We start from the raw sequence: 72,089 nt of genomic DNA on the forward strand, positions 1-72,089 counted from the left end.
TTGCAAAATCTTACATGAAACTCGAGTTTCATGTTATTTTTTTTTTAAAGTTTTTTGCCTAAACTTGATTTTCTAAAAATCGAGTTTAAAATAGGGGCATATGGCTAAATAGTTTCAAAATAAGGGCATTTTGCTAATTTTTTTGGGCGAAAAAGGAAAATGCCCATTTTAGCCCAACATATTATATAATTTATATACTACAATAAAGAAAAAAAGAAAAAAAGAAAAAAAGGAGAATTGTTGACAAATGAGGGAAAGAGAGGAAGGGCAATTTTGTCACTTTCAAATTTTCACAATAATAAGGAGAGCACACCTAATTTTATATCCAATCAACATGTCAATTTGTAATTGGTGCATAATTAAAAATATAATTGGTGATAAACCGATATGAAAATGCTAAGTGTAAAATTGAGTGTGTCAATAAAATTATTGATAACTTTTAGTTTAAGTGCTAGGGTTCAAATATATCTAAAGTTATACTCCATCAAGGTAACTATAATTTCCTCTTCCCAACTCTTCTTATGGGGCCAAAATGGGGTTTTACCCCTTTCTGTAAAACTTTCCAACAAAATGTCATGTGTCTGAAACTAACTCGATTTTTAGAAAATCGAGTTTCAATGAAAAACTCGATTTGCCGAAAATCGAGTTTCTTGAAAAATCTTGCATGAAACTCGAGTTCCATGTAATTTTTTTTAAAAAGTTTTTTACTTATAACTCGATTTTCTAAAAATCGAGTTTAAAACAGGGGCATATCTCTAAATAGTTTTAGATATAAGGCATTTTGCTGGAAAGTTTCAGCAAAAGGAGTATATCCCCGTTTAGGCCCTTCTTATGGGCCACCACATGCAAAAGAGTATATAGAATTAAATTGTTTAATACTTAAAAAATTACTGGGGTCCAAAATGGTCACGATGATGAAATGATAATTAGAGGGTGTATCATCACAAAATAGAGTTGGTAATTTGAGAACAACTTTTTTAGCTAAAGTATTGACACACTTGTTGGTTTCTTGATAGTAATTATGCTTAAGTTCCCAACTTTGAAAAGTTTCTCATAGTTAAGTATAATGTTTTGGATCGATAAGTAAGGAATATGCTCATTATTGAGGATTAGAACAGTCCCTTGGGCATCTATTTCCATAATATGATTCTTAACCCCTAATTCCATTGATAAGCTAGTAAACAGATTAATTCCTTTGGAACCTAAAACTTCTTTGACTGAGATACTGTTTGTAAATACAATTAGGATAATAGTTGAACCTTTGGTATTGTTGGAGCTTTCACGATCCAAGAATGATGCCAAGGATCTAGGTTTAATGGTTTTAATCCACTTACATACATGGACGAAACTAAAATTTTTAGAATAGGGGAGGGGGATAATAGCAAATATAAAAATTGAACCTATTTCAAAGTAAATATGGAGAGTTTTTTCTTTTCTTTTTTGGGACCATATATTTTTTTTGAAAATTTTAAATAAATTTAGGGATAAAAATATACTTAATAATTGGAGAAGAAGAACCCCTGCTTCTGCCCTTGACCCCTTAGCAACTAGATAGGAGAAACTTTAATATGGTATTAGAGCACGCTTAAGCTTTTCATCAATGACGATTAGTGTGGAAACTATTCTTATTGTTCACACGTTCATCTTCTTCTTCTTCTTCTTCAGAGAAGACTGAATCTCAAATAGCATAGGAATTGAACAATAATCCATATTATGTTGCTAGTAATGAAAATTCAGGTGCTGTTGGTATCGCAGTATCTTGTTAATGCTGAGAACTATCCCTCATGGTCTCGATCAATCATCATTGCTCTTACTGTTAAGAGCAAGATTGGTTTCATTGATGGAACTATTCCTATTCCAGATCCAAGTTCTCCTCTCTTCAATGCTAGGATTCATCGCAGCACAATTGTACTTTCATGCGTATTCAGTTCATTGGGCAAGAATATACATTCTAGTGTTACGTATAGCAAAACGTTTAGGCAAGTTTGGCTTAACCTCAAGCATCGTTTTGATCAATGAAATGCAAATCATTTTGATTAAGGAAATATAGCAAGAGCGTATGAATTGCAAAAAGAAATTTCATATATTTCTTAGAATCAGTATGACTGATTATTTTACCAATTTCAACATACTGTGATATGAATTAGCCAAATTATCTTTTAACTCCTATATCTATCTTCCTTAACTAAGTTCTTCCTCAAATAATGGAGTGAAGTAAATCTTTAAATCAGTCCCTTGCCTCTTGAATATATAATAGTGATATTTCCGGACTTTCAAAATACTCCGCTTTTCTTTCCTACGATTTTTGTCACAAGGCCGAGCCGTAAGTCACGTGACCAGCATCAAGTTGGTTGCTGGCTGGGGCTTCTCCTAAGCTGTAATACAAAAGGATTATTATAGTTAGGCTGACTCAAGGCCGGTTCAACCCATTTTGTGGCATAAAGCGATAATTTAAAGTGAGTCCTTTTAGAAAGAGGTATTAATTTCTTCCAATATCCCAATAGTGGTATTCATTGATATATACATTTCTTTTTTTGCAAAATGCCATCAAGTTGATAATATATATTTTAAGAACTTTACCCTCGATTGAATTGGTTTTCTTGTACTATACCACTATGATCGTGCCAAAATAATGTGATATTAACCAAGTTATTGGCATGTTAAATGTATTTCATACAAAATATGGCCACATTTCTATAAAAAAAATTCATTTGCGTAGAGTATTTTAAATATACAATAAATTTTTTTCAAAATTTGTTAATTATAAACGGTGTCGTTTCTATTAAATACCTCAATTTAGTTTCAAATAGATTCTTTTCATACCTCACTCAAATTCACGGTCCACAAAAATAGGGCTTAGTCTAGGGCCTACTTAATACATTTTGGGGTTAGATGCAAATGTAAAATTTTTATTGTTACTTAATAATTTTTAAGTGATACATGAATTAGAAAAAATAATCCTACAATTTTACAAAACTAATATATTAATTAGACTTGTAGGTTGTCCGAGGACTGAAGATGATCACATGAGAAGTATCACACACGATACCACCCGTAAAAGTGTATCCGGCCCGAGGACATTATCAACCCGAGAATGGAAGGAGATAGAGATAACATTTTAGGAGAGTCCGATTGGAAGAGAACGTACTAGGGGAAGGGAGCAACCTGTAAAGGCATACCTTTCACCTCCGCATTGAATGCACTACAACAACCTTATCAATTGCATTAATGAGGAAATGACGTATGAACAATAGTTTCACAGCTAACAGTCCCTTTACCACCTTCAGCAAAACTCTGATGAGACAAGTATCTTGAGGAGAGCCCTGTGGCATACAAGTGGAGGGCCAGGATGCAAAGACGAAGGATATATAAGAAAGGAAACCTCCCAGTTAAGGGGGGATGGTTTCTGAAAGAATAAAAGAAAAAAACAAATGACCAGTGCATTGCGTGATATTAAATTTGTATCAATCATATATAAGAATGGATCCTCGAACCTAACTGAGAAGAGCTTTATTCTCTATTACTACATGAATTGTTCTTCTTTGTTACTTTAGGCTCTTTGGTTTTATCAGCTGTATTAATGAGGAAATGACACATGAACAGTAGTTTCATAGCTAACAGCCCATTCTACCACCTTCAGCAAAACTCTGATGGGACAAGTATCCTGAGGAGAGCCCTGGGGCATACAAGTGGAGGGTCAGGATGCAAAGAAGAAGGATATATAAGAAAGGAAACCTCCCAGTTAAGGGGGGATGGTTTCTGAAAGAATAAAAGAAAAAAAAAAGTGACCAGTGCATTGCCTGATATTAAATTTGTATCAATCATATATAAGAACGGATCCTCGAACCTAACCGAGAAGAGCTTTATTTTCAATTACTACATGAATTGTTCTTCTTTGTTACTTTACGCTCTTCGGTTTTATCAGTTGCATTAATGAGGAAATGACACATGAACAGTAGTTTCATAGCTAACAGCCCATTCTACCACCTTCAGCAAAACTTTAATGGGACAAGTATCATGAGGAGAGCACTGGGGTATACAAGTGGAGAGTCAGGATGCAAAGAAGAAGGATATATAAGAAAGGAAACCTCCCAGTTAAGGGGGGATCGTTTCTGAAAGAATAAAAGGAACAAAAAAAGTGACCAGTGCATTGCCTGATATTAAATTTGTATCAAACATATATAAGAACGGATCCTTAAACCTAATTGAGAAGAGCTTTATTCTCAAATTACTACACGAATTGTTCTTCTTTGTTACTTTAGGCTTTTTGGTCTTATCAGTTGCATTAATGAGAAAATGACGCATGAACAGTAGTTTCACAGTTAACAGCCCCTTTACCACCTTCAATAGAACTCTAATGGGACAAGTATCCTGAGAAAAGCCCTAGGGCATACAAGTGGAGAGCCATGATGCAAAGAAGAAGGATATATAAGAAAGGAAACCTCCCAGTTAAGGGAGGGGGGGGTGGTTTCTGAAAGAATAAAAGAAATAAAAAAAGTGACTAGTGCATTGCCTGATATTAAATTTGTATCAATCATATATAAGAACAGAACCTCGAACCTAACCGAGAAGAGCTTTATTCTCAATTACTACATGAATTGTTCTTCTTTGTTACTTTAGGCTTTTTAGTCTTATCAGCTGCATTAATGAGGAAATGATGCATGAACAGTAGTTTCACAGCTAACAACCCCTTCTACCACCTTCAGCAGAACTCTGATGGGACAAGTATCTTGAGGAGAGCCCTGGGGTATACAAGTGGAGGGCCAAGATGCAAAGAAGAAGGATATATAAGGAAGGAAACCTCCTAGTTAAGGGGGGATGGTTTCTGAAAGAATAAAAGAAATAAAAAAAAGTGACTAGTGCATTGCCTGATATGAAATTTGTATCAATCATATATAAGAATGGAACCTCGAACCTAACCGAGAAGAGCTTTATTCTCAATTACTACATGAACTGCTCTTCTTTGTTATTTTAGGCTCTTCGGTCTTAGACCTGAAATTTGCTTGGAATTACACTAGGACTGTCTTCCCACCCTCTACGTAGTAACCTTCTATTGTTTGAGCTTGGTTTGAAGGACAAGACATTGCTATTCTAAGTGGGCTTAGGCCATCAAACTTTGAGTTCTTACAAGACTATTTTCATATATTTATAAAACATGTTTTATAAATTTTAATTTTAAACGTATCGAAACAATCAATATCATAATGAATGCCATAGTTTAAATGGTCATTGTCTCTTTTGACAATGTTGGACTTTGTTATTAAAAAATGGGTTTTCAATAATGAATTTGTCTTGAAAACTATTAATTATAATCTTAATTTTGGCAAAGAGAGAAATGAAGATTAAAATTTTTGAAAGATTAAAATTTTTTTACACTCTTAAACTACCTCAAACATAGTAAAATGTGTTAATAAAATATTTAACATTCGAAAAAGAGTATAATTTTTTTTTTAAAAATAATTTATAAAAATTTTGGGTCTTAATTAAAATTGTTACATCATAAGAAAGATAGACAAGACATTATACCGACCAATAGAAGTTTTTTTTTTATACCTCTAAAAGTGAAGAGACCTTACTTTTTTTTTTTTTTTTTTTTGTGCAATACTATAAGACATATATATAATATATATTCTAGAGGGGCCTTCTCCAATTTGGAGCCTTAGGCCATTACCTAAATGGCCTAAGAGCATCCATAGCAGATGTTGCAAAAAAAACATGCCATTTTACAACACCAAAACCCTATTTTATTATTTTACCACATCATTTTACAACACCCCATTTATCAGATGTTTTATTCTTCCATTCTATACATTAAAATAATATTTACACCACAATAAAATAATATATTAAATTCCTCTCCCATCATCCTCATCAACAACACCAACAAGGCAACAACAGCAACTACAACAACAACCAAAAATTGTTGCGGCCACAATCACCAGAAAAAAAAAACACACACACACACAACCAACTAAATCACAACCGATTCGCGATAACCCACAGCCACAATCACAACCGATTCGCCATCACATAGCCACCAAAAAATACACAGCCACAATCACAACTGATTCGCCATAACCCACAACCCATGAAACTCAACCCACCCACCGCCATAACCCAAAACCCATGAAACTCAATCCACCCACCGCCATAACCCACAATCCGAACCCACCCACCATCGATCTGCCCATCCGAACCTACCCATTCCCCAACCCACCCATCAAACCACAGCCAAAAAATGTGAACGGAAAAAAAAAAAGAACCCGAAGTGGAATAGATGGTCGGCGGCGTCGAGTGGTGGGCTTTGGTGATCGGATTGCTGTGGAAGACGAAGAGAGAAGACAGAGATGAGAGAGAAGACAGAGATATCTATGATGAGCGAGAGAAAATGGAATAAAATAAGACCAAATATTTTTGCCATGGCTTGTCCGTACCGTGGTAAATTGCCACGGTATTGTTCAATGTTGCAAAAATTTGCAACATATACCACATCTGATAAAAGAGATTTTTTTTATGTTTGATGTGCTAAATGTGCCAAATATTTGGCATTTGGCACATTTAGCACATTTGCTACGGATGCTCTAATGGTTGAGTCGCTTTCGGAGTGACTTTGAGTCCCCAACCATCCTTATCTCTTCTTGCTCTACCAAGGTCCTCGAAATTGAAAACTTGACCTTCTTGTCCAACCAAGAGCTGAGTGCAATTGATTTTTTAATTTTCAGTAAGGGGTAACACACACCAACACTATAAACCTTAATTAGCCGGTTGTCCTTCATTGTTGCATGAGTAAGTCTAGAAACGCAACCAAATGTGCAATATGTTCAAGTGTCAAATTATGATTGGTGCTTAATTTTTTTTTCTTGAGCAAGTAATTATGATGGTGGTGTTATTTGTAAATGCTGAAACCTAATAATAAGTTGACACCCAAAAATGCTGTGAAATTGGTTGTACATTTGCAATGCACCCCATCCTCCAAACCATTCCATTTGTGTGAGAGTGGAGAATGTATCTGACATACCCGACTCATACAATAATTTCTCGTGTGTTAACCTCATAAGTCAAACCTCTGGGATTGTTTGTACCCAAGAAAAGCCCAAGGACTCGTTAGTTTTGTTGGGTTGCCTTCCACTGGTGTTGGATTTATTCCAAATATCAACTTTTTGTTTGGTAAACACTTAGGGCCTCGTTGTGGGTCAATTGTAATATGAATCTATTTGACAGTTGGGCCTCGTGTGGTGTAGAAGTGGGCCTTGATGGTGAGCCTTGGTCGTGACTCGTGTGGAGTCGTGTGCAAAACCGAAACACCTTGGCCTTTTGGGCTTTCAAAAGTTTAGCTAAAAAAAAAAAGTCCTCAACATCCTTAAATTCAAGCTCACTAACAAATAATACAATGAAACTTGAATACATTAATACTCAAATCCCTTTCCTCTCCCTCCTTTCAAAGTCAAAACATACTAAAAGGTAGAAAATTTTCCCTTTCTTTCAGTTTTCTTATGAAACATAGTGTTACTATGTGATTGAGTTTCTAAAAAAAAGAAGAAGAAGAAGAAAAGAAGTGATTGAGTTCTTAAAATTTGTCAATTCTTATAGGGAAAATGTTTCTTTTCAAATTAGTTTGGAGATAAACTTTTCAAACTCTTACTATATGATATGGTTTATATTTAGTTTGGGAAGAATTGGAAAGATTCTCTTGACAATTTGGATTTCGAGTCAAGTGGCCCTTTAATTTTTCGATTGTAGCTTTTGCATTGTACTCAAATTCTTGCTAATTAGTGCACTCCTCACTTCTCAATTCTAATCTCACAGGGCCGCAATAAATAATATTTATTTAACTTTAAATGTTATAAATATTTATTTAAAATATGTTGTTTTTGCCTTTTAAAATAAAAAGTTACTAATTAAGTTTTTGTATTTAATTTTAAGAACTCATTTTTAATTGATTATATGACTAATCAACCTTAAGTAAAATTTTATCAATTATATATAGACACACACACAACAACAACTACAGCAAGTATTGTCAAAAAAATTATTGAAGCAATACATGCATTTGGAAAAGAATCTATTATTTGTATATAATCAATAATTGTTATGTTGCATTTTGAACATAATTATGATCATTTTTGTTGTAATTTTTCTATTGTATTATTTCATTATATTATAATTTTTTAAATTAATTTAGTGTTACCTTATGAAATTTAAACTATTTTTTGTTCTATTATTATTATTATTATTATTATTATTATTATTATTTTTATATTTCTAGTAACAAATTTATCAATAGATCCTAATAGAGATTTGTAGGGACGTGGCACTAAAAACTCAAGTAAACATTGGGCCTTAGAGCAGGACAAGAAACCATATTACAACTATCCAATGATTTAACAAAAAAGCAGGACAGGCCTTCCACTAGGCCAATTAGGCAATTGCCTAAGCTCCCATGCGGAAGGGGGGCCTCAAAATTTTGGAAAAGAAGGGGTAGTAGGGGGAAAAAAAAATTTAGTTTCAAATGAATCTAAAAATATCTGGCATATCCTCTTGACCAAAAAACAAAAATTATGGTATATTCAGTGAAATGTTGGTACCACAAAAAATTCTTCGGTCTAAATAAAATCAATTGTCCCAAAAATAACATCATTACCTTCTAGACAAACCAAAATTCAACAAGATAAACTACAAATCTGGTCTAAGAAATTAACCACAATGCAATCACAAATAAAAAATCTCAAATTCCTAAAATTATTACTGTTTCTCTTTCTCATTCTTGCTTTGCCTCTTTCTCTCCGCTTTTGCTCTTTGCCTCTCTCATTCTTTCTCTCCACTGGTCCTAAATCCCTCCGTAATTTTGAAAACAAGCGCAGGTTTCCTCTGATCCGAATCATCCGATCACATTTGATTTGAAAACTCTGAACTGAAGAGTGAGGACTAAGGTATAGTTTTATTCTCTCTTATTTGATTCTGGCATTCTGTAGATGCATTTTTTGCTGGCTTAGCCTTTCAGCTTTCTCTACTTCTTATTTGTATAAGACATGCCACTGGGCTTATGTCTACTTGAGCCTTGAGGTATGGCTGGCTGTTAGGCCTTGATTTTCTAAAGCCTGCATTTATTTTTTTGTTATAGGTGTAATAGGATCTGTTTTGATTTTTTGTGGGTGGGGTCGTATTAATAAGACTTGGGTGGCCTTCTTGGCTGGGCTTGTACTTCTGTTCTAGCTGGGCTTGGATTTAAAAAAAAAAAAATTTAATCTTGCATTTATATATATATATATATATATATATTTTAGTTATGGGTAATATAATGAATAAGTCTTTATTTATGCAGGTTAAGATTGCTAAAAATTTGTTATTGTTCGTTGAAACTACAACAATACTTTTTATATTATTCAGGTTCTATTGCTCATTTGCTCTACACTAGAAAGTTATTTTTTTATTCCAGTATTTATAAATATATTGTTTGATTAGAAATGTCTACTAAAAAATATGTATTTGGATATGAAAAACTTAAAAAAAGAAAAAAAGAAAAAACATTAATTGAGTCTAAAAAAGGATCAATAGATAAATTTTTTATTAGCAATAAACAAAATATAACACAAAATTTAGATGAAAATGTCACAAATGAGCAAGAAATGCACCAAAAAGTGTTAGAAGAGAATGAAATGATACAATTGCAAGATAACAGTGATGTTCAATTTTGCAATACAACAAATCTTGATAATGAACTTCAAAAGAATTTAGAAGAAAATGAAAATAATGATAAAAATGTCACAAATGAATAAGTTCACCATGATGATGTTCAACTAGAAGAAATGAAAATAATAATGACATGTTGAATTATATTCCTTCAAATATCTATGATCCAGGTAATTGGAAAAATATTGATGCAAAATTAAGAGATTTATTAGTAGAAAGATGTCCAATTAGAGACACTGATATATTTTTTCCTAGAGGTGATGACACTAGATATTTTTCTACTATTCATTACACTTGAATACTATCAAATGGGGAGAAGCATGATAGAAAATGACTAGTGTATTCAAAAGATACAGACCAAGTATTTTGTTTTTGTTGCAAGTTGTTTGAGTCTAAACGTACTGGCCAACTATGTAATGAAGGAACTTGAGAAAGGAAAAATATAAGTTCTAAAATTATAAACCATGAAACAACTAGAGAGCATATTACTAACGTGAACACTTGGCTAGATTTGAAAATGAGATTGTCAAAAAAAAAAAAAAAGATAAAAATATCCAAGAACAAATTAACAAAGAGAAAGATCATTGGAAAAAGGTTTTATTAAGAATTATTGCTATAGTAAAGAATCTTGGTAAAAATAATTTGGCATTCTGAGGAAAAAATTGAAAAGATTTATGAAGAAAGTAATAGAAAATTTTTAAGTCTAATTGAAATGATTGCAGAATTTGATCCAATTATGCAAGAACATATAGACGTATTCAAAATGGTGGAATCCATAATCATTATCTTGGACATAAAATACAAAATGAATTGATACAACTGTTAGCAAATGAGATCAAATGTAAAATTATCAGAAAGATGAAAGAAGCAAAATATTTTTCAATTATACTTGATTGTACACCAAATGCAAGTCATCAAGAACAAATGTCTCTCATATTACGATGCATTGATATTTCAATGAATCCAATGAAAATAATAGAACATTTTGTTGAATTTGTAAAAGTTGATGACACTACCTGAAAGGAAAACATGAGGGGGTACAAAAATGACTTATTGATATAAATCCTAAAGCACTTTAGACACCACATGGTTGTCATAGTCTTAACCTTGTATTGTGTGATATGGCCAATTCTTGTCCAAAAGCTATTTCATATTTTGGAATTATACAATGCATATATACATTGTTTTCTTCCCCTACAAAAAGTCGAAATTTTTTACAAGATAATGTGTCGGGTTTACTCTTAAGTTAGTATCACAAATACACTGGGAAAGTCGCATTGAAAGTGTAAAATACAAAATGAATTGATACAACTGTTAGCAAATGAGATCAAATGTAAAATTATCAGAAAGATGAAAGAAGCAAAATATTTTTCAATTATACTTAATTGTACACAAGATGCAAGTCATCAAGAACAAATGTCTCTCATATTACGATGCGTTGATATTTCAATGAGTCCAATAAAAATAATAGAACATTTCGTTGAATTTGTAAAAGTTGATGACACTACCTGAAAGGAAAACATGAAGGGGTACAAAAATGACTTATTGATATAAATCCTAAAGCACTTTAGACACCACATGGTTGTCATAGTCTTAACCTTGTATTATGTGATATGGCCAATTCTTGTCCAAAAGCTATATCATATTTTGGAGTTATACAATGCATATATACATTGTTTTCTTCCTCTACAAAAATGTGAAATTTTTTACAAGATAATGTGTCGGGTTTACTCTTAAGTCATTATCACAAACACACTGGGAAAGTCACATTGAAAGTGTAAAAGCAATAAAATTCCAAGCCGCACAAATAAGAGATGCTTTGTTACAATTAGCATAAACAAGTGAAGATCCTAATATAAAAAGTGAAGCTGATTGTTTAGGAACATATGAAATTGAAAGCTTTGAGTTCTTATTGAGTATGACTATTTGGTATGACATATTATTTGCTTTCAAATTTGTTAGTAAAAATTTACAATCAAAAGACATGCACATTGATGTTGCTATAGATCAATTAAAAGGTCCCATTTCTTATTTTAAAGGATATATAGAAAATAGATTTATATCTGCAATGAATTCATCTAAAAAAATTGTTTTGGAAATGAAAATAAAACCTATATTTTGTGAGAAACGTATAATTCATAGAAAGAAATAATTTGATAAAAATGTTCATAATGAGACAATACGTTTTGCTGAAGAATTTTTTAGAATTGATTATTTCTTATATATAGTAGATAAAACAATTAGTTCAATTGAAAATATGTTTGAACAATTTCAAGTATATGAAGATATTTTTAGTTTTCTATTTAACTTCACAAAATTGATATCACTAGATGATGATAGTTTGCAAAAATACTATCTTAAACTAGAATCTTTTCTCAAACATGATGTATATTATGATATTGATATTTAGATTTATTTTCAGAGTTAAACGTTTTAAAAGAAATTTTACAAATAAAAAATTATACTCCAATTGACATACTAAATTATATAAAAATGTTAGATTCATTTTCAAATATATGCATTGTTTATAGGATTTTACTAATAATATCTGTTACAGTTGCTTCTGTAGAAAGAAATTTTTTAAAATAAAAATTAATAAAATCATATTTATGATTGACAATATCTCAAAAAAGATTAAGTGGTTTTGCTAATGGGCACTAGAAAAAGTACTCACTTAATTCAAATTAATTTGTTTGATGATTGCACTGTCCAGTGAATTGAAGAGACTACCACAATTAAGACAGAACTCCTAACATCAAATGTGGGCGGTGACATTTGAAGATGAGGCAACTTTGGTTTTGTCTACCTTATCGACAAAAGTAGGTCACATCAACAAATAACAAGATAGATTGATGCATACCCTCAATCTTCAATGGATCCCACATTGATACCATTGTTCAAAATCAACACAATCCTGCTACTCTGACCCTCATGCATTATTGTCCAATCATCAAAGTTACCATCAAACACAAGCATCTAGTACAAAATCGTGTCCAAGACCTTTTTTTGAAAAAAACCTTGAAACCCAACTTTACTTATTTTTTGGCTTTTAGTTGAAACACAAAAAAAATTAGAGCAAGTTCTTTTAAAGTAAGTTGGCTCATTAAGAGCATTCACATTAAAGCTCTCAAATGTTAAAAATGCTATTTTTTAGCATTTTTAGCACCTTAAATGATAAAAACACCTCTATATTAAAGCTGCTAAATTTTAAAAATTTTAAGAATCAGCTACAGTACAATCTCATATTTGAGACCGTACTGTAGCTGGATTGTTAAAGAAAAATTCTTTTTTATTCACCTTAACGGCTCTCTCTCTTCTATCTTTCTCTGTCCTCTCTCATTTCTTTCTTCTCTCTTCTCTCTTTGTGCTTCGCCAATGTGGTTCGTCGATGAGTGTGCTTCGGCGATTGTGGGCTGCTGATGGCTGTGGTCCGGTGATTGTGGTCATGGATCGTAGGTTTGATGGCTGTGGTCCAGTGGCAGTGATCAGTGGCGGAGCCAAGATCTAATTTGAGGAGGGGCAAAAATTACATTTGACAAGAACATCTATACACATGCAAGCGAATATGTACATATAGTATTTGAGATCAATTTACAAAATAACACAATTCACTCATGTGTATACTAAGCCGTATTTAAATGCAAGAAAATTTCCAATAAAATAACAAATTCATTATATTATATTTATCTATTTAGGAATTCATTTACATGAATAATCCTTTTAAAATTTTAATTATAAAAAAAGCTGTAACTATACTTACGAATTGAAAGATTTTTAGTTGTTAGATAGACATAAAGCTCAACTTAGGTAAATTTCTATTATTTTTGTAAAGCTATATGTTATAGCTCTATTGATTTTAGCTTAACGTGTATACTTATTTTTGAAAAACCATCATATTTATTAACCATTTATTTATTTTGCAATACAAGAAATGCATTTAAAAAGTTACCAAAGAAAGAGAGTAGAAAAATCAAACAATATGAGGTTATAAGTTAAACATGCATCAAGGTAACTGTTTGTTTGTTTTTTTTAAATTTTAATAATAGAATTGGGTTATGTTAATATAGAATGGGATTATATTTTAAGATGGTATAAGTGGGCTATGCTCCCAATCATCTCATGCAAGCAGCTGGTTCTATTGTCTACAGTTTTATAACTTTTCATTTGTAATAGTACTATCTTTTTACCTCAAATTCATTTAGGCAAATTAAGTAAATATTAAAACTTTTTTTGGGTGGGGCCAGGGGGGGCAAGTGCCCCCTCTCGACCCCCCTGGCTCCGCCCCTGGCAGCGATGGAGGTTTTTTTTTTTTTTTTTGCTCTGCGTGGTTCTTCTTGGGTCTGATGGCTGTGGTTCTTCTTTTTCTTTGGGTCTTGATTTCGTTTTGGGATTTTGGGTCTTGATTTGATTTACAGTGCGAAGGAGGACGTCAAGCCGCGCCATGGTAGAAGATGACAACGGGGAGGGAAATGGTGTCTGTGTCCTATGGGTTTTGGTTCGGCATGATGGGTCTGCTGGTGGGTTTGTTGGTGGCGGTAATGGTGGAGGTTTTTTTTTTTTGCTGTGGTGAGTGGATGTGGAGGTTTTTTTCTGCTGTAATTTTTTTTTTTGTTAGCGGTTGTTGTGGTATGGGTGGTGGGTTTTGTGGTGGCTGTGTTTTAGTGTAGTGCCGGCAGTGTTGAGAATAGTTGGGTTGAGAAAGAGAGACAGAGGAGAGAGAGGAAAAATATAAAAATATTGAAAAATAATAAAGAAACAATATTTAAATGAAGTAGTAAAAAAAATAGAAGTTTTGATATATGTTGTATTGTAAAACGATGTGTTAAATGTTATAAAATTGGTTTTTAAAATGCTAAATGCTAAAATTTTTAGAACTTTTGATGGGAATGCCCTAAGAAGGAACTCACATACCCAATACATACTTATAGAAAAAAATTAATTCAAACAGTACTTGTTTAGTTTTTTGTTACATACTCTGTACAATAACCGTAGTCCTTGTCCTCAACATCATGACCAGGGACGGAGCTACAGTTTGGCATTGGGGGGCCATTGCCCCCCCTGAGATTTTGAAAAACCAACAGCCATATATATGCAATAGGCTTGAGTTACAATTTAGGCCCAAGAAGAATTAAACCTGCCCCCCATCTCCAAACTCTTGGCCCCTTAAAAAAAAAAAAGTCTAAGCAACACAACAAACCAACCCAAATAATAAGACAGATCAGCCCAAACAATTTAGTGTACGTGAATAGCAAACATTTCTTTTCACTTCCTCCATGCCCATTTATGTATTTTGTTTATCTCTTGGAATCTCCCTCCATACCCATTTATGTTATTTGTGTCTTTGTTTGTGATTGCATTGTTGTTGTTTTTTTTTAATTTTATTTTAAATTTTTCTTTGTGAAATATGTTGCAAAACTATGAAGTGTTGAGTGTGTGTGAGCGTGACCTATTATAACTTATAAAGAGAATAGATTGAGTGAGTAATTACTAAAAAGTTACTTAGTAAAGTTAAAGAAACTTATTAAAAAAAGAAGTATAGTTAAAGAAAAAAATAATTGTACAGTTAATAAAAACATTTGGTTGGCTATTGGGTTGTTGAGGGAAATGTGTTAACTATAACAAGCTAATAAATTTATAAATTGAAAACTAAATTATGAATTGATAAGAAATAAATTTATAATTAATTTCTTATGCATACTATCCGCATTCTTATATTTTTTTTTATTTAGTAATAATAATTAGTCCTTTTGTTCTTATAAAAAAATAAAAATGAGTCCTTTTGTGAGATTCAATCTTAGAAGAATTTTGCCCCCCCTAACTCGAAGTTCTGGCTCCGTCCCTGATCATGACCATCGTAATCGTCCTCGAATACAGGATCCAATACAGAGACTGGACTGCACTGTTCCTTATCTTCCTCCTCTTCAACTTCTTGGAATTTTTTAGGCCGATATTCCAAATCATGCAATTATATTTTTAGATTGAAGCCACAAAAACATTTTTGAACTGATTACTAGAAAATCATTTTATTGATTATTGACTGAAGCACGTGATTAAACACCAATACTAAATTGAGCTCATTGATCTCTTATGTTAAAGCAAATTAGTGTATAACCTATGTATATGTATGGTACAATTACACACATATGAGTTTAAATTATATCTGATATAAGAGTTACATATTTTTTAAGTCGTAGATAAATTTTACTCTCTCTCTCTCTTTTTATTTTTATTTTTCAATATATAAATGAGTTTATATATTTTTAATCCAATTTTTAATGATTTATTTATATTAGACTATTCATCTTTTGCATAATACTAACTCATCTAGAACAAAAGTTAAAAAAAAACTTAAATAGGACACGTTACACAAAATTAGACAATAATTGAAATTCAATTTAGAACCTAATTGGATTTTCTCTTGTGGGTTCCAGTTAGCTCAACTAGTAAAATTTTTTATGGTTGAATAAAAGATCTGGGGTTCAATCCTCGCCTACACCAAAAACTGATTGATGTCTTGGTCTGATGATAAAGAGTTATCAGGAGCGGACGCCATAGGTTGAAACTCTCCCAATTTTTTTTTCTTCTCTTAACTTTGGCTTTAATTATATATATAGATTTAACCGATAATGAATAACCTAGCCGGACGTTAGCCAGTCGTGACCCACAGCACCAAATCCGTTATATTTCCGTTGTATTTTGAGAGTGCTGTCTAAGATACCATGTAATGTTTAAACCGCTCTCATGTCCTTTCCTTTTGTTATTATCATGTAAATTGCTCTCCATGTTGCACTTAAAATAGCCATATTAAACCAAGACTTCCTTCTTTTTTTGGGTTCATTTTTCAAGTCACCTGATTTTGCATCTTTTTCATGATGATATAGTGAGATTAGAATTCAGTAGATTGCCTTTTCAACCTGCTTCTATGTAATTCTTCCACTAGGCGCTATGAGCAATTTCAGACATTAGAAAGTGAACACTTGACCACGTTGCTCAAATTGTACTTTAAAGCATAAAGAGTACAAAGTGCGAAAGACATATTGAAAACAACTCACTTGTAAATTCAAAGGCAAGTGTATAGAGGGAAAACATGGGGAATCAAACAGGCCTTATCTACCATTTTATGCTCCTTTTAGTAACTCTCTAAGGAAATTAAGAGAGCCAAAGAAACATTCATACACAAGCATAAGCACTCATCCATTATTCTTCTAAAGATATCAAATCCTTCTTCCAATGTCATTCACCTGGAGAACCATGAAGAAGGAATCAGATAATTAAGCCTCTTTTTTAATCAAACATGAAGGTTGCTCTTGAATGGCCCAAGAGCTTACGCAGCACCTGCACTCATCACGAATCGGTGGTAGAGAGCTGCAATGGTTGCACCAATGAATGGCCCAACCCAAAAGATCCACTGGAAAAGAAAATAACAAGTATATAAGATACACCATTTTTTTTGGGGGGGGGGGGGGGGGGGGGGTATTAATATTTAATATGAAACGATGCATATATACATATAACTTCTCATAATCATCATTGTTGTATATATACTATGCATATAATTAAATGATACAACAACGAAACAACTTTAGTAATAATGTAAATAATCAGTAGTCTAAGGAAAGTGTACTAACATGGTCATCCCAGGCCTCGGCCTTATTGTAGATAACAGCGGCACCAAAACTCCTAGCGGGGTTGATGCCAGTGCCAGTGATTGGGATGGTGGCCAAGTGAACCATGAACACCGCAAATCCAATGGAAAGTGGTGCCAAAACCTTCAATTCGTTACATTACACAATCTGTCAATAAAATAAAATTGATAGTATAACTACAATCCATAATCATTTGTGGCTAAGAAATAGTCCAAGGCTGAGGGCACAAACAATAATCTACAACTGACGTGAAACAAAATAGGGCAATTCTTAGGTTGTTCATAGGAGGTGCCCCCACAGATTCCAAAAACCTTAAATTCAGTATATGTACACACATGCACTCTTAGGTTTTAAGAGCATCTCCAATAGAGTAGGTAAAACCAAAATATAGAGAATGAAATTGGAAAAAAGAGGAAAAGAGAGCTCCAATGGTCTCTCTAAAACTCAAATTTTTTTTTGCTCATGAACAGTAACTCATCAAGTTTGATGGGTTACTGTAGATTAGCAACTGATTTTTTTTTCATTAAAAATTTCAGGACTTAATATTTTATCACTTCTTTCTCTTTCTTCTTTGATTTTTTTTTGGGTCTTACACTCTCTCTCTTTGTTTCTTCTCACAAAACAATTCTTGCTCTCATAAAACTGATATAATTTTAAACAACAAATCTAAAATCAAAATAACAACAACAATAGATCAAGAACAGAAAAAAAAAAAAATTAAAACAACAATAAAAGATCAAGAAAAAAAAAAAGTTGATCTGACAAATCTAAAATCAGAAACAACAACTAATCAAGAACAAGGAAAAAAATAGAAGCCGATGTGACCCCTGGTTGCATGCACTCCGCAGTGAGGAGGAGGAGTAGCGGTGGCGGTGTGGTGGAGCAAAGACGATTTATCCTTTCTCTCCATGTGTATCTGTGTGTGTTTGAAAATAATGACATCAAAAGGCAAGCAAGATTATGTGAGACGTATCACAGAGAGAGTTAGAGAATTTATGGAATCAAGTAAAAAAAGATTTAAAAAAAAAAGTAGAAAATGAGAGAGCTGGAGAAAGAAAGAGAGAGGGAGATTCTGGAATCAAGTGGAAAGTAAAGAAAAAAAAAGGAGAGGATGAAATCTTATGGGTATACGTGTGTGGTGGACAAAATGCAAGAGAGAAAAAAGAAAAGAAAAGGAAATGTATGGATGAAAGAAAGGCAAAGAATAAGAAATCACAATTTAAAAATACTATCACAATATTTTTACAATAAATTTTAAGTAATTAGCTAATATTGGTGAGTAAAAATATAATTTCAGTGGTGGGTTCAAATTAGAACTAGTAACAACTTTCCATATAAAATTTTGTTATGATTCTTGTGAAAGTATCGCAAAAAATATCGTGGGTATAACACTTTTTGTTGAAAAATATAATTATTGAGAGTGAATAGAGGAAGAAAAAATAAATATTAAAAAAGAATAAAGAATGAATGAAGAAATAATATTTAAATAAGATGGAGAAAAGATAGTGAATCTATTGGAAGATGTATTTGAAAAAGTAAGTAAGTAAAATGTAAATATCATTGTTCATCGTCCAAACAGTACAAAAATTTAACTAATCTACTGGAGATGCTCTAACCCCCCCCCCCCCAAGAGTCTCAAGTACAAAGCAACAAATCAAACTAATTTTTTTCCTTTGAAAAGGATAAAACAGATATTTTAATTTGATAGATTAAGGGTGTGTTTGGATACCGTTTATTTTGCTGAAACTGAAAAATTATTACTGAAAATATTGTAGATAAAAGTAAAAATTAGTTGAAATAGTACAGTGGAGTTATGAATAATGTTAAAAAGTACACTGAGGCCCATAAATATTAGCAAAAATAAATTAAATAGTGAAATAATTTTCATTTTTATTTTTTTTATTATCTAATTGCTCTTTATCATTGACATAAAATAAGATATCAAACTTTTTTTTTTTTTTTTGATAATTTTTATGTTGTGTAATATAGGCCGTGTGTAATATATATTTCCAATTTTTTTGCTACGCAAAAAACTCCATAGTTTATACTTTATAGCGAGCTGAATCTCAAACTGGAGGAATGTTAAGGTACATGCCGGAGCATTGGAGTTTTTAGCTTTCCTCTTGGGATCAGTGGCAGAGAAGACGGTGTATACAAGCACAAAGGTCCCTATAATCTCGGCGCCCAATCCAGCGCCTTTGCTGTACCCATGAGAGACCATGTTGGCACCACCACCATTCCTTTCGTAAAAACCTATCTGAAAGGCCTGGACGATCCCAGCACCAATGATGGCTCCCAAGCACTGAACCACCATGTACATCACGGCTCGGATCAGCGACACCTGACGAGCCAATAGGCACCCGAATGTCACTGCTGGGTTAATGTGACCATCTACGCACAAAACCAACTTTTAAAGTTAGCTAATAGCTAAGCCTAAAATCCACGTAAGAAAACAAAGAAAGAAAAACCCACCTGAAATATTTAACCAAAAACAACCTTAGTTATCTCTTATCTGAAGCTTAATGCAAACTAAATTTTAATGTTTAACTTTAAAAGCAAAGGAAGTAAACCTTAACAAAAGTGGGAAAATAAATAAGAAAGAAAGAGAGAAATGAAAACCCACGTACATGAAATATCAGCAATGCAGTAAACAAGAATGAAAATCATGCCACCAAAGGCCCAAGCAATCCCAAGATGGTCAAGACCACCACAGGCGTCACTAACATGGCTCTTGTAGCCAATCACAGTCAGCACCGTGACATATAGAAACAGCAAAGTAGCTATAAACTCAGCTATCAAAGCCTTATAAAAGGACCACTGGGATAGCTCCACAACATCGAAAATCGGTACTGGAGCTGGGTCGTGGTAGTCTTTGGCTGAAACTTCGCTGGCCATATGAAAGATTAGGAGAAAAATGCAGAAGGCTGAAGCTTTGGTGAGTGAGTGAGAGAGAGTTTTTGGCTTTGGTGTAGAAATGTGAGGCAGTGCAGAGGTTATATATAATGGAAGAGGAATAGAAGAAAGCGTAAAAAGGACTAGGATTTTTTGGTTTAAAAGTCTAAACAGAAAGGATTAGCATTTGATTACAGCAAATTGAGAACTGAAATCAGCTACTAATTCTTTGTTTCTTTCGCTTCCACTGACCCCACATTTCCTCGTTTCTCAGAGACTTTCTCTGCATTTTCTGGATAGTCTTGTGCAGCACTTACTATACGCCGTTGATCATTTCTGTTTTATTGTTTATATGAAGAAAACAGATTCTTCCACTGCTTTTGGAATTATGCTAGTTAAGAATAAAAATTATACTTTCTTTTATATAAAAGGTTTTAATTCTGATCACTTAAAAATAGAAATAAGGGTTTTAAATGAACCAAAAGTTTAGCCAAAAAAAAAAACCTTATTTTTGTTAGTTTACGTGAGTTGTTCAAGTTGTAGACCGAACCCTTCTCATTGGAGAAGTTAATGAAATGCTAGCAGCAACGGTGGCAGCCAAAGAAGATAATAATGGGAATGAAATTGAAGCAGATGAAGAAATTTAGGGTATTGTGAATATTTTGGAACTACATTTGATAAAAAAAAAAAAAGTTTTTCTGTGTTCTAGGATCTGAACAGGTTAGAGGTTGACTTAGTGGAATCCAAGTTGAGGTACTCAACATTTCAAATTTGAATTTACTAAAGTAAAATTGCACATGAATTATCTCATAAAATTGTTGAAGATATCCCAAGTGAAATATGTTAGAAATCAATGCTAAGGATGTATTAGTTTGGAGGTGAAATATGGTAAATAGAAAACTTTAGAGATAAAATAAAAAGGAAAACTTTTTCGGTGGGTGTTTGGTAGGAAGGAGGGGAGGGAAAAAAAATTGGTGGGGCCCGGGTGTTTTCTCCCCGGGTCCACCAAAATATTTTCTCTCCAAAATAAAGAAAAAACTAAGTGGGAGGAATTTAATAGATAAATCACGAAAATGCCCATATGCACTTGCACATGGACTTGTCCCATCCATTGCTTTTTTATTTTTTGTTTTTTTTGTTTGTTCTAGTATGTAAGTTGCCTCTTGCCCCTTTTTTTTTTGTTTCTTCTTCTGGTTTGGACATTGCCTCTTACTTTTTTTGTTTTTGTTTTTTCTTATGGTTTCCAAGGCAGCTTCATTGAGTTAATCTTTTTTTTTTTCTCTCTCTTTTGCTTTCTTTTGTGATTTTTTTGTTTTTTTTAGACGTGATTTTTTTTCTATATATAATTTATATTTCCAAATAAATTTGGATGATTGATTTTTTTTGTCACTTTTTATTTATTTATTTTAATTAGGCATAATTTTATAACAACGGTATATGAGTAAATTTACATAAACACATTTTTTCCATTCCTCCACTTTTCTACTCCCAACCAAACAAAAATGAGGAAAATTAAAATCTTTTTTATCCTCTTACTTTTCTACTCTCGGACCATTTTCATCCTCCTCCTTTTCCACTCCTCCAACCAAACGGATCCTAACACTTTTGCCTCGAGAAATTTCTAATATTTCTCTCTTAACCTCTCCATTCGGACTTCTCTAGAGTTTCCTTGTGTAATTTAATTTCAACCACATGTTTATAGAATAATCTAGAAGTTTGTAGGAAAATACTTGCGGTTAGAGCACTAGTATTGGTGGTGTTAAAAAGCTATATTGCTATTTTTAGCATCACCAAATACCAAAATGTGGCTACATTGGTGGAGCCAAAACCATATTTTTTGACTCCACAGATATAGTGCACAGCCACTTTTGGCTGTGCACTGTAGCTAGTATGTAAAAAAAAAAAAAAGTTGTGTTTTCACTATGCTTTTTAATAAAAAAAAAAATATATATATATATTTTGGTTCTATTCACACTGCTTTTTAATGAATTTTTTATATTATTTTAATCAAATAGCTAAAAATATAGATTATTGATGTTGGGTGTATTGTAAAGTGAGAAGGTAAAATAGACAAAGTAGCTTTCTGTGGAGCTATATTGCTAAATTTATGGCTCCACCAACGTGGATGCTCTAACGGTCTAGAGATTTCAAAGTGAAAGCTCAGATTTGTGTTAACACACAAGAGCTTGTTTAGACCCCTAATTAAAAATTATGGCTAGATTGCTTTTATTCTAACTTAAACTAAGTGCGAAACAAGAATAAATAAGCGCAATGAACCGATAACTCTACTCTAAGCCACATCCATCCACAATAAACAATTAAATGAAAGTTTAAAGAGGTGGGAAGAGAGATGCAAATACAAGATAGCACCAAGAAGTGTTATCGAAGAGGAAACCAAAGAACTTGGTGAAAAACCTCTCCGTAACCCTCTAAGTCAAAATCAATCCACTAGAGAATAAAGTTGGAGTACACGAATAACAAAAGAACCTCCAAGCCTAGTCTACCCTTGAGCCCTCCAAGCTCCTGCTACCAACGGACTTCTCAGAGTCTTGTCTTCTCTAGCTTTCCAGATTTCGCGATTCATTCCGATTGCATCCGCCACTAAATGGCTCTTCCAATGCTTCCCAACAGCACCAAAATCTCACTTAATACTCAGGATGGGTGTGGTAAGTATTTGGGCTAACAACCTCTCAAGGATCTAGAGATGGAGAGGTAGGAGTTGAGGAAAACCACAAGGAAATGTATAGATGATTGTGAGTATAACAATCTCTAACTCTCGAGTGTATTTGCTAGGGTTTTCTCTCTAAAAAACACTCCTTGCAATTCGTGGGTAATGAGGGTATTCATAGTGTGGGTAAAGAATTTGGTAAAACAACTAAACTTTTTGCCAAATAGAAAGTTTTGCGGGTACTTCGCGGGATGGCCCTTCTCGCGAAACATTAGCGAACTTAAATAGCCTGGCGTGGCTCTTCAACTTCCAGTCATGTGTTTCACATGTGGCATTTTCCCGGGTTGCTTCTCACGAGCTACTCGCAACGTGAATTCGACTGATTCATTTTTTGAAGCTTGATTCTTCACCGATCTCTCACACTCATCCCTTACAAATAAATCCACATACATATAGGGAAAATGATTGAAGAAATTACAATCAAATTTGGCACGAAATCAAAGCCAACATAAGCTAGTTGGAAATCACAACTTTACACAAAGTCGGTTGGCTAACCGACTTAAACTAGTATAAATAGGATGTCATATGCCTAGGTGCGATAAGTGGTGTGATAAGTGTGTGAAGTGAAGTAGGATATGAGATGTGTGAAGTGAAGTAGATATGAGATGTGTGAAGTGAAGAAAAGAAAATCAAGAGTGGTTGTGTCATAGTGTTAGTAGCTAGAGGTGTCTAGGAGTAAGGTGTCAAGTGTGTGCAATTGTAGTTGGTGAGTAAATGCCACATGTGCAGTGAAAGAAAGGTGTTGTGTGTGCACTATTGTTAGTGAGTCAAAGCATCAGTACTTGTAAAGTGTTGTAATTCAAAGAATTGAATTTTAAATAAAAGCTCTTTTTTTAGTTCTTTGTTTAGTGTTTTGTTCAACAATCTGATATCAGAGCGAGGTAGTCAGGGACCATGTTTGTGGTGTCGAAGATTGTATTTCTGGAAGTGTTCATTTTGCTCGTGTACAGTCTGGGACTATGAAGCTTGTGGTATGGGACCAAGCTTATTTGGAAGTGCAAGAGATTTCACCAAGTTGTGATGGCGAACCTCCAAGCTGTCGGTAGCATTAGAAGGCTCAATAACTAGAATTACAACACATGGTCGATTTGCATGGAATCCTACTTGTAGGGGCAAGATTTTTAGGAGATCACGGTTGGTGGCGAAACCACACCTCCTAAGAATGCTGAAGCTTTGTAGAAGTGGAAGATTAAAGTTAGGAAGGCTTTGTTTGCAATCAAGACAAGCATCGAGGAAGAGATGTTGGACCATATCAGGTGTGTAGACACACCAAATGCAGCGTGTGACATTTTTGTGACACTATTTCAAAGAAGAATGATGTGAGCCTACAATTTCTTGAGAACAAGCTAATGTTAGTGGTACAGTGAGATATGACGATTGTACATAACACCACTAAGGCATGAGAGAATGCATGAGTGGTTAAATCTAGACTCTACACGTGGAACAACTGTGAGAAAAGGAAGAGAAGATGTTGGCTAAGAGATCTTGTCATGGTCTGTGCTAAAGGTATGACTGCATTAAGAAGGAAGTGAGATTCACACATGACACGATACTCAAGCACTCACCAAGAAGGAACATAGTGACTTTCCAAGGACATAGGCTATAAGGACACCCCTTATTGGTTGAATGCACAATGAGTCACCTTAGAGACACATGTACCAATCACAGTATTCCTGATGTCCCTCTTGATGACCAAGACTTGTCTCCCAAGCAGTGGCAAAGCTACCTATCTACGGGTCCTAGTGCCACGTTGGCGCAGTTCTTATCCCTTAATCAGCTAATAATATCACAGCTGTGAAAAGATCCAAAAAAGAACATGATGACTTGACATATGTCCTTGTACTCAACCATATTTCTCAAAGTATAAGAGGACATGCAGCTGTGTTATTAAGGCAAGAACTTGAGTAGATATTTTGAGATGAAAGTGGAGAGTTGGTAGGAAAGAAAGAAAACTTGATTGTAAAACTGATCTCTTTTCTCAAATAATACAAGCTGAGCAAAGCAAGAATGTTAAGTTTTTGCTCAAACCGTGGTTTTTTTATCCATTCTCTAGGGTTTTCCACATACATCCTGTGTTGCTTTAGTAACCATTTTCTTCTTTTTGTTTAAATGCACGTCTTTTTCATGTCCTATCATTACTTTCTTTATTTCTTGTTTGAGTTTCATGTCAAAACTTACATCTTTCCAAGCTTTCTCATGTAGATGTACTGTTAGATAACTTATTTCACTTCCATATATAAGCTTAAATTTAACTTGCACGTACAATGATCATGCAATACTTCTCCAAGGTAAAGTCTTTCTATTGCGAAATCTCTGAATTAGATCTTGTATCAAATATTTTTGATTCAAGAATGAGAAGGATAATAATTCATGGGTTGAGACCTGAATATAGAAGTTTTGTAGTTGCCATTCAAGGTTGGTCTGTCCAACCATCATTAGTAAAATTGGAAAATTTGCTATCTAACCAAGAAGCATTGATCAAGCAAATGGCTGTGGTCTCACTAAAGAGTGAAGAGGAGGCAATCTTTAGCAGTCAATATAAAGACCGGCCCAAGAGAAGATTTAATGCAGGTTTTAAGAATAGAAATAATGAAGATAGAAAAGATGAAGAGAGCTCTCAAGATGGAGGAGCTCAAGGAAGTCGCGACAATAATGAACGGCGATCCACAAGTCCCAAAAATCGTAATGTCAACTGTGGAAAAATGGGCAACCGTGATACAAATTTAGTGGAAAAGCTAAAATAAGAAGAAGAAAAGCTAACCTGTTTAGATGATACAATTCATATTCCATTTACATACAATAAACTTAATCTGTCATTAATTTGACATGAACCTTCATGGGGATTTTTGTTGTTGTTGTTGTATATGCATTGAGAACTTTTAATTATTTTTTATTATTATTAAATATTCATTTATGAAACAACTTATAAATGGAGTTGAGTTTAGATTGATTCATATAGTTGTATATTTCTATCTCTAAATGACATAAATATAACCCGCCAATAGGAATTGTTGCCCATTGTGTCACGACCCAAATCTATAGAACATGAATTTAGATGCATGACTAATTTGTTGATCTTACATAACTCAATAAACATAATTAATTTAAATATAATTCAGTAAACTCCAAATAAACAATGCTCTTAATAAATCTCTTACAATACTAAAATCCACAATTTAGAAATAGTATCCAAACTGTAAAATCTTAAGTGAAATGAAAATAACTAAACATCCTTAAAAGTTTAAAGCATTATTGGCGTCGCTTAAAACTCCCACACTCTACCTTGCACCTTATAAAGAGATCCAAAGTTTTCGTTTTCCAACTAAACTTTAATTTGAAAATTGTAATAACGGGATGAGCCACACATCTAGTAAGCAATTATACATAATACACAACAAAACAGAGTCAAGCAAAGCATGAGTATTTTGATATCACAAATTCACTCAATAATATCAAATATAGTTTCCAAGCATATAATGAACCACTTATTACATATGTAATCAAATTTTAAAATCATTCAAAAACACATACACATAATTAGTCAGAGCACAATGTCACATATACACATATCACATATTCTTACATACAATCCTATGAGCAGATACCAACATCTAACCTCTGCTGATGAGGGATCAACACTTATTCTCACATAAAACCTTGTGAGTGGGTAGGCTTACACATATACCTAATCAATTCTAAAAACACTTATTTGAGTCACATATCACAAAAGTAAATTTTATACAAAATAGAATATTTTTCTTAATGTTAACAATTATTCCAAATATAAAGGCATATCAAATATCACAATATCGAATTGAATATAAATCAAAGGATCCTTGACTCTCTTAAGGAACGAATAGGAACTGAGTAGTTTATATAAATATTTTTACAATTCTTGAGTAAGTCTGAAAAATTAATTTGCTAAAAGAAACGTTTTAAATACCATTTGGAAAAAGTAGGAATATGACTTTGAAATCACTTGTTTTTAAACAATTTAAAGAACAAGAATCTTTTTAGACAACTTACATTGAAACTCAATTATTTTTTGAAAATATTTTAGTTTAGAAATAATCTTTTAAATGAAATTAGGACATTCAAAATGTTATTTAAAATTCAAAGTTTCTTTTAAAATATTATTTAAAAATTGAAGTTATTTTTTCAATAATGTAAAAATACTTTCGATAAACTTTAGAAAACTTAAGCTTAAAAACATAACTTTTGAAAACCTTTAACTTTTAAGAACCTAAAGAACAAAACTTGTGCATATTATGCATAATTACTTACAGCACTTGAATCGTTCTGAAAGTGCAGTTGAAATAACCTCCAAATAGTTTTAAAATACTCTTAAATAGGACCTATATTCAATCATGGAAATTACTTAATATTCTCCACAAAATATAATGCTTATTTGAACTACACAAATTGTGTTAGGAACCTAGAGGTTCCTAATGGGGATGGATATGAACTGTAGAGGGATTGATGAGAATTATAGGAAAATTGACTTAATTCAAGGTAGTCATCCTCCATATATATATATATATATATAGAGAGAGAGAGAGAGAGAGAGAGAGAGAGAGATGCACAAATGCACTAAGAAATTGGTTTATTCTTCAATTTATATCTAATGTTGAATTATAATCATGTATTTATAGGGGACTAGCTCTAATGCTATTGGCCCACATAACTCAAGATAATTGGCTAGTTAATTCAACATGTATTCTATGAATTAAGCCATGTATTAAATGAGATACATGTGCTCAAATCCTAACTAACTCATCCTAATCCTAATCTCAACCAACTAGCTAACTACCTAACTAAAAGGATTACAACAATTATTTCATATTCCTAACATTTCCCTCCCCTTGAAAACACCTTGCCCGCAAGGTGTTGTTGTGAAATGACACCTTCATTAAAGGAGATCTTCCAATGGACCAATACATTAGTGACATTTTGATCACCATATTCATGCATTTATCTTTGACAAGTGGTCTCATGCACATGAAGGTTTCTTCTTCGTAGATCTTCAAACTTTGCTCGAATTTTTGAGCCTTCAATGGTTCTTCAATCTTCAATGTCTTATTGGTTCTTTGAACCTTGGAATGTTCTTGTATCCTCAAGACCTCATTTGATTCTAGAGCCATTAAAATTGTTGGCGCTTGCAGCTTGGATTCTTGGATCACCGACACTTGGATTGCCAATTCTTGAATCATAGACTCTTGAATGGAAGCCTCCATTGGTGCATCAAGAATTGGTTCTTGGAAGATCATCATCACCTTCTTTGTTGGTTCTTTGGACTGAACTTCAAGGGTAGTGTCTTCATGTATATCACCATCCACTTTGACACAAAAATCAACATCCCGACTTGCAACAATAGCAGTAATTTCCTGGAACTTGATTTGTTCTTCAAGTTCTATTGAATCAAGAGATTGTAACTCCTCTTCCGTCTTGTTCTTAAGATCCTTTTGCAATCTTGAGAGCTCTTCTTTCATGGTCTTTTTAGATTCAGTCAAGGCCTTGACCATCTTTGAAATATCCTTGACATCCTCTGAAACTTTGTTCAACATTTGCAGTACTTCCTTTCAAAGTTTTCTTCGATCACAATCACTTGTCTTAAGATCGACGGCTCTGATACCAAATGTTAGGAACCAAAAGGTTCCTACTGTGGATGGATATGAATTGTAGGGGGATTGATGAGAATTGTAGGAAAATTGACTTAATTTGAGGTAGTCATCCTTCATAGAGAGAGAGAGAGAGAGAAAGAGATGCACAAATGGACTAAGAAATTGGTTTATTCTTCAATTCATATCTAATGTTGAATTACAATCATGTATTTATAGGGGACTAGTTAATTCAATATGTGCTCTATGAATTAAGCCATGTGTTAAATGAGATACATGTGCTCAAATCCTAACTAACTCATCTTAATCCTAATCTCAACCAATTAGCTAACTACCTAACTAAAGGGATTACAACAATTATTTCATATTCCTTACAAATTGTTTCAAGAGACTTGTACTTTGATGAACCAATTAATAACACTGATGCAAGGAATCTCTACCTAAAAATGTTTCCTTGAATTTATCAAACCTTAGAGGCAGTAACCAATATATTGTAAACTTAGGATTTGATATATGCCCCAACGAAAAGTAAACTCTTATACATGATTTAGGCTTTATAATCTTGACTTTTGTTCTAGAATACAAGCTGTAGGGACCCTAGGATTTTATATATATATATATAACCCAAAGAAAACGTAAAAGCCATGTACATAATCAAACTTTGTAATTAGTGGCTTTATTCTAGCAAGTTTTTATGATCCGTGGCTTAATCTAGATAGCACACAGTGGCTTTGTTCTTAAATGTAATCTGTGGCTTTATGGTCCCAAAGTGAAAAAAAAAAAAAAAAAAAAAACTTTAAGCCGATCTAATCTATATAACCACCAGGAAACATAAAAGCCATGTTTTCCTTGAATTAGGATTTGCAATCTAGGAATTAATATGTATATAACCCAATGAAGAATATAAAAGCATCTACACAAATTAAGATTTAAAACCATGACTTTTGTTCTTGAATACCAATTATAGGCAACTTCACGCTATAGTGTAAACAATCCTCTTTTAAACAATCTAGCCATCACTACCGATTCCATGATAAGGTTCTAACCTTTTAATTCTTTGATTCTAACAAGTGAGAAATCAAACCTGAAATTCTTTGGTTGACTCTTTAATTAACTTCAAGGAAAAATACATCTCCTAGCCTCCTTAGTGATGAAACCCTTCTTATAAAAACTCTAATTTATCTCTTCCTTTACCTTATATTTAACACATCAGAGATGTGGGCTTAGTGGGGTAGTAGGCTGTAATTACTAACAAAAAGTACTTATGGCCCATCAACTATGTATATATAAAATATATATATATATATATATATATATATATATATATATATATATATATATAATAACCTCAAATAAAGATATGCGGGGTATTACACATTGTATGTGTACACAATATTGTTCCACCTTATTGAGATCATCCGAAGAATTTAAGGTAATGTCACCGTATAATTCTTAGAGTCCTAATAATTCATAGCTAAATGAATTGTTCAAATTTTGTTACACCATCACAATTAAATAAACATTGATTTCCATTACTTTGATATCCATTTTAAGATATTGGTGACATGACACAGTTTGAGGCACATGTTTAAATATAAACGATTAAAATTAGGTTGAATTACGAATTGCATCATTTAACTTCATTCAAAATTCAATTCAATCTTATAATTTTTGATTTATTCATTTCAAAACTATAACTTAATTTATTTTTATTCAATGTAGTCATTCTACCCAACTTTGTCACATAGTGTTGTTAGGTATATTGAAATAACGTTGTTTTGTAAATTTAGAGGGTGTTTGGTTTGGTAGTGGTATTTAGAAAAAACAGTTTTCATTGTTTAAATAATAGAACACTATTTTTACAATACTTTTTCACCCACGCGTATTTCCAAAAAACTTAAATAACATTACTAGAACAACATTACCAAACAAGCCAAAATTACATTATTTTGGAACACTTAGTGGCAACCTCTCAAACGAAAGTGAACATAAGAATTACATTGAAATGAATAGAAATTAAAAGAATGAAATAAATAAATTATAAGTTGCATGCCTAGATTGAATTATAGGCAAAATTTCATTAGTAGGTACAATTTGTAGCTTAGCCTTATAATTAACTATGTATCGGTGGAGTTACTCTCTATAAAAAGATCCATATCCATTCAAATCCTCCCCCCCCCCCCCCCCACTTTTTTTTTTTTTTTTTAAAGGTTGAAGTTAAAACTATTTTATTATTGTGGGAACAGAGACATTCTTCATTTGGCTATATAAAAAAAAAAACATTGGAAAAAGAAAACACATATTATTTATTTATTAGGTGACAAAATTAAAATGAGAAACCAAAGCTTAAAAAAATGACAATTCATGAAATGTTTTGATTCTTCTTTTACAGCCAAAATTGAGAGATTCTTCAAATTTAGGTAAGCATTCAAAAAATAATTAAATCGTTTGGTACTTAAAAATTTGACAGGTGAACCATGCAAGTACCAGGATATGATACTTTCCATTTTTTTTAACCGACGTCACAGTTCACAGCTGCAATCTCTATCTTGGTCAAGGTTGGGGACTGGGGAGTAAGAAATTCACGTTTAAAATCTCAAATACGTGTCCGGATACATCGCATCAGCCGTTCGATTTTGATTTTTTTTTTTTATAAGATTATTTTAAGTTTTTAACACACGGATTGTACTTGTTTGTACTTTTTTTTTTTTGGGTGAGAAAATGGGCTGTTTGTACCTTGTAGTCCAGTCTTTGCTGAAAATCTAATTGATAGTCACTTGCTTTTTTAAAACGTAAAAGCCTTTCAAAATTTTGATTTTGATTTTATATTATTTGGGCGCACAAGAGTGAATAGAACGATCACACCTTGTATGGAAATTCACAATAAAAAGTAAGATGTGATCCATTGTTAAGTTTGTTTTATTTAGATGGAAAAGATGTGTGTTATTCAAATACCAATTAATTAGGAATCAACTACAAATCAAACAAATCAAAAAATAGAAAGATTCGTTGGAAAATATATAAGACTACCAAAAAAAAAAAAAAATCATGTACGCAACTTATTATTCTTAGCAAAAAGACATGAATGCCTTCATGAAGAATATCTTAATCTTATTAAATAAATAGAAAGATGAAATAAAAATGCGAGAAGCTTAATAGACTGTTGTAACTTGTGAAGTGACAGCTAATATTTTTGTAATTATTTAGACACCCATATTGTAATTCTTCTTTCACTCTCTTTCACACACGCGCACACACATAATTAATGTAACCATCTCATTACCTCGACCTATTTTAAATGGGTTTTCTTTGTCTCAAATATGAAATAGGACAGAAATATGGATAAAAATATGCATAATTTGAACAAATCTCATTTTGTTATGAACTTGTTTTGTGTCTAGTACACTAAAGCATTTGGATACAAGCCTTTTCCTCTAGGCTCTAGTTACCGTCGAAAAAGCAAATGCTTCCAGTTTCCAAAAATAAAGGTAATGAACTTAACTTAAAAATTTCACTTACTAAAAGACAAATATCATTTTTTTTTTTGAAGAGACAATTTCTATTTCTATTTCTATTTCTATTAATTATATAAAAAGAGCCAATAGCTCATGAATAGTGTCTTTGGTTTATTCAACGGTTGAGCTTTTTATTTTATTTTATTTTTATTTTTTCAAATAAGAGCCAATAACTCATGAGTAGTGTCTTTGGTTTATTCAATCGTTTTTATTTTTTTTTAATCTTTATATGTTTACTTTGTAAGCTTATGGGGTAGACATATAAAAAGTGACAAATATTATATATATTTGCAAAAAAAGAAGAAGTAAATCTATATATAAAAAGCGTGAATGGGAAAAGTTATAATAGCTTTATTATAGTAGTTCTGGTTTGTTCAATTTTCACTGTTTTGTTGGCAGTTTTTTTTTTTTTTGAATGTGTAAAGCTGCAATAGATTTGTTACAGTATTTTGGTTTGTTCAATTCGCACTATTTCACATTGTAATAAAATATTAACATAACAAATTGGTACAATATTTTCATAGTTCTTATGGTGTTAATTCCTTATAGGTTAAAATAAAATTAAAAAATATCATACTGGAACCAACCACAACTAAAAATAAAGGTATTATGAAAAAAGAAGTGTATTGTGAAAAAAGAAGTGCTACATCCACAATATTTTTCATAATACTTTCATAACAAATCATAAACGGTAAATTGTTACTGGTTCTAATTTAGACTTACCAATGAAACTACTTTTTTTCCTACCAATAACAACCTGTAGCAACCCACTACTTCTAATTTGTTATGAAAATATCATGGATAATAAATTTTCAAAACTGTTAGCTGTCAATTTTTTACAAGTCAAAATAAAATATAACAAAATTATAAAGGTATTATGAAAATGTTGTGTTATTCTTTTGTGTTTTTAGAAATTTTTTGTTGGTTTAGTCAGCTTTGTTGAGCCAAAATTCACTATTTCATATATAATTTTTTTCAGTTGATTTTGTGTATTTTTTTCTTTGTGCACCATTTTAAGTAAAAACACTTAGTTTTATACACAAAAACTTAGGATAAAAACACTTTTCATCATTTATGTTTGGAATAGTTTGCAATTTCTCCTTAAACTTTAAAATCAAACAATCTTTCCCTTAATATTTTGGAAAAGAATAAATATGTCATATTGTTGTTCTCTCAGTTAAATCCTAATGAAAACTTATGATTCTTAAAATATTTTATTATATAATATCTAAAATACTTTCACTAAATTTTAACATTCCAAATTTTTTTTCCACGTATTTTGAGTTTTAGACAGTAGTAATTCTTGGAATATTGAAATGATGATATAAAGCGTTTTATTTGTTATCTAAAAAACATTGATTTTCAAGATTTAAATTTTTTAAACTTATAATTTATCTAATGGAAAATTTGATCACACACGCAATTTTTTATCTTTTTTTATTTTCTTAGCAAAACTCAGTTATTTATTATTGAAATATGATGATATTTGTTATCATTTTTAGAAGTTTTTAATGAGTGAATATATTGCTTTTAGCAAATAGGAACTAAAAAACTATTATAGTAAAATAGATATTTATATTATAAATAGCTAGTAGCTACTCTAACTTTGTGGTTGATCAAAATTCTTATACGAATGAGATTAACATTTTATAACCTAATTATCAAATTTTTAAAATTAATGTTTCTTTTGATTAATGTAAATCTTTACATATTTTAAACATCAAATAATTTATATCTTTATTTTGTGATACAAATAAAATTTAGAATTTACCTTAATCTAGTATTTACCTTAATCAAGCACGTGCTATGGACGTGCTGCCCAACTAGTTTATTTATAGAATGTGAAACAGGTAGATGCTATAATTAAGAAACTTACTTGTAAAGGCAGGACATAGTGGCCACGCACATGGGAAAGATTGTGAAGTGGATTAAAAGTTGACATTGACAACCAATAAGGGCTGACAAAAATAGTACAAGAATATAATTGATTAGACTATTCCGATTGTAGGCCTATCTACAAGTAGCATGATTGGCCGACGCGACCATTAAAGTGAACACTAATTCTTGCCGTTCATCAAACGGGTGAAAGAGAGCAAGTCAGTTGTCACACTCAAATTTTCACAATAATAAGGTGACGAATAAAGCTAGTAATAACCTTATTTTCACGTCGGTTTTTTTTTTTTTTTTTTTAATGAGTATTTTTATGTCTAATTAAAATGTCAAGTTATAGTTGATGTATCATAAAATTAGAATTAGTGGCGGACTGATGTCATGATATTAAGTGTAAAATTGAGTATGTCCATAGAATCATTGGGACTAAAATATATTCAAATTTACTACTTCTTCCGCCCTCTCCCCTTCTAAGAGAGTAAAGGGTTAGTCAGTTGTCACACTCAAATTTTCACAATAATAAGGTGACGAACAAAGCTTGTAATACACTCATTTTCACGTCTAATTTTTTTTTTAATGAGTGTTTTCATGTCTAATTAAAATGTCAAGTTATAGTTGATGTATCATAAAATTAGAATTAGTGACGGACTGATGTCATGATATTAAGTGTAAAATTGAGTATGTCTGTAGAATCGCTAGGACTAAAATATATTCAAATTTACTACCTCTTCCGCCCTCTCCCCTTCTAAGAGAGTAAAGGGTTAGTCAGTTGTCACACTCAAATTTTCACAATAATAAGGTGACGAATAAAGCTAGTAACACATTAATTTTCACGTCTGATTTTTTTTTTTATGAGTGTTTTCATGTCTAATTGAAGTGTCAAGTTATAGTTGATGTATCATAAAAATAGTATTAGTGATGGACTAATGTCATGATATTAAGTGTAAAATTGAGTATGTCTGTAGAATTGCTAGGACTAAAATATATTCAAATTCGCTACCTCTTCCCCCCTCTCCCCTTCTAAGAGCATCATTATTAGTGGTGTTAAAAAGTCATATTGTTATTTTTAGCATTATTAAATGCAAAACTATGCCTACATTGGTGAAACCAAAGCTATATAATTTGGCTCCACAACTACAGTGCACAACCAAAAATGGCTGTGCATTGTTGCTCATATGTAAAAAAAATAAAAATAAAAATTTTATTCATGTGTTCACGCAGCTTTGTATTATTATTCACATGTTCACAGTACTCTCTATTATTATTCGCGTGTCCACATTACATTGTAGCCCATTCACGTATTCACACTATAGCTCATAAAGCCTCATATGTAATGAAAAATATTTTTTTATTATGTTGCTTATATTATTTTATTGTATTGAAAGTTAAAATAAAACCACTAATGTTGGGTATTTTATAAAGTAGGAAGGTAAAATAAACAAAGTAGCTTTTTTTTTTTTTTGGTTGCCAAATTGCTAAATTTATAACTCCATCAATGTGAATGCTCTGACATGCCACCGTAAGCAAAAGAGTATATGAGGACTAAAAATTCATTGTGAAACATAGATTTGACAATATCATTGATAATTCTATTTCGATTGTGAAATATAGATTTGACAATATCATTGATAAGTCTATTTCGATTGTAGTTTTATCTACAAGTACCATGATTCTACCGACGCCACTATCAAAGTGAACACCAATTCTTGACATTCATCAAAAGCAAACATTAATTTTTATGTGTACCCAAGGCACTGCCGTAGCAGTGCAAACCCTCCTTTTTAGTCAAATAAGTTGTGGCACCAAAACTACTCTGTTTAGTCTTGTTAATACTAGTTCCTATTAACCAAAAAAAAAAAAAAAAATTATTAGAGAAAAAAGATACCTATAATACTAGGGTAAGGTCTAAGATGTAGTCTTTTTCTCCTAAGCTCTTAATAGAAACAAAGAACTTACATCAATAAAAATGAATGAATGAGATTTCATACTGAGATATTTAGTTGTTGGTAGTATTTAAAGTTGAAAGAATAACGAAATAGTGAAAGTGTTTGTTGGGCAAATTTTACAGGTGTGACCATGTGAGACATGAGCATGACATTGAAGATTTTACCAATTTCCTAACCCTGGACACGTAGAGAAGTAAAACTTGTTTAAGAGAGAAGAAGACAAGTTAATTTTAATGCAATGAAATGAAAGTAACACTTTATTATTAAACCAAAAAAAAAAGAAAAGATTTTCATTACAGGTCTCCATACAAAATTGGGTTCATTAAAGTAATCCTTATAAAAAATGTATTTATTATAATAAGGGCATTTTAGGCAATTTTTTTTTTTTTTTTTTTTGAGAATCTAGGCAATTTGATTTAGAAAGCTTTCATTACACAATTTTAAGATGCACCAAGAGAAATGATATGTTCACAACATTTTTACAACATTTTTACAACAAATCTTAAGTGGCAGGTTGTTACTGGTTATTATTGTTGGGGCAAAAAAGTAATCTTAGTGTTAAGTTCAAATTTGAACCAATAATAACTAACCACCTATGATTTGTTGTAAAAATGTTGTGGACGTAGCACCTTTCATGCACCAAACATATGGAATATAGATTCAGGGTTCAATTACTATAGGGTTAAGAAAATAATTGAATAGGAATAATTATTATATTACAACATCTTGCATTTCTTATAATATCTATTCCCTCCGCTTGGAATGTAAGACTCGAAGTCAAGACAAGGTATCTATTCACATTATAATAAACTTAACAAAAAGGTCATTTTAGCACTCTCACTGATTGTTTGGGTTTTTCTTAAATAATTGTGATCTCATCACAACTAATAACCTTGCACTTATTGAAGACTCTAATCTCATTAGAATCACTAACTAAAATGAAAGTCGTAAACTATTTAGGATTCCTTAAACTCTAATGGATCAAAAATTAGTTATAAAGAACTATATCCTTAATTTACTAGATAAAGTATTCTAATCACATTAGAAACTATATAACTTTAATTAGAATTTTAATCTCATTAAAAACCTCTAATTAAAATAAATTAAGGACTCTTAATCATAAAACAATTTAGGACTAAAAGTTCTATTTAACTAATATCTTTGATCTCATTAGGTCTTTTAGTTAGATAACGACTAATAAATGTCCTTAACTTTTAAGGACTATAAAATTAATCATATAGCTTTGCTTTCTTATCAAAGTATTAACACTTAGTCAAAAACAAGTGAAAATTCAAAATTTAGTGCCTTCAATCAGTCGAACCTATTATTTGATCAATCGAAAAATGAAGAAATTCATCACAAAGGTTCTACCTCGTTCGATTGATTCTCAATTCTTGTTCGATCAATCGAAAAGTACATTCGATCGATCGAAAGGAATTCTCAATTGATCAAAACAATGAAGAATTTCATCATAGAGTTTTTTCCTAACTCGATCGGTTCTTGATTTCTCTTCGATCAATTGAAAAGTATATTCAATCGATTGAAAGGAATTCTTGATTGATCGAAACTCGCAAAACTGAATTTTTCAGAATTTTCAGGTAACCGTTTTTGGCATCTTCATTGTTCTTCCATCAAAAACACTTTTGATTTTATCAACGAAGATTTACAGATCAAACTTTAAGGTTTTCAAGATTATTATCAAGAACCCTAATAATGATAGACATCTTGAAAACATAATACTAATCTCATTAGGAATAAATTTCAAAATCCTAGCGTTAACATATGGTTCGATCATAAAAATATTTTACTAGACTAACATTTGTACATGTTCATCATTCAATATAAAAACAATTCAATCATACATGTACGTCCAGTGAAAAATATAAACTAACAAGCATTAATAGCAAGTTGTATAGGCAACATGGGTTTCACAATATTCATAACATGATATTCATCCAATAACTATGCCCAATTGCCAACTATATCCAGACTGTGCAAAACAAAAGTTCACACCGTGGACATGATGCAATTGTCTCGTATCAGATATCAATAAATACACCGCACTTTATGAAAGAAACAACCATAGACATTACGAATCATGTCCGACCCATATATATATATATATATATATATATATATATATATATATATGATATACGGATTCAATGGAAAACAACACACGATCATCATTCAAGATGACCAACAAGTATAACTGTGATGTTGTCTCATTATCTTGATATGTATGAATCCATATATATAATAATATATTATAGGATTCCAAGAATGCAAACATACAAGGAAACTAAAACAAGGTGAGCCATTAAGAACATGCACTCCATGCCAAGCGGTGCAAAAAGAATCCAAATGATGCAATAACATCCAAAAGGTACAAAACATCATTCACGCACAGGACGGTTACATTCAATAGTTAATGACTATATCCAAGTGATATATATCCTTGGCCATAAAGAATCCGCATATACAAGATGGTCATCAAGCCAATAACAATTAAATGATCTTTTAAAGCTGAGCGGAGCAATTGGTTAATTCACACAAATGGCAGTTATTGACTTGATGCATAACATGGAATTGGTCTATTGAATCCTTATGGATTAATTCTATATTATGACATACAGATTCAACCTTTTGCCATATCAAACTTCATGAATACGGAACCATTAAAGCATGAAAAGGGTTTCTTTGATTCTAAAACTTAATCACATGTTATATAAGCATGAGATGAAAACCTGGCTTTAATACCAATTGTTGGAAAATCTGGTTTTGTATTTCATACAAAACACATAGCGGAAGCAACAAATATGGATCTATTTCATTCATAATTGATAACATGCACAATGTAAATTTTAGAATTTAAGAACAAAATAGCGTACCTTGGTGCGATGAAATTTAAAACAAAATATTAGAAGTACTTGAGAATACTTTTAATCTTCACTTCAATTCCACTTTATGCCCAAGAAGTGTGATCTCTCAATCAGTTTCCAAGGGAGAATAATTGAGTGGCTTCACTCACACATACACACCATTTCACAATGATGTCTTTTTTTTTTTTTTCTAAAAAAATTCAGTATGTTTCTTCCTTTATAACTAACTGATTATCTAATTGGGCTAGCCTATTGGGCCTTTCCAATTGGGCTGGCCTATTGGGCATTTTCAATTGTGCTTTAGTGTGTGGCTTGGAGTGGGACCAAAAGGGACCAATAAGACACTAGCTCCAATGGGCCTTGGGCTTTTTTGTCAACTCTTGACAAGTCCAAAGTTACCATTAATTATATTTAATACCACTATATAAATATAATTGCACTCTAGGTCTTATTAATAAATTATATCCCAATACTCTAATAATATCATTTGACCTCTCCATGAAATATCCATAGTGAACAAAGTCATAATAAACTGTCACTTTGTAAACAACTCTTTTATCCTTGAGTACTCGGTTTAATCTTTTAGTTATTCACATTTATTGAAACCCAATTTTAATAAATATAAGTTTTAGTAACTCCTTACTAAAGTGGGCGCCCTGAATAACTAATTCCCATTAAACTTATCTCAAGGGGATATTTCGTGTCTCTATAAAAAGCGATTATGGATTCCATCCTGAGAATATGTGTTCCCTCAACACTACGTGTGGTTACCCAACATACTGAGGTTCTGACCGTGAATATTAGATCTCACTCCTGATATATCAAAGTAACCTATATTTCATGATCGGGTTTACTACCCTCTCTGGATTAAGAGTCTATGAAATTAGAAGTCGTGAGATTAATTATTCAGGTGACAGTTATTGATTGAATAATTAATCTCACAGTGGTTCAGTTCAATTTGTCTTAACTCTTAAGACACATCAACACATCAGCTAGAAGTCTCCACTTCCATAATCAAGACAAATCATCTTAGTTGATATGTTATAGTCTTTGCAAAGGAAACGCCCAATTTCATCACCGACTACGAACTACATTTTGAGTTTACAAGGAACTTGTAATTTACATCCTCTGTGACTAAATCACATAAATCACATACAATACATCTCGTGGACTATGATAATGTCTCATTAGTTCATTTATAAATAGTCTCATGTAATTAAACAATTTAATTATTTATGACATGCCAATAAATTGGATTTTTTAGGACATAAACCCCAACAATCTCCCACTTGCCCTCAAAGACAATTTACCATATATCCGACACTTATTTCCCTTTGGAGTAATTCATAATTACTCTAAGGCAAGGTTTGGAAACAAGTTGCAGCCAGATTTATTGCATAAATTATCTTTTCCACTACTATATCTCACATACTCACATCTCTCTAATGAGATAATAATTACACTTAATGTGTATCTTCACCACCTAGGATGAACACATATCCTGAAGTCCAACTTCATGAATCACAATCAAACTACAAGTCAATATTCGTACAACCAGTGACGATCAAATCATCACTTTGGTGGACAAGCATATAATCCCTCATTCTCCTAAGATATTTGAGTATATGCTTTACTCCCACTAAATTAAGTGATCTTAGATTCAATTGATATTCGCTTACTATGCCCACCACAAAATAGATATTTAGCCTAGTGTATAGCATAGCATAAAGACTTTCTATTGATATAGAATAAGGAATTGTCTTAATATTCTCTTCCTTTTATATGTCTTAGGACTATAGTCCTATATGAAGGAACTTCAAACTTAAAAGGAAAGAATCATTTCTTGAAGTATTACATGCTATACTTGGCTAAAATCTAATCTATTTAAGTAGTATGAGATAGACCCAACATCCTAATTTTTGAATTTTAATAAAGTTTAAATTCTTAGGATATGACCAGTCTTTCCCAAGTACTTTATATCAAACTGGACTAGACAACAAAAAATCTTCATTGATGACAATAACTCTACATCATTCTAAATGATTAGAATGTTATCAACATACATTAAGAAATTTATTATTCTATATAGCTTTTACACACATAAGGCTTTTAAATACTTGATCAAAAATGATATTTTATGATCTAGATGCTTGCTTTAGTCCTTAAATGAACTTTAAGCAACCTGCATACTAAACACAATTGGTTCTTTGCTATGATCAAGTCTAGTTACATCATATAGATGTCTTCCTCAAGATTGCTACTAAAAGAAGCTTTCTTGATATCCATTGTCATATCTCGTCCAAATGAAATATAATGAATAAGAGAATCTAGATAGAGTCAAACTTGACTATTAGGGAAAAAATCTTTTCATAGTCGAACCATTTCTTTCTGAATAAATCTTTTAGCCACTAGTCTTGACTTTGAAGGTTTGCACCTTCAAATTTATTAATCTCATTTTCTTGTAGACCTATTTGAAAATAATAGGCTTAATGCCGCTAGGCGCCTCTACAAGTTCTAGAATTTAAATAGAATCTAATTCTATTCACATAACCTTGATCCAGTAATTCATATTCATATCATCTATTGCCTTTACGTAGGACCGATGATCAAATTCATACCCTTGTGGAATGACTTCAAAAGTTTATCCCAAAAGTATGAATTTATTTGATAATCCTTCCACTACGATATTGTACAGGCGTAATAATTATCTATAGAATAATGTCTCGTGGTGTATCTAATACAACCATCTCATTTTTAAATGTATTTTATAGTTGTCTTATAACGAATTCTGACATTTTTCTTCTAAAACAATCTACCTTTAAAAGAGTCTTATTCCTCCTTTATGTATGCACTGACTTAAAGAAGTCATTGTAACTTTATTCCTTTATGAAAAGGAGCTCTAGATCATATTATCCTCTAAATAGAATTCATAGACTAAGAATATAACAAAATAATGGTTCTAAAAACCCATCTTTCACCAATCTTTAATATCATTTAGATTAATAAGATCTAGACATAAGTGTCAAAATATACAATACCAAAGGATGAAACTTACTCTTTAAAAAGTAAAACATGTAAACTTCCATCTAAAAGACAATCATAGGCAATGCTTAGCTTTACCAAAACGGAAACACTTTCCTTTTGGTCATACTTTTAAGTCTAATTTCCTTTTGGCAACTACTAGGGCAACTAGCATGTCCAACTGTTTGGTATTATAATTCCTATTCTTATCACCTTTACCTTTCGGTTTAGGATAAGAATTTGAATTAAATCATATTGATCCTAGCCTTAGCTTTTAGGATGTCTTTTGTTGTACAGAAATCACTTATCAATTCAGATAATGTAAAAGGAATTTATTTATTTTCAAAACAATCCAAATTGATCAAATGATTCTAACAAGGACTTGTGGATCATATCCAAATGAGATTAACATTTAATCTCTACATCCAAGAATTCCAATTCATTTTAAAATTATAAAACATTTTCATAAAATGATATAAAATTGGAACTCCTTCAGCCTTTCTTAGTACTCGATATGATTCATACTAAACATTTCATTTAGACTTAATATAAAGTCTAAATCTAGTACTAACTCTTGTATTTCATGCTTTAGTACAATTGAGATAGAAGCCAATGTAACGTTTTAGCATTTCTATAGAGACTATGATCACATCATAAGCTATCTTCCATAAATACATCATGTATAGGAAATTATGACAATACTGAATCAAAACATAAATATGTACTTCAGCTCTTTTAAGCACCATATCCAAAATTATTTCTTAGTTAACGTGATTCTATTAAAATAGTAGTTAGAGAACAAAAATTTATGACAACTTTATTTTGAGACTATGAACTTAAATACCAGGACATTATATTTTGCAACCATAACCATATAATATGAAACCCTAAAACCATATTATATTAGGTGTAACGACAACCCAATCCCGCAATTAATATTCCTCGGTTTCGAGTTATACCAATTGCTATGATCAAGCAAGAAATATTTTCATTATTAATGCTATCATGGTAACTCTTACCAAACAAAAATAATTTGCCACTTTTCCTTTAGCCTCTAAGTAATAATGACATATCTCATTTGGGAGATTAACATTACACTTAGTTCACCTTTATCTAGAAACATGTGTAGCCATATTTCATCTCCCTTTATAGTGTTTAAACTTGTAGTACTATGAAACAAAATACCTTCCTTTGGGATCGCGAGACATATACGCGAAGATGAGGTGCTTGTTCACACTACTTTAAACGGATAAGTTCAATCTTGTAGTACTATAAAATAAATACCCTCCTTTGAGATCGCGAGACATATGCACCAAGACGAGGTGCTTGTTCACACTACTTTAAACCGATAATAGAGGCCGTGAGATCCAACCCTTGTATCTCTCTCCCACTAGAAATTTTAAAACAAGTGGATTGTCTTGAAATCATTGTGATTTTATCACAATTTTAACCCTACACATCAAATGTGTTTAATTTTTTTAAATTCAATGTGATGCCACATCAAATGTTTACACTTAGTCTAGTGTACACCATTATTTAGAATCATGTGTAGCCACATTTCATATCCTTTTATAGTGTTTAAACTTGTAGTACCATGAAACAAAATACCCTCCTTTGAGATCGTGAGGCATGTACGCGAAGATGAGGTGCTTGTTCACACTACTTTAAACCGATAATGGAGGCCGTGAGATCCAACCCTTGTATCTCTCTCCCACTAGAAATTTTAAAACAAGTGGATTGTCTTGAAATCATTGTGATTTTATCACAATTTTAACCCTACACATCAAATGTGTTTAATTTTTTTAAATTCAATGTGATGTTACTAAGTCATGTCACAATAGCATAATGAACATTCGCGCAATCACAAAGAAGTTTAATCATGTAATCAGTGAAATAAATACCCTCTGTTTGGAATGCAAGACTCGAAGTCAAGACAAGGTATCTATTCACATTACAATAAACTTAACAAAAGGGTCATTTTAGCACTTCCACTGGTTATTTGGGTTTTTCTTAAAATATTGTGATTTCATCACAACTAATAACCTCGCACTTATTGAAGACTCTAATCTCATTAGAATCACTAACTAAAATGGAAGTCCTAAACTATTTAGGATTCCTTAAACCCTAATGGATCAAAAATTAGTTATAAAGAACTATATCCTTAATTTACTAGACAAAGTATTCTAATCTCATTAGAAACTATATAACTTTAATTAGAATTTTAATCTCATTAAAAACCTCTAATAAAAATAAATTAAGGACTCTTAAGCATAAAACAATTTAGGACTAAGAGTTCCATTTAACTAAGATTTTTGATCTCATTAGGTCTTTTAGTTAGAAAATGATTAATAAATGTCCTTAACTTTTAAGGACTATAAAATTAATCACATAGCTTTGCTTTTTTATCAAAGTATTAACACTTAGTCAAAAATAAGTGAAAATTCAAAATTTAGTGCCTTCGATCAGTCGAACCTATTATTCGATCAATCAAAAAATGAAGAAATTCATCACAAAGGTTCTACCTCGTTTGATTGATTCTTGATTCCTGTTCGATCAATCAAAAAGTACATTCGATCGATCGAAAGGAATTCTCAATTGATCGAAACAATCAAGAATTTCATCATAGATTTTTTGCCTAACTTGATCGGTTCTTGATTCCTCTTTGATCAATCGAAAAGTACATTCGATCGATCGAAAGGAATTCTCGATCGATCGAAACTCGCAAAACTGAATTTTTCCAGAATTTTCAGGTAACCGTTTTTGGCATCTTCATTGTTTTTCCATCAAAAACACTTTTGATTTTATCAACGAAGATTTACAGATCAAACTTTAAGGTTTTCAAGATTATTATCAAGAACCCTAATAATGCTAGACATCTTGAAAACATAATCCTAATCTCATTAGGAATAAATTTCATAATCCTAGCATTAACATATGGTTCGATCATAAAAATATATCCCTAGACTAACATTTGTACATGTTCATCATTCAATATAAAACAATTCAATCATACATGTACGTCTAGTGAAAAATATAAACTAACAAGCATTAATAGCAAGTTGTGTAGGTAACATGGGTCTCACAATATTCATAACATAATATTCATCCAATAACTATGCCCAATTGCCAATTATATCCAGACTGTGCGAAACAAAAGTTCACACTGTGGACATGATGCAATTGTCTCATATCAGATATCAATAAATACACCGCACTTTATGAAAGAAACAACCATAGCCATTACGAATCATGTCTGACCCATATATATATGATATACAGATTCAATGGAAAACAACACATGTTCATCATTCAAGATGACCAACAAGTATAATTGTGATGTTGTCTCATTATCTTGATATGTATGCATCCATATATATAATAATATATTATAGGATTCCAAGAATGCAAACATTCAAGGAAACTAAAACAAGGTGAGCCATTAAGAACATGCACTCCATGCCAAGCGGTGCAAAAAGAATCCAAATGATGCAATAACATCCAAAAGGTGCAAAACATCATTCATGCACAGGATGGTTACATTCAATAGTTAATGACTATATCCAAGTGATATATATCATTGGCCATAAAGAATCCGCATATACAAGATGATCATCAAGCCAATTACAATTAAATGATCTTTTAAAGCCGAGCGGTGCAATCAGTTAATTCACGCAAATGACAATTATTGACTTGATGCATAACATGGAATTGGTCTATTGAATCCTTATAGATTAATTCTATATTATGACATACGGATTCAACCTTTTGCCATATCAAACTTCATGAATACGGCACCATTAAAGCATGAAAAGGGTTTCTTTGATTCTAAAACTTAATCACATGTTGTATAAGCATGAGATGAAAACCTGGCTTTGATATCAATTGTTGAAAAATTTGGTTTTGTATCTCATACAAAACACACAGCGGAAGCAACAAACATGGATCTATTTCATTCATGATTGATAACATGCATAATGTAAATTTCAGAATTTAAGAACAAGATAGTGTATCTTGGTGCGGTGAAATTCAAAACAAAATATTAGAAGTACTTGAGAACACTTTTAATCTTCACTCCAATTCCACTTTACGCCCAAGAAGTGTGGTCTCTCAATTAGTTTCCAAGGGAGAATAATTGAGTAGCTTCACTCACACATACACACCATTTCACAATGATGTCTCTTTTTTCTTTTTTTTTTATAAATTTTTTTTTGTATGTTTCTCCATTTATAACTAACTGATTATCTAACTGAGCTGGCCTATTGGGTCTTTCCAATTAAGTTTTAGTGTGTGGCTTGGAGTGGAATCAAAAGGGACCAATAAGACACTAGCTCCAATGAGCCTTGGGCTTTTCTGTCAACTCTTGACAAGTCCAAAGTTACCATTAATTATATTTAATACCACTATATAAATATAATTGCACTCTAGAACTTATTAATAAATTATATCCCAAGACTCTAATAATATCATTTGACCTCTTCATGAAATATCCATAGTGAACAATAATAAACTGTCACTTTTTAAACAACTATTTTATCCTTGAGTACCCGGTTTAATCTTTTAGTTATTCACATTTATTGAAACTCAATTTCAATAAATATAAGCTTTAGTAACTCCTTACTAAAGTGGGCGCCCTAAATAACCAGTTCTCATTAAACTTATCTCAAGGGGATATTTCGTGTTTCTATAAAAAGAGATTATGGATTTTATCTAGAGAATATGCGTTCCCTCAACACTACGTGTGGTTACCTAATATACTGAGGTTTTGACCGTGAATATTAGATCTCACTTCTGATATATCAAAGTAACCTATATTTTATGATTAGGTTCACTGCCCTCTCAGGATTAAGAGTCTATGAAATTAGAAGTCGTGAGATTAATTATTTAGGTGACAGTTGTTGATTGAATAATTAATCTTACAGCGGTCCAGTTCAATATGTCTTAACTCTTAAGACACATCAACACATCAACTAGAAGTCTCCACCTTCATAATCGAGACAAATCATCTTAATTGATATGTTATAGTTTTCACAGATGAAATGCCCAATTTCATCACCGATTACGAACTACATTTTAAGTTTACAAGGAACTTGTGATTTACATATTCTGTGACTAAATCACATATAATGCATCTCATGGACTATGTATAATGTCCCATTAGTTCATTTATAAATAGCCTCATATAATTAAACAATTTAATTATTTATGACATGCCAATAAATTGGATTTTTTAGAGCATAAACCCCAACAGAAGCTTCCTCCCACTGCGCTGGTCCTTTCCTTAGGCACCATTCCTCTCAGTCGGGCCCTCATAAGATGCTACATCACCTCTCTATTCTCTTCTCGAGTAGACGGAGTCCTTGGGTCGGATGCACTTTTACAGGTGGGTTCATGCATAATACCCCACCTCTTATTCTTCTCGGTCCTTGGACACCCCACAATTAATAAATACCATAGCTTAAATGGTCATTGTCTCTTTTGGCAATGTTGGACTTAGTTATTAAATAATGGGTTTTCAATAATGAATTTGTCTTGAAAACTATTAATTATAATATTTATTTTGACAAAGAGACAAGTGAAGATTAGAATTTTTGAAAGATTAAAAAATTTTACACTCTTAAACTACCTCAAACATAGTAAAATGTGTTAATAAAATATTTAATATTTGAAAAAGAGTATAATATTTTTTTAAAAACAAATTATTTATTAAAATTTTGGGTCTTAATTAAATTGTTACATTGTAAGAAAGATAGACAAGACATTATACCGACCAATAGAAGTTTTTTTTTTTTTTTCTTTAAAAGTGAAGACAACTTACTTTTTATTATTATTTTTGTGCAATACTATAAGACAAATAGATAAATATATTCTAGAGGGGCCTTCTCCAATTTGGGACCTTAGGTCATTACCTAAATGGCCTAATTAATGGTTGAACCGCTCCTGGGGTGACTTTGAGTCCCCAACCATTCTCATCTCTTCTTGCTCTACTAAGGTCCTCGAAATTGAAAACTTGACCTTCTTGTCCGACCAAGAGCTGAGTGCAACTGATTTTTTAATTTTTAGTAAGGGGCAACACACACCAAAACTATAAACCTTAATTAGCCAGTTGTCCGTCATTGTTGCACGAGTAAATCTAGAAACACAACCAAATTTGCAATATGTTCAAGTGTCAAATTATGATTGGTGCACTTAATTTTTTTTCTTCAGCAAGTAGTTATGGTGGTGGTGTTATTTGTCAGTGTTGAAATCTAATCATAAGTTGACACCCAAAAATGCTGTGATATGGCTGTGCATTTGCACTGTACCCCATCCTTCCAAATCATACAAATTGTGTCTGTGGAGTATGTACCTTATAAACCCGACTCATACAATAATTTCTTGTGTGTGTTAAGTGTTAACCTCATTAGTCAAACCAATGGGATTGTGTACCTAGGAAAAGCCCAAGGACTCGTTAGTTTTGTTGGGTTGCCTTCCACTGGTGTTGGATTTATTCCAAATATGAACTTTTTTTTTGGTAAACACTTAGGGCCTCGTTGTGGGTCAAGTGTAATATGAATATATTTGCTAGTTGGGCCTCGTGTATGCAGAATTGGGCCCTGATGGTGAGCCTTGGTCGTGTGGAGTCGTATGCAAAACCGAAACACCTTGACCTTTTGGGCTTTCAAAAATTTAGCTAAAAAAGAAAAATCATCAATAGCCTTAAATTCAAGCTTACTAACAAATAATCCAATGAAACTTGAATACATTAATACCCAAATCCCCTTTCCTCTCCCTCCTTTCAAAACATACTAAAATTTAGAAGTAAACTTTTAAAATTTTTCCTTTCTTTCAATTTTATTATGAAACATAGTGCTACTATGTGATTGAGTTTCTAAAAAAAAAAGGCAAAAAAAAAGAAAAAAGTGATTGAGTTCCTAAAATCTGTAAATTCTCATAGGGAAAATGTTTCTTTTCAAATTAGTTTAAAGATAAACTTTTCAAACTCTTTCTATATGATTTAGTTTATATTTTGTTTGGGCAGAATTGAAAAGATTCTCTTGACAATTTGGGCTTTGGCTCAGGTGGCCCTTTAATTTTTCGATTGTAGCTTATGCATTGTACTCATACTATTGATAATTAGTGCACTCCTCACTTCTCAATTCTCATCTCATAGGGCTGCAATAAGTAATATTAATTTAACTTTAAATGTTATAAATGTTTATTTAAAATATGTTATTTTTGCCCTTTAAAATACAAAGTTACTAATTAAGTTTTTGTATTTGATTTTAAGAACTCATTTTTAATTGATTATATGACTAATCAACCTTAAGTAACATTTTATTAATTATATATATTGTAAGCGCTCAATTGTACCTAGACCCAAAAACGCACGTAGGCTCAGGCCCAATGAACCTTAAACAATGAAATTTGTAGAGTATGGGCTTGCAATCTAGTTTAGGGGTATTGAAAACGTGACAAGCAGGCTATAATGCCACAATCTTTGCAAATGATAAGCAAATATGACAAGGGAACCTTTTCGGACGTAAGCCGAGAACAGTTTTTATATTACTTCTCTTTTTATGCCAAAGTTACAGTTCTTAGTTTCTTTTCTGCTTCTCCCTAAAAAATCATCCTCCCTCTCTCACCACCTTCTTCAAGTCTTTTTATAATAGTTGGAAAGTTTTTATCCTACTGTTCAGGGGTCACTCCCCCATTAATGCGGCCAGGGAGGTAGGTGTAGGGTCTTTAATGTAGAGGTGGTAGCCTTTTCATAAGATATTTCTCTCACATCGTTGCGTCTGGAGGGCGCCTAAGTCCCCCTTTTATCCAACGGTTTTTACGTAACCCTGCCTTGATCTTTCTGGCGAATTCCAGGGTCATCGTGGGTCTGTCCGAGGAGATATTCGTCCTCGGACTCTCGACTCATGGCCGAGTTATGGTTCTAGGAGGCTTTTTAGTCTAAACAAACTAGCGCCCATCAACAAAGCCCAATGCCCAACTACTTACTTAGGTCTTTCTAGTCCCCACATATATATATATATATATATATATATATATATATATATATATATATATATATATATATATATATTACAAAAACAACCACAACAATAATTGTCAAAAAAATTATGTAAGCAATACATGCATTTGGTAAAGAATCTATTATTTCTATATAATCAATAATTGTTATGTTGCATTTTGAACATTATTATGATTATTTTCATTGTAATTTTTCTATTGTATTATTTCATTCTATTATAAAATTTTTTAATGAATTTATTGTTAACTTATGAAATTTAAATTATTTTTTGTTATATTTCTTGTAACAAATTTATCAATAAATAGATCCTCATAGGGATTTGTAGGGATGTGGCACTAAAAATTCAAGTAAACATTGGACCTTAGATTGGGACAGGCCCAAAATGTGTCATTCAAAGAAATTGAGCCCAACTATGGAAGCAAACACCCCGGAACAAGGGTAAAAGATGAAGCAAGAAATCATCAAAAGTACCCCCAAGATCCCAAACTCCAGAAATCGACTAAAGAGGGCCCACCACCCTCAGTCCAAGCATGAATGGACCACTTGAACCATCCGAGGTAAATGCCCATAGACGAAATACCAAAGGCATCCCACCGAGGTACGTACAATATCCAAGGACATCTAAACTACCAAAGACATCCCATCGAGATAGCATAGCATCCGAGAAAGCCCTCTAGATTTTCCTGATAAATCCATCGTGGTACATATAGTGTTCAAGGAAGCCTTCTAGATAAATCCACAACAATTCACTTGACACAATAACATTTAATACAACAGATAACTTATCAGAATAAAACAAGAAGCCCAAAAAGTCTTTGTTCATCATGACCTTAAGAAAAGAAGAGCCTAATGGGACAGAAGGCAACCCAACCAAATCAAGACAACATACTATGGCACATGCTAGAGAAGAAAATAAGGAGAATCAAGCACCAAATAAGGATGAAGAAGAAGGAGGAGGAAGTGTATAAAAAGGAAGAGAATACAAATGAAAGGGGAAGAAATACACAGAGTGAGAATTGTAACAATGAAAATCATATGAATAAGAGCCTTTTTACATTCTTTTATAAGAGTGAGATAGTCTTTGGATTCTTGTGCAAATTTCCCATTGAGGATTGATTTAAGTCCATAATCTAAATTAATTGTGTTTTTAAGCAAGCAATCATGCACCTATTAATTTCTTGCTTCCACAAGATTCAATTACTTTTTATGTATTTTTAATTTTTTTTAATATCCAAATTAGTATTTTCAATTAGACATTCAAAATTAAAAATATTTACAAATAAAAGAACCACCATCTTAAAATATAAAATCATAATATGAAAATATTAAAATAAATTTGAAAGGATATAAAAATATAATCTAATTGATCAAATGTAATATTGCAACTTCACTTAATACAAGAATCACTCAGCAATCTTAATGTGCCTAAATAAATATGAATTCATATAACTAGATGAATTAATACTGAGTAAAGCAAGATTTATTTAATATAAAGAACCAAATATATAAAGAGATGAATTTTTGTTTTAATTTTTTAATTTTTATAGTTTTAATTATTTACCTTGAGTAAAGCAATGCATGGTGAGGGAAATTAAAATTTAATTTCCAATTTTTAAGATGCCATTAGACATAGATTGTTTGGTATGTGCTATGTGAGTGATTGATTTTGACACTCTGCCATGTGTGAGATTTCTTACAAAAATTTTAAATTCTAGTTGTGAGAAATTGATTGTCAATGATTATTGGGAATACTCACATTGTTTTTTTTAATCAAATTAGAATTCAATTGGTATGCAATTTTGAGGTTCTTTTGAGGGATAAGTAAGAGCGTAGAATACTATGCTTTTATTCAAATGAAACGAATTATTCGCTCACAATTAAGGGGCTTTAAGATGGAGTTCCTAGGAAATGGCCTAGAGTCGGCCGGCCTTGTATAAAGTTCTACGGGGTTTTCAAGGTATCAGTGCAATAACTATTCGTTTCACTATTGCGTAAAGCTCACAAAGTTATTTGCCAAATGATTTTTCTTTTTGAAAGAAAAATTAATTTCATGTGCTTCTACAAAAAAGCACATCACCCTAATTTACTTCAGCTTTATATCCATTTTCTGCAATCTCTTGTTGCAAGAGCAGAAAAAACAGCTACCTTGCTTTCAGAAAATAAAGAGAGAGAGAGAAGGTAGAGACTGATAGATGCTAATGGCACGTGCATGGGCATAGTATGGGAACATTGTATCGTAAATTTATATTACTCCTATATTAGAAGCCACGTAAATGGCACAAAAAAATTAGTTCGTAAATTTGCTAAGAACAAATGCTATCAGACAAGTCGGGTAATACTCACATGGAAAGTTAATTTATATGCTGATTTTCCAAATCATGCAATTATATTTTTAGATTAAAGCCACAAAAAAAAATTTATGAACTGATTACTAGAAAAGCATTTTATTGATTATTGATGGAAGCACTTGTAATTAAACAGCAATGTTGAATTGAGCCCATTGATATCTTTTGTTATAGCAAAATAGTGTATAACTTATGCACATGCATGGTACAATTAAAAAAAAAAAAATTACATACATAAATGGGTTCAAATTATACTTAGTATAAGAGTTACATATTTTTTAAGTCATAAATGAGTTTTACCCTTTCTCTCTTTAATTTCTTTTTCTATTTCTGGATATACACGTGAGTTTACTATTTATTTTATTGGGTTTTTGATGATTTATATATATATATATATAAAAGACTATTCATATTTTGCACAACATTAACAGACTAGAACAAATTAAAAAAAAAAACTTAAATAGGACGCATGACACAAAATTAGATAATAATTGAAATCTAATTTAAAATCTAATTAAATTTTCTTTCAGTTTTGACTTTAATTAATTATATATATATATAGATTTTTTATTGGGTTTTTGATAAGTTATATATATATATATATATATATATATATATATATATATATATATATATATATATATATATATTAGACTATTCATATTTTGCACAACATTAATAGACTAGAACAGAGTAAAAAAAAAAAAACTTAAATAGGACTTATGACACAAAATTAGACAATAATTAAAATTTAATTTAGAATTTAATTGAATTTTCTTTCAATTTTGACTTTAATTATACATTTAGATTGAACTGGGGATGAATGACCTAGCCCGACATGACCCACAACACCAAATCTATTGTATTTGAAAAGTGCTGTCTGTTTACCAAAAAAAAGAAAAGTGCTGTCTAAGATACCATGTAATGTTTAAACCGCTCTCATGTCCTGTCCTTTTGTTATTATCATGTAAATTGCTCTCCATGTTTCACTTAAAATAGCCATATTAAGCAGGAGTTTCTTCTTTTTTGGGTTCAATTTTCATGTCATCTGATTTTACATCTTTTTCATGATGATATATTGAGATTAGATTTCAGTAGATTGCCTTTTCAACGTACTTCTATGTAATTCTTCCACTAGGCACTATGAGCAATTTCAGACATTAGAAAGTGAACACTTGACCGCGTTGCTCAAACCGTACTTTAAATCATAAAGAGTACAAAGTGCCAAAGACATATTGAAAACAACAACTCACAAGTAAATTCAAAGGCAAGTGAATAGAGGGAAGTTAAGAGAGCCAAAGAAACATTCATACACAAGCATAAACACTCCTCCATTATTCTTCAAAAGATATCAAATCCTTCTTCCAATGTCATTTAGCTGGAGGACCATGAAGAAGGAATCAAATAATTAAGGCTCTTTATTAATCAAACATGGGGGTTGCTCTTAAATGGCCCAAGAGCTTACGCAGCACCTGCACTCATCACGAATTGGTGGTAGAGAGCTGCAATGGTTGCACCAATGAATGGCCCAACCCAAAAGATCCACTGGAAAAGAAAATAACATGTATTTAAGATACAGCATTTTTTTTTTTGGGTATGAATATTGACACTGATATGATACATATAACAGAGGATCCATAGTCAACTCCAAATTTTTAGAACTTCTCATGATCATCATTTTTGTATATATACTATGCATATAATGAGATGATACAACAAAGAAACAACTTTAGTAATAATGCAGATAATCAGTAGTCTAAGTAAGGAAAGTGTACTAACATGGTCATCCCATGCCTCAGCCTTGTTGTAGATAACAGCAGCACCAAAACTCCTAGCGGGGTTGATGCCAGTGCCAGTGATTGGGATGGTGGCCAAGTGAACCATGAACACCGCAAATCCAATGAAAAGTGGTGCCAAAACCTTCAATTCATTACAATACACAATTTGTTAATAGAATAATATTGATAGTATAACTATAATCCATAATCATTTGTGGCTAAGAAATAGTCCAAGGCTGAGGGCACAAACTAAACAGATCTTTTATTTTAATAGATTAAATATAATTTGATCATTTTATCTAATTGCTCTTTACCATTGACTTAAGATAAGATATCAAACTTTTTTTTTTTTTTCGTTGATAATTGTTATTTTATGTGTAATAGGTAGTGTGTAATCAAGGACGGACGGACCCCCACCTGGGTCCAATTTTTATTTTTTTTATTTTAGTTATTATATATAATATTTTTGTAGTTGGGCTCACTTTAGGCCCTTTTACTCAACAAGCCTAGCTAGCTTCACCTAAATAGTAACTATTTAACTCAAAAACTTAACAAAAACAATAAGAATATTCACAATTGTGATTTTATTTTAGTAAAAAAAAAAAAAAAAACTATTTTACCACCAAAGAACCAAAAAATCATGTGTTATTAGAAAAGTTAAAAATAATTTTTTTGCAATTACAACAAATACCAGCTAATTGTAATAAGTTTTTAAAAATAAAATACAATATTTTATTAAAATTATATTTCTTCATTCAATTAAAAAACTCAAATTCTTTCTCTTCCTTTATTATTTTAATGAGTTGTTTATATTATTTTAAATGAAGTGATAACAAAAATATAACATTTGATATTAAGTGTATTGTAAGAGTATTCTCATCAGCTCTTTTATAAAAAATGTCATTTTGACACACCAAAACTCTACTTTATTATTTTAGCACATCATTTTACAATACACCATTTATCACATGTTTTATTCTTCAATCCCATGCATTAAAATAATATATACATAATATTAAAATATCATTAAAAAAAACTTCAAACAGTAATATATACTACACAGCCCACCACCACCACCACTGCCTATAGCACACCACCACCACTGCCCATAGTAGCCCATATCTACAACCATAACCAAAACCCAAAATCAACCAACCAACCCACAACCACCGACCACCATAGCTAAAATCCAAAATCAACCAAACCACCAAAATTAGCCCACACCTATTGCCATAACCCACCAACATCAACCCATCACAGCCATAGTAGCCCACCCACCGCCATAACCCACCATCAAATCACAACAAAACCCAAAAAAAAAAAACCACTGCCATAGAGATTGGCCTGCCTTGATGCTCCGGCCTGGGTTTCGTCGGAGAGGGAGGCAAATGTTTAGCCTGGACTTCCTCATCGACAACATACAAGATCCCCGTCGTACACCACTGCAACAACCACAACCGACACCACCCCATCCTGAACTGTTGATTTCAGCTCTCTCCACCGAAGAAGACGAGGAGATCGTCAAATCGGTCATTGTCGGCAAAATCGCTTCGCGGGACCCTTGTTACTCGATGGGAATTGTGCTATGCTTCAGATCGGCGAGCAAAGATCTTGAGAGAAAGAGAGAGAGAGAGAAGAAATGAGAGATACCTCAGGTACGAAAGAAATGATAAAAAAATTTATGAAACATGCTATAGTGCCATTTCATTTATGAAACCGCACTGTAACATGTCTCAAAAACATTTGAGATATAGAACATCTCATGAAGATAGAAAATTGGTATTTGGTGTGTCAAATGCCAAATATTTGGCATTTGACACACCTGATGATAATGTTCTAAAGTGAAGTGGTAAAATAGATAAAATACATTTTTTAAGTATTAAAAATTAAAATTTTTAGCACCACTATAAACGCTCTAACTTTAACCCAAAAAAAAAAAAATCCGAACTAGCCTAGTATTAAAAAAAAAAAAAATTGTTTTGTTTTTGTCTTTGTTAGTAAATAATTACATCTAGCTAAATGTATTTAGAAATAACGATTTTAAGTATTTATAATTTTTCAATACTATATAGTTGCTTATTTGAATTTTTTTTTTCTTTATACTCCGCTAGCTTAAAATTCTAGATACATGTAATTTTAGTGTTAGCGTGTGAGTGTATTCCTTATTTCACCCCTTGTTTTATTTATGTGTGTGTGTGTGTTTGGGGGGGGGGGGGGGGGGGGGGTGTTTATAAAAAAAAAAAAAAAAAAAAATTAAAATCCTAGGTAGGTCCATATATCTTTCCAATTTTTCTTTTACTATGAAAAAAACTCTATGGTTTTAAGTTTATAGCGAACTGGAATCTCAGAATGTTAAGGTACATGCCGCAGCAATGGAATCTTTAGCTTTCCTCTTGGGGTCAGTGGCAGAGAAGACAGTGTACACAAGCACAAAGGTCCCTATGATCTCGGCGCCCAATCCAGCGCCTTTGCTGTACCCATGAGAGACCATGTTCGCACCACCACCATTCCTTTCGTAATAACCCTTCTGCAAGGCCTTGACGATCCCGGCACCACTGATGGCTCCCAAGCACTGAGCCACCATGTACATCACGGCTCGGATCAGCGACACCTGACGAGCCAATAGGCACCCGAATGTCACTGCTGGGTTAATGTGACCATCTACGCACAAAACCAACTTTTAAAGTTAGCTAATAGCTAAGCCTAAAATCCATGTAAGAAAACAAAGAAAGAAAAACCCACCTGAAATATTTAACCAAAAACAACCTTAATTATCTGAAGCTTAATGCAAACTAAATTGTAATGTTTAACTTTGAAAGCAAAGGAAGCAAACCTTAACAAAAGTGGGAAAATAAGTAAGAAAGAAAGAGAGAAATGAAAACCCACGTACATGAAATATCAGCAATGCAGTAAGCAAGAATGAAAATCATGCCACCAAAGGCCCAAGCAATCCCAAGATGGTCAAGACCACCACAGGCGTCACTAACATGGCTCTTGTAGCCAATCACAGTCAGCACCGTGACATATAGAAACAGCAAAGTAGCTATAAACTCAGCTATCAAAGCCCTGTAGAAGGACCACTGGGATAGCTCCACAACATGGAAAATCGGTACTGAAGCTGGGTCGTGGTCGTCTTTGGCTGAAACTTCCCTGGCCATATGAAAGGTTAGGAGAAAAATGAAAAAGGCTGAAGCTTTGGTAAGTGAGTGAGAGAGAGTGTTTGGCTTTGGTGTAGAAATGTGAGGCAGTATAGAGGTTATATAATTGGAGAGGAATAGAAGGGAGCGTAAAAAGGACAAGGATTTTTGGTTTAAAAGTCTAAACAGAAAGGATTAGCATTTGATTACAGCAAATTGAGAATTGAAATCAGGTACTAATTCTTTGTTTCTTTCGCTTCCACCGACCCCACATTTCCTCGTTTCTTAGAGAAACTTTCTCTGCATTTTCTGGCAAGTCTTGTGCAGCACTTACTATACGCCTTTGATCATTTTTGTTTTATTGTTTATATGATGAAAATAGATTCTTCCACTGCTTTTGGAATTATGCTAGTTAAGAATAAAAATTATACTTTCTTTTATATAAAAGGTTTTAATTCTGATCACTTAAAAAATAGAAATAAGGGTTTTAAATGAACCAAAAGTTTAGCTAAAAAAAAACCTTATTTATGTTAGCTTACGTGAGTTGTTCAAGTTGTAGACCGAACCGTTCTCATTAGAGAAGTTGATGAAATGCTAGCAGCAACGGTGGCAGCCAAAGAAGATAATAATGGAAATGAAATTGAAGTAGATGAAGAAATTTAGGGTATTGTGAATTTTTTGGAACTATTGATAAAAAATGTTTTTCTTTGTTCTAGGATCTGAACAGGTTAGAGGTTGACTTAGTGGAATCCATGTTGAGGTACTAGAGTGTTTTTCACCTCAAACTTATATTTTCACATTTTAAATAATATTATATATATTTTTACACATTTTTTATTCACACATATTTTAAATAATTACAAAAAACTACAAAAATTTTATCTTAAATTATTCTATCAAATACCCTCCTAATATTCCAAATTTGAATTTACTCAAGTAAAATTGCACATGACAATTATCTCATAAAATTGTTAAAAATATCCCCAGTGAAATATGTTAGAAATCGACATGAACACACTTGTTTAATCTCTCCATCCGGAATCCTCCAGAGTTTCCTTGTGTAATTTAATTCCAGCCACGTGTTTATAGAATATCAGAAGGTTGTGCGGAAATAAATACTGTTAGAAGATATCAAAGTCGGCTGGCTAACCGACTAGAATAGATAGGATGTCACGTGCCTAGGTGCGATATTTGTGTCAAGTGTGGAATGATGTGTAGTGAAGTGATAGGTGAAGTAAAGTGTGTGAAGTGAAGTGGGATATGAGACGTGTGAAGTGCAGAAAAGAAACTCGAGAGTTGTTGTGTCATAGTGGTGGCAGCTAGGTGCAGGGGCGGAGCCACGTTGTGGGATGGCCCCCTAGCTTTTTGAATTCTCCTCTAGAGTTAGTAAAAAAAAATTATAAATTATTAAAATTACATGTAAATTTATTCACCCTAATTTTATAATTATGAACAGTCTCAAAATTTAAAATTGGCATCTAATATTTTTAAACCAATTTATTCATCTAATAAATGTAAAATATTATAAAAGTAATGTGAAAATATTATAAACGTACTATTATTCAAATTAAATTGATAAAAAAAAAAATCAAAGGAAGAAAAAAAATCTGATACAAAAAGCCTAACCAAAAAAAAAATCTCCATTGGCCCATTCCTCAACCCGTAGCTCTCCAAATATTAGCAAAGTCCCAAATCTCCTTTTAACATATTCCAAATCCAAAAGTAAAAGACAAAAACAAAAACAAAACAAATCTGTATCGTACAGTTATTTTGTTTGCATCCACGAATGTCGTTTCCTCAGCTCCAGGCTTCTGCTCCTGCTCTATAATTAATTCCAACGACAACCATTAGTGTCTTTCTTTGATTTTGCTATTATGTACTGTCATTCTTTTTTATTGCAAGTTATGTTTTGGGGAAGATGTAGTAAATCTACTGGTTGAATGTGCGGTTAAAAAGAAAGTAGCTTTTTATGTGTTGTATAGCACTTAAAAAATGTGGCGGAAGGTGAATTGATGTTTGTGTATTTGTTTATAATATATTATTATGTTATATATAAAAATGGCATGGTTGAGTTTATAACTTAAATTTTATAATAATAATAATAATAATAATAATAATAATAATAATTATTATTATTATTATATAGTGTTGTATACACTGGGTGATGTATTTATATTTTGTATTATTATTTTGCTTCAAAATTTATTTGGTTTTATTTGGTTGGCATTTCTTGATGTGTCTATTATATTTGGAGCTTGAATTTTTCTTTTCCCATTCTAAGTATCAAAATTATCTGCAAAAGAAAAAAAAAACAAAAAAAAAACACTTGAATGACTCGTTTATAATTTATAAATGACTTGTTTTTAATTTTTATGACATAAATTACTTGTTTGGGGTCTTCCATTTAAATAAAAAAACTATAAGAATTTTGTTACATTTAGCTTGGCCCCCCTACAAAAAGTTTCTGGCTCCGCCACTGGCTAGGTGTCTAGGAGTAAGGTGTTAAGTGTGTGCAATTGTATTTGATTAGTAAGTGTCGTGTGTGCAATGAAAGAAATGTGCTATGTGTGCACTAGTGTTAGTGAGTCAAAGCATAGTACTTGTAAAGTGTTGTAATTTAAAGAGTCAAATTTTAAATAAAAGCTCTTTATTTAGTGTCTTGTTCAACAATCTCATATCAGAGCGAGGCGGTTAGGGACCATATTTATGATGTCGAAGACAGTATTATTGGAGGTGTTCATTTTGCTCATTTACAGTCTAGGATTGTGAAACTCATGGTCTGGGACCAAACTTATTTGGTAGTGCGAGATTTCACCAAATTGTGATGGTGGACCTCCAAGCTGTCAGTAGCATTAGAAGGCTCAATAACCAGAATTACAACACATGGTCGATTTGCATGGAATCCTACTTGCAGGGCAAGATTTGTGGGAGATCATGGTTGGTGGCGAAACCACACCTCCTGAGAATGCTGAAACTTTGCTAAAGTAGAAGATTGAAGCTGGGTAGGCTTTGTTTTCAATCAAGACAAGCATCAAAGAAGAGATGCTGGAACACATAAGGCGTGTAGACACACCAAAGGCAGCGTGGGACACCTTTGCAACACTATTTTCAAAGAAGAATGATGTGAGGCTACAATTGCTTAAGAACAAGCTAATGATAGTGGCATAACGAGATATGACGATCATGTAATGCTTCACCAAGGTAAAGCCTCTCTGTCGCGAAATCTCTGAAATAGATCTTGTACCAAGTATATAGAAGTTTTGTAGCTGCCATTCAAGGTTGGCTTATCCAACCTTCATTAGTAGAATTGGAAAATTTGCTAGCTGACCAAGATGCATTGGTCAAGCAAATGGCTGGGATCTCACTAAAGAGTGAAGAGGAGGCACTCTTTAGCGGTCAATATAAAGACTGACCCAAGAGAAGATTTAATGCAAGTTCTAAGAATAGAAATAATGAAGATAGAGAAGATGAAGAGAGCTCTCAAGATGGAGGAGCTCAAGAAAGTCGCGACAATAATGAACAACAATCCACGAGTCCCAAATTGTAATGTCAAGTGTTTCAAGTGTGAAAAAATGGGAAACCATAATACAAATTTAGTGAATTAGAGTTGTCTGTGATTGGATATGAGTAAAAGAAGAAGAAGAAAAGCTAACTTGGTTAGATGGTACAATTCATATTCCATTTACATACAAGAAGCTTAACCTGTCATTAATTTGACATGAACCTTCATGGGGATTTTTTTTTGTTGAATATGCATTGAGAACTTTTAGTTATTTTTTTATTATTAAATATGCATTTATGAAACAACTAATAAATGGAGTTGAGTTTAGATTGATTCATATAGTTGTATATTTTTATATCTAAATGACATAAATACAACCCGCCAACAGGATTTGTTGCCCATTGTATGTATAGACAATATTGTTCCGTCCTGATTGAGATCTTCAGAATAATTTAAGGTAATGTCACCGTATGATTCTTAGAGTCCTAATAATTCATAGCTAAATGAATTGTTCAAATTTTGTTACACCATCACAATTAAATAAACATTGATTACCATTACTTTGATATCCATTTTAAGATATTGGTGACATGACACAGTTTGAGGCACGTGTTATAATATAAACGATTAAAATTAGGTTGAATTAAGAATTGCATCCTTTAATTTTATTCAAAATTCAATTCAATCTTATAATTTTTGATTTATTCATTTCAAAACTATAACTTAATTTATTTTTATTCAATGTAGTCATTCTACCCAATTTTGTCATATAGTGTTGTTAGGTATATTGAAATAATGTTGCTTTGTAAATTTAAAAATTACATTGTTTTGAAACAGGCAACCTCTCAAATGAAAGTGGACATAAGAATTACATTGAAATGAATAGAAATTAAAGGTATGAAATAAATAAATTAGAAGTTGCATGACTAGATTGAATTATAGGCAAAATTTCATTAGTAGGTACAATTTGTAACTTAGCCTTATAATTAAGAGGAAATTACACTTTACCATCCTAAACTATACCCCAGATTACATTTTATACCTTAAACTATTTGAATGTAAATTTTGCACCCTAAACTTTGACATTTATTACACTTTGCATCCCAAAGTTAGTTTTACTATTATGTTAGAAGGAAATTGAAAGCACTTGCACATGATTTTTGCTGAGGTGACACACAGTTTAAAAACAAAAACACCCTCTTCTCAATCAATTAAAAACAAAAGCTCTCTCTTTCTATCTCTCACCGTCCTCTCTGCAAAACTATGGCAATTTTTCAGTACTGGATGATGGAAAACTGAGTTAGTGGAAAATAAAGCACAGTAAAAGGACAGCCCACTAAGGAAAGAAAAGAGAGGGACAGAGAGAATAATCACTCTTCAAAATTATTTTTTCCTTTCGTTTTTCATGCTGGGTTTTTATTTTTGAAGGTTGGCTGGTTTTCACTCTTCAAATTGGTTTTACACCATGTGAAATTTTTGGTTTTTGGCTGGTTTTTATTATTTTTGATTTTCTGATATTGAAACTAAATTTTGCTGAAATAGTAGTCACAAAATACAAAAGGTAAAAAAAAGAGGGACAGAGAGAAAAGCAAAGAGCCACTAAAAGTAACAAAATTACAAAGCCTCTTCTTTGTTATACTGTGCCTAGTGCATGCACATCTGATCATGACTGGTGAGAGTTTCTTAGTTTGCATGTCGGTGTGTACGTCCTTTAATGACCTTTTCTCACTCATAAAATGTTGCATGGTGGTTTAGTACCTGGAAACCGTGAGAGGAGAAGAGGAGCTGTTGTACACGTAGTGGTGGCTCTAAGATTTTTTTTTTTCTAGGGGTCAACAGTAATGAAGCTAGAAATTTATCATGAGTAAATAATTTTTTTTTTTACATGTGCAGCTTCCATATTTTATATATATATATATATATATATATATATATATATATATATATATTATACAATAATCTAAATAGTATTCTAAATATAATTTAGTATAAATATCGGTAAGAAAACAACCATTGAATGCATAAACAAATACAATTAAACTAGCCTCTGAGCATGCCCATGAGTTTTTTGGGTAAATTTTAATAATTTGCATCTATTATAATTTGAGATTATTACATTTTTTAATCACAAAAAAATCTAGAAGTGTGATGAAAAAATTATTTCACCCACAAATGCATAATACTTATCACAACTTTAAGAATTTTTTGTGATTGAAAAATAGAATAATGTTAAATTATAATGGGTACAAATTATTAAAATTTACTTATAAAATAGAAGAGCCTCTGAGCACGCACTTGAGCGCGTGCTCGGAGGCTCGTTTATTTTACAAAACAAAGAATTACTAAGGAGTTGTGCATGATTGCATGCAAGTTTTAACTTCTCTCACCCAAACTCAACTACACCAAATTGTGATGCTTTGGCCTTTATGCAATCCACTAAAAAAGTCACCCTGCATTAAAAAAAAAAAATTATATGAGTTAAATTGTTTTATGTTTTTGGAGACTGAAACAAATACATGGTTGTTGTGTTTTTTATTTTTATTTTTTGACCATGTTAGAAATTAGTGCAGAGAAAAGTCTATAATTAAAAGGAAAAAAATACAATGTAGAGAGACGAGAGGAAAAAAAATAGTTCAAACACCAAAATAACACAATAAATAAAAATATTAAAAGTAAAAATTATGCACCAATTCTTAATTATGACTCTTAATTATAATAATCATAAACAAATTCTCCCAAAAAATAAATAACGATACCTTCAAGAAAAGTTACATACCTTTTAATGAAATAAAGCAAGGTTTGTAGAAATTTTTTTTTTCACTTCAACTGTAGCACACTTCAACAAATGTAGCACTCAAAGAATGTGTTTTTCTCTCTTAGTTTATGGCGTGTTGCTCTCTTCTATTCAATTAAACCACTTGCACGCTACTTTTATATAAAGATGTAACCGACTGATAGAATTTGGTTATCAATTAGGAATAGGAATAGATGTAACAAATGATTGAGATTGTTGACAAAAATTCTATTTCAATTAGGAATAGAAATTGTGCGGGGTACGAGCTCGAGCCCATTGGACTTCGGGCCATGGCCCCATGGCACGACGCACGATCTCAGGCCGTTGGGCCTTTGACCTTGATCCGAACACATCTTCAAGCCCAATTAGAGCTCGAATGCCAGAATAGGCCCGTCCCTCTCTCTCTGAACGTGTCAGAGGTGAGCTCCTGCCGATCACGTTACACCTTCATCAGGAAGTACGCATGCCGAGAACGCTCTGCGTTCTCGATTGCCCGGAATTGCCTTAGGGAACATCGTTGCCGAACAGTCTTTTGAAAGTGGAAATCAGTTCCAATGCCATTACCACCGTTCTTAATAGAACATCCACTTAGAGACGATGGAATTAGAACTCCATTCGCACTAGATCTGAAAGTAATCATAACACCTCCACTTATCTGAGGCTATAAATAAGAGGATAGAAGGAGAAGTGAGGGTTGGCAACTCTAGGGAGAAAAGAGAGTGTAAAGAGTATTAGTATTTGGGGTGAGGAGAGCAACTGGAGGAGGAAAAATAGAGGAGTTTGTGGAAGCAGGTGGGCAGCTGGGTCTCAAAGCAAGGGACTACTGTTGGGAAATTTAGACATCGGTTGATAGAATTAACAAGCTTTAAACCCAAGTTGTTAATTAGATTTATTATGAATAAATTTGTTAAAAACAAACAAACATCAATATCACGTCAAAATCATGTGTAGCGAAAAAGTAAATAAGACATAATAATGACTAAAGAAAACCAATGAAACAAACTAATTTCACTAAGAAAACCTGAGGGGAAACCTTCCCGAAAAGCAATCCACTATAGTAAAGAGAAGTTTCAGATCTAGTACAAAACCTTTATTCCTAGACTCTACAATCTCCGTAGATGAAATTACAGCAGAAACCTTCTACCGCTTCAGAACCTCTGAACTCTTCAATATATGAACGTCGCCCTTTGATGTACGAATCCCAGTACGTGACTTACTCATCAACTTGAGGAAGAAGAATGTTGGCTGCAAAGTTCTTCACTTCATCAACAATAAAGATTATGAAGCACTTGGTTACAAAATCCTAAGGCGCAAAAGATGCAGTAACTTCTTTAAGAGAGAATAAGGCTTTGGTCTCCTTTTGCATGTGTTCTCCTTGTATTATCTTAAGTGACGGCCTTCAAAATAAGCCTTATATATGTCTAGGGTTGTGAGAAAAGAAACCCTAAACAAATAGATATTTGTCGAGACCTGTTGTGAGCTATCGAGGACCTATCGAGGGGACTGAAAATTTCTCAATCGATCAACCTAGCTATCGATAGGTATCGAGATTGCGATAAAAAGAAGCTGAAGAGCTTGATAGATAGCCTAGCTGTCGAGAGGTGTCGAGCAGCTATCGAGCTTTAAAAAATCAGCATTTCTTCACTTGTTTCTTGGACAGATTTGCATGACTTCAATACTAGACTTGAACTCTTGTTCCTTGAAGTATTAGACACATCCTAGATCTACCAAATTACAAGTAAAGTGCGTTTTATCAAAGGATTAGCCAATTACAAAAAATGTTGATGTATGTTCCTAACATCTAATTACATATGTCCTAACAACTACCCACAGTAGGAAACTCAAAACCCACTATACAAATAAGTTGTGAACCCAAATATAGGTTGAGGCCGTTAAAGCTCTATTGGGTGCGCACAAATGGCGTCGTTTGTGGGGATCTCCTACGTAGCCGTGGTTCTGTAGACACTAACGCTGGGAAAATGTTTGAAGGTCAGTCAGGGAGCTATGCTGAACGTGGTTTTGGGAGATCTTCTCGGGGATCTACCTAGCGAGAAAGAAGGCAAAAGGGGCGTGAAGATAAGGGGCATGAGCTGGAGGAAGAACGGTACAGCCTTGGAGAAGGGTCGTATCAAACACACAGGACAATATCAGGTGCTTCGAGGCGTGAGCACTTTGACGGGAGGGACAAGGAGCTTGAACGCTTGCGTAGGTTGGTAAGAGATTTGGAGTTGGAAGCAAGAGGTAGGCATCGGAAAAGAGACCATAAGGAGCGTGAGGAAGTGTTGGCTATCGTGGGAGGTCGCTATGAAGCAAGCTCCTACTAATCTTGCTCCCATCGACACCGGGATCATTCACGAGAGTATGCAGACCAGGGCTCAATTTCCCTAGAGGAGCAATAACCCTGGAATGCTACTATGGATGCTTTGAGCCGAGCATTACACAGAGTTGCTTGTTCGTCGTTCTCGGGGGACATTGAACGGCCCCCCATGTCGAGTAGATTTGCGCGGCCTCCGTTCAATTCTTATGACAAGAAAACGGACCCAGTAGAGCATGTAAGCCATTATATTTAGATGATGTTCTTGCATACTCATAACGATGCATTCACGTGTAAGGTATTTCCCTAGAGTCTTGGGCCCACCGCCTTGAGGTGGTTCAATGGATTAAGGAAAGACTCAATCCATAGTTTTGCAAAGTTGATTCAAGATTTTGGTGTCCGGTTCATGACATGCAGCCGAGTTCCGCAACCTGCGGACGCATTACTATCAATGAAAATGGGGGCAGGGGAAACCCTCCGGAGCTACGCTAACCGGTATTGGGAGCTATACAAGGGGAATGACAGAGGCAACGAAAGAATCACAGTGGGTACCTTTCGATTTGAACTACGAGACTCGTTGACAAGGAGACCACTCGAGGATATGAGGTAGTTGATGAGGCGCATTGAAGAATACAAGAGGTTAGAGGATGACCAGCAGCAGAATAAGGGCAAAGCTCCGATCATGAGTCAGCCTCGGCAGGGGGGTTTTCAATCAAGGCCCCGAAAGGATTTGAGGATTTGGTAGCCAGGCACATAGGTAGGGGAAGTGAGCGTGACGTTCAAAGAGCCGGTGCACAAAATTATAGATCGAATAAAAAATGAGCCATACTTTCGGTGGCTGAACAAGATAGGGGGTGACCCGTCGAGGAGAAATCTAAACTTGTACTGTATTTACCATAAAGACAAAGGGCATACCACCGAACAATGCAGGGTGTTGAAAGATCATCTAGAGCAACTGGTGAAAGCGGGGTATTTGAAAGATTTTATGGTAGACCCGAGGAATCAGGATGCCGAGCAGGGAACTCGGCCTAGAGGAAACCCTCTCCCACCCTCATTGGGAGTGATAGAGGTCATCCACATAGCTTCAAGGGGTACCGTGGTGTCTGGAAGGAGAGGGGTATTGACTGTGGTGCCGGTAGAAGGTTGCTCGGGAAAGCAACCCTCTGAGAAGAAGTTGAAACACACTCGGGAACCCATTGCCTTCAACGATGATGATCTAGAAGGAATGATCCAGCCGTACAACGATGCTTAGTAGTCACCACCCAGATAAATGGCTTTATAGTGAATAGGGTATTAATAGATCAAGGGAGCGGTGCTGAAGTGATGTATCTCGACCTATTCAGGGGGTTTGGATTGAAGAACGAGGACCTTTCCAAGTACGACACACCCCTGGTGGCGTTTGATGGCTAGATGGTGATCCCCGAAAGGCATATTTCACTTCCCGTAAACAAGGAGGGCAAGGAAGTAATGGTGACATTCATAGTGGTCGCCTCATTTTCACCGTATACGGCAATTCTTGGAAGGCCATGGATTCACGCAATAAGGGCAGTTCCATCCACCCTGCATGTGAAGGTCAAATTTCACACCGAGCAAGGTATTGCTATAGTAAGGGGAAATCAGCAAGTGGCTAGGCAGTGCTTGGTGGCCGTTGTTAACCGGGAAATCAAACAGAGGGAACCAGCCGAAGAGGTTCCTTTATAACAATTATAGGAACCCTAGGAGGATTTTGGGGATTGTGGTGCCGAGAACCTAATAAAGGTAAGGATACTGCCGGGCGATGATAAGAGTTTGCAGATAGGAGTAAGCGTGAAGGACGAAGATAAGGTGGAGATGCTGCTTCTTCTTGTACGGAATGTGGACGTGTTTGCTTGGAGCCCATATGAGGTGCCCGGTGTGAACCTCGAGTTCATAGTTCACAAGCTTAACGTGGACTCGTTGTTCCCTCCCAAGAAGTAGAAATCGAAGAGATCGGCCAAGGAGCACGTCAAAGCTGTTAGGCAAGAGGTCAAGAGATTGAAGGAGGCTGGGGCAATGAAGGTGATTTTCTTCCAGGAATGGCTTGTGAATACTGTGGTGGTAAAAAATAAGAGCGGCAAATGGAGAGTCTGCGTTGACTTTACTAACTTAAACTGAGCATGCCCAAAGGACCCCTTCCCTATGCCGAAGATCGATCAGCTAGTGGATGCCACGTACGGGCACCCGAGAATGAGCTTTTTGAACGCTTTTCAGGGTTATCATCAGATTGCCCTAACTGTTGATGATCAGGAGAAGACGACATTCATTTCCCTTGATGCTAATTACCATTATGTCGTGATGCCTTTTGGGCTAAAGAATGCTGGAGCCACTTATCAACGGATGATAACGAGAATGTTCAGAGATAAGATTGGGCGTATAGTTGAGGTGTACATTGAGGATATGGTAGTAAAAAGCAAATGGGAGGCACTGCATATTGACGATCTCAAAAAGGTGTTCAAAGTACTCTGACAACACAAGTTGCGGCTCAATGCTGACAAGTGCGCTTTCGGAGTAAGGGCTGGCAAGTTCTTAGGGTATTTGATCACTAACCGAGGAATAGAAGTAAACCCCGATCAAATTGAAGCATGAATCACCTCAGACCGCCCATTAATCCAAAGGAAGTCCAAGTACTGACTGGCATGTTAGCTGCCCTTAACCAGTTTATTTCAAAGTTTGTCGACCGATGCTGACCATTTTATTAGCTTTTGAGGAAGTGGAAGGGATTCTAATGGAATGAGGAGTGTGAAAGGCTTTTCAGGATTTGAAGGAATATTTGGTGCGGGCCCCTATGTTAACAGCCCCAAAGCCTGGCGAGGACTTATAAATGTATCTCTCGGTGTCCGAGCATGCCGTGAGTGTCGTGCTGCTAAGAGATCAAGGTGTGCAACAGCCAATATACTACAGCAGAAAAACCTTGGTCGATGCCGAGACGAGGTATTTGCCTCTGGAGAAGTTGGTATTAGCACACTAGTTCATGCTACGAGGAAGTTACCCCATTATTTTCAAGCTCATATCGTCTATGTACTGACTGAGTATCCTCTGCAATCGTTGTTGAAGAGATTTGATTTCACAGGCAGAATAGCTAAGTGGGGAACTTGGTTGGGCTCTTTTGACATCAGGCACAGACCTAGAAGCTCGGTGAAGGGTTAGGTTCTTGCCAACTTCGTCACAGAGTTTTCCCCGAGAGGGGTGATAGAGATGGTCTACCATATAGGAGTCCTCCTGTGGAAGGTATTTATGGACGGCACGTCCAATGCATCAGGAGCTGGGGATGGAATTGTAGTTATCACCCCTGAAAGGATAAAGTTGGAGCACTCTTTTAGGCTATGATTTAGGGCTTCTAACAATGAAGCCGAGTATGAAGCCCTACTTGCTGGATTAAGGGTCATTTCAGACCTGGGTGCAAGGGAAGTAAAGGTCTACTCGGATTTTCGATTGGTGGTAAATCAGGTACAGGGAAGCTTTGAGGCCAAGGATTCCCGGATGATGTAATACTTATGATTGGTAAAGCAAACTATGGACCGCTTTCTAGGTGCAAGAATGGTTCAAGTGGCTAGGGGACAAAACTGGCACGCTGATTCTTTGGCCACATTGGCGTTATCGTTAACCGAGGAGGCACCCCGATTAATCAAAGTGGAGCTAGTAGCCGAACCGAGTATTAATGCAGGGGTAGATGTTTCACTGATAACAACAGTCGAACCGTGTTGGATGGATCCGATCATCGACTTCTTATCTGAGGATCGAGTGCAAGCTGATGAAAAGAAAGCAGAAAAAGTACATCGGGTAGCTGCTCTATATTGGTTATCAATTAACCGTAAGCTGTACCAAAGGTCGTTTGAGGGGTTTTACCTACAGTGTTTGCACCCCAACATGATTAAGGAAATCCTGACCGAGCTACACGAGGGAGTGTGTAGTAGCCCCATGAGGGGACGTTCATTAGCCCACCGAGCGATGACTTAGGGATTTTGGTGGCCGCAAATGCAAAAGGATGCTACCGAGTATGCACGGAAGTGTGAGCAATGTCAGAAGAACGCCCCAATGATCCACTAGCCAGCTGGGAGCCTAAATCCTATTAGTAGCCTGTGACCCTTTGCATGGTGGGGGCTAGATATTATTGGTCTATTCCCTCGGGTTACAGGAAATCGAAGGTTTGTTTTAGTGACCGTGGACTATTTCACCATGTGGGCAGAGGCAGAGGCATTGGCAAACATCCGGGATGTGGATGTTAAGAAGTTTGTATGGAGAAACATAACAAGGTTTGGGGTACCAGAGTCTCTCGTATCAGATGATGGGTTACAGTTTGATAGCAAAGCTTTCCACGAGTTTTGTAGCAGCCTTGGCATCAGGAACAGGAACTCTACCCCGACATATCCGCAGAGTAATGGCCAAGCTAAGGCCACCAATAAAGCCATTGTGAGCGGTTTGAAGAAAAGGTTGGAGGGTACTAAAGGTAGGTGGGCCGAAGAATTGCCCAATGTTCTATGGGCATACTGGACAACCCCGAGGAGATCCACAGGAGAGACTCCTTTTTCTCTAACATATGAAGCAAAAACAGTCATACCAGCCGAGGTAAATTTGTGCAATGCCCCGGTTTCGAGATTCTCCCCAGCCGAGAATTCAAAATTAATGGTGAGACAGTAGAACTTGTTGGAAGAGCACTGGGAGTCGGTGATCATACGACTGGCGGAATATTAGCAAAAGCTTGCTCGGAGATACAACAGAGATGTAAGGAGAAAGGAGTTTAGCGCCGGAGATTTGGTACTTCAAAAGGTAGTAGGGAACACTCGAGATGTCAATGCAGGAAAGTTAGCACCAACCTAGGAGGGACCATATAGAGTAACTGCCATTGCTGGCGCAGGGGCGTACCATTTGAAAGACTTGGACGAAAGACCACTTTCCTGGCCATGGAATGCTCACAATTTGAAGAAGTTTTACCACTGACTATTAGTGTGCAGGAGTATGGATTGAGTATAACGTTGTATGTATGAAGTATTAAGTAATACGAGGGTGATGTTTATTTATGCATGTGTATTTGTACCTATAGTTCTATCATTGTTAACTCATTAACCTCGGTCAACAAACGCGAAGAGAGCTAATAATATTTATTCTAAGGACAGAAACCTGCTTCCTGGTTCGATCTTAATCACTGAGCAGGTAGAAACCTTATATCAAATCATTCTAAGGACAAAAACCTGCTTCTCGATTCGATCCTAATCACCGAGCAGATGGAAACCTTATATCTAATCATTCTAAGGACAAAAACCCGTTTCTCGGTTCGATCCTAGTCACCGACTAGGTGAAAACCTTATATCAAATCATTCTAAGGATGAAAACCTGCTTCTCGGTTCAATCCAAATCATCGGGCAGGTGGAAACCTTATATCAAATTATTCTAAAGGCAGAAACTTGTTTCTTAGTTCGATCCTAATCACACCGAGTAGGTAGAAACCTTATATCGAATCATTCCAAGGGCTGAAACCTGCTCCCAGTTCGATCCTAATCACCGGGAAGGTGGAAACCTTATAATAAAATACTTAACAATAAAAATCCCGTTCATGGCTAGTCCCAATCATCAAATGGATGAGAACCGAGCACCCAGTTTCCTTAAGAGCGGAAGCCTAGCATTCATTTTCATGTATCAACCTCAATCTTCGTTGCCAAATGGACGTGAACTTGGTGCTAATTTTTCCTAGGTACAGCTAACCTCTTTCAGTCCAACCCCAGTCACAGAATAGATGAAGTTATAGCCTATCTTTTTGAAGACAGGTGAAAGAGAAGTCATTATCACCAGTTAGAGACAAGCCTTGATTAGGCTACACAATCATTAGGAATGGAAAGGGAAAGCATGCTAAAAAAGAAAAAATATAGTGACATAAATAATAACAGTAACTTAGTAACAATGTGATAAACGATCATAAATATAGCTAAAGTAAGCGTTCGGTCGCAATGCCTAGGTGACTAATCAAGCAAAGCAAACAAATAAATTTAACCATTGTTCTGTCATCATAACCCGATGACTATAGGCAAACCAAGCAAATAAAAGGAAAAATTAAATGCAAGGAAAGTAAAAGGACAAAGGCAGGCTAAAACTCAAATATCAAACTGGAGGATCAGTGGGCGGGAGCTAGGCTATGTCCTCGGCCGGCCGTTTAGGGGCGTCCTTGGTAGGTTTATTAGAGGGGAGTGGCAGTCTTCATTATACCACTTCTCCTCGCAGGCTTCAAGGGCTGCTTTAAGTTCAGCGATCTCGTTGGCTTAGGTCAAATTTAGACTTTCTACCTTCGCCAATTTGAGTTCTGTGCCCCACAACTTAACCTCCATATCTATCAATTTATTCTCTGCCTCCAACCGGGCTTTCTC

At 33.5% G+C, this 72,089-nt stretch overlaps 2 protein-coding genes across 2 annotated transcripts; both read right to left on the minus strand.

Annotated features, from left to right (window-relative positions):
• Nucleotides 1-16,676: 16,676 nt before the first annotated feature.
• Nucleotides 16,677-20,342, minus strand: LOC142641646 (putative aquaporin PIP2-5). Its single transcript, XM_075816121.1, has 5 exons — nt 19,964-20,342; nt 19,432-19,727; nt 17,319-17,459; nt 17,019-17,098; nt 16,677-16,931 (listed from the first exon to the last, which is right to left on the minus strand). Exons 1-5 carry the CDS (start codon nt 20,229-20,231, stop codon nt 16,928-16,930), a joined length of 789 nt encoding a protein of 262 aa, XP_075672236.1. The 5' UTR covers nt 20,232-20,342; the 3' UTR covers nt 16,677-16,927.
• Nucleotides 20,343-53,350: 33,008 nt separating this feature from the next.
• LOC142638174 (putative aquaporin PIP2-6) lies at nt 53,351-57,229 on the minus strand. Its single transcript, XM_075812186.1, has 4 exons — nt 56,859-57,229; nt 56,334-56,629; nt 53,970-54,110; nt 53,351-53,735 (listed from the first exon to the last, which is right to left on the minus strand). The coding sequence occupies exons 1-4, from the start codon at nt 57,124-57,126 to the stop codon at nt 53,652-53,654; spliced, it is 789 nt and encodes a 262-aa protein (XP_075668301.1). The 5' UTR covers nt 57,127-57,229; the 3' UTR covers nt 53,351-53,651.
• Nucleotides 57,230-72,089: the final 14,860 nt, after the last annotated feature.

The sequence above is a fragment of the Castanea sativa genome, chromosome 6, assembly GCF_040712315.1.
Source record: "Castanea sativa cultivar Marrone di Chiusa Pesio chromosome 6, ASM4071231v1".
Lineage (NCBI taxonomy): Eukaryota > Viridiplantae > Streptophyta > Magnoliopsida > Fagales > Fagaceae > Castanea > Castanea sativa.

Excerpts from the sequence above, each read along its gene's own strand:
- LOC142641646 (XM_075816121.1), bottom strand. The coding sequence starts at position 20,231 with ATGGCCAGCGAAGTTTCAGCCAAAGACTACCACGACCCAGCTCCAGTA. Across the intron at positions 19,728-19,963 it reads CTGCATTGCTGATATTTCAT|ATGGTCACATTAACCCAGCA; the intron begins GTACGTGGGTTT and ends TTTTGTGCGTAG. Across the intron at positions 17,099-17,318 it reads CCGAGGCCTGGGATGACCAT|TGGATCTTTTGGGTTGGGCC; the intron begins GTTAGTACACTT and ends TTTCTTTTCCAG.
- LOC142638174 (XM_075812186.1), bottom strand. The coding sequence starts at position 57,126 with ATGGCCAGGGAAGTTTCAGCCAAAGACGACCACGACCCAGCTTCAGTA. Across the intron at positions 56,630-56,858 it reads CTGCATTGCTGATATTTCAT|ATGGTCACATTAACCCAGCA; the intron begins GTACGTGGGTTT and ends TTTTGTGCGTAG. Across the intron at positions 53,736-53,969 it reads CTGAGGCATGGGATGACCAT|TGGATCTTTTGGGTTGGGCC; the intron begins GTTAGTACACTT and ends TTTCTTTTCCAG.